The sequence below is a fragment of the Adiantum capillus-veneris genome, chromosome 30, assembly GCF_014529385.1.
Source record: "Adiantum capillus-veneris isolate H3 chromosome 30, ASM1452938v2, whole genome shotgun sequence".
In the NCBI taxonomy this organism is placed as follows: Eukaryota; Viridiplantae; Streptophyta; class Polypodiopsida; order Polypodiales; family Pteridaceae; genus Adiantum; species Adiantum capillus-veneris.
The window spans coordinates 67,942,723-68,014,811 of NC_140960.1; the positions used below are offsets into that span (position 1 = coordinate 67,942,723).

The window sequence follows — 72,089 nt, forward strand, 5'->3', positions numbered from 1 at the left end:
AATTATCTGTGCCCATATCTAGAAAAGTTGTTTTAGATTCACTCTTCCATGTAGCAAAAATTATGTACTTATAACTCCATAATTCTTGGAGATCGTGTAGCGGTATCTACAACAATGCAACACTTTTGAAACAAGTTAACTAAAAATTAAAATGGCATCCCTTTTAAATTAAGAAAGAAAAAAATTATAAAATATAAATTATAAAAAGTTGTAAACATAAAATCAAAGCAAATGATCTCTCTGTGTGTGTGAGCGTGTACACAACAACAACAAAGAAAAGGAAACTCATGAACAAATGAAAGAGAAGTAATTTTCTATAAAACTTAATCTCAAAATAAAACTGAAGAAGATCTTAAAAGAAATCTCACTAGCTTTCTTTCCAAAAGGTAATAACTCTTAAACAACCATCTAAACCTAATCCTTAATTTGGGCCTAGAGTCGGGGCCTAGAGTCGGATCTCAAAAAATCCATAGTTGGAGGTTTACTAGATGTATTTGACCATTTAATTCATATCAGGTCGTGCTCCCCCATATCATAATTAGGGGTCAAGCCATCAACCTCAAGCGAACACACCTGATAATAGACAATGAGCTAGCCAATTGGGCTAGGGGCCTTGGTTGCCTTCTGAGCCCCAAAAGAAGAGTTAAGTTCTCTATTAGGTAGACAAAGAAGCTTTTTGAAGAGCTTTTAAAGAGTACTTTAAGCACACACTAATAATGCAAAGTAGTGGTGATTATGGAAAGATAATTGAAACCTCAAATTGATGGAATGACCATTAAAAAGCATTAATTGAATGTGACTTGGAACATAAATTAAGGAAGCTTACATTGATTTCAACTTCAGTAACCAGATTGACTTCACTGACGAACTTGGGGTGGTCCACAATCGAGTTTCCAAATGATTATGTAAAATAGCAGTAAGGCTGAGCTCGCAGGGTTAGAAAAATACATTTTTCCTAACCGAAGAAAATAAGGGCAAACTTAAAATTTTACCGGTTTTTAGGTCAAAATTTAAAGCTTTTGCCAGTATTTACACTAAAACTTGTGTAAATTTTTTGGTTTTCTTAAAGGAAAGCTCAAAATCTAACCGGGATTTTATGATTTTAATTGGTTAAAATACACTATACCCCGGTTTTTTTATAACACTGGGCTGGGGTGCTATTGGAAAAAGTAGTTTTGGTCCCTTGGGAAAGAAAGTTTGATTTAACCTTAGCTCACATACAAGGGTGCCCCCTCCCTTAGAAACAAAGCCTCTTCTGGGGATTTAGGAGGGCCCTCCATTCATGTATGGCCACCCCATAAACCTTCCTTCCTTGCATTACCTACACCAGAATTCATTTTTGCATGCACCTCCACCTTAGAGAGGTCCTTCAACCACAACAAAATTTGGAATGGTCCCTTTGATAGGGGGTTCTTCGTTTTTTAGGAATCTTCTAAAGGTGAACGAGTTACTTTGATAGCCATCCAAGGGTTTTCTTTCTTTTTTTCCCCTGAAGCCTTTATGAAATCTTGAGAAGGGCTACACATTTATCTCTCCATGGCCTCTTGGTAAATAATGTGGGCTTTTTAGTGTGTCCAAGGAAGGAGTATGTGGGGGAGGGGGGGGGGGGGGGGGGGATTTTTTTTTTTTGGGCTAAGTCACAAACACGAGAAGTTTTGGACAAATTCTCACAATAATTCCCACAATGTGACTTACCTCAACATCATGAGCTTTTGTGAGGGAGGCACCGCATACCTAGCTAGGTATGCGATGCCTCTCGAGCAGAAGCTCATGATGTTATTCATTGTATGAAAAACACTGGAAAAGACTCCGTTTTCCTACATGAGAAAATTTCTAAATCTTCTTGTGAAATGATGATGCGTTTTTTATTTAAGATGTTGTCTTAACTCAAGATATTGATCTTTTTATGATTTTGAGTGTTTTTACCGTGTTCTCTAAACAAAAGCATGGTAGCGTGTTTTCACGTGGGTGGGGTGAGCTACACATCATAAAGTAGCAGATCTAGCTAGAGGGGGGTTTCCCTCTTGTGGGCTCTCAAAGCCTTTTTTTAAAGGGCCCCTATCTCCAAGGGAGTCATCCCACATGTATCAAATGCTAATCTGTGCTCTATCTCTAAATCCTTCTCACGCTAGAACGTAGAGAAATATCTTTGGAGAAACTTCCCACAATAGAAAACACATACTACAACCTTGGAGTTCATTCCCATAGACATCACCTCATTCAAAGCTTACACTCTGCAATGTATGTCCTTCTACTTTATTTGTATGGAGAAGATATCATGCTTATGCTTGTGTAAAGAAAGAGGCTACCTATGGATTTGGAGAGTTTCTAACCCTAAGACTCTTCTAAGTGCACAATACGCTAAAAAATTGATAAATTCAATGGGGAAGGTTTCTGTACATAATCAAGAGGGTATCTCACGAAAGAACTGATTGGCTATTGTTAGAGCACTAAATGAACAACATTATGAGTTAGAAGAGACACAAATTTGGGCAATGGGCATCCTCTTCCACCACTTATGCACAACTTGTTGCTAAATATGAACAAGCCTATGCATCATTCTAGCCTTGCATGCCAACAATGTTTATTTCGTTGATAATGCATAAATGCTCATGATGCATGGGGGGTATCATAGAAGAATTTTGGGGCAAGATCCAAGAGGAGTAAAGTGAGCTTGAAGATACAATTCCAAGAACTTAAAATTGAACATGTTGGAGATGTTGCTAGTCTAGCCAATACACTAAAGAGCATGGTCAATCCATTCACTTACATAAAATATGATGTTCTGGGGTGGCTACTCTGATAGCCGATGTAATTATAGTCCCTGGATGATGTCATGGCTCAACAAGAGCATGACAAGACCTTGTAATTTTTTGGGCTGTTCAATATAATTCACTCACAATTGTGAGTTTTGCCCCAAAACAAAAATTGATGTCTTAAAAATCACAAATTAGCATCACTCTTAAGTTCCCTTCTTTAGCTTCATGATAATCTTGTTACCAGCCTTCTAAAAGAACATGCACCTACACTACAAAATGTTGTCAACTCACTTGAGGAAGAAAAGAAAAAAAGAAAGCTACACCCTCAAGTTCAAAAGGAGAACCAATGACCACAACTTTATCCTCAAGTGTTAACATTGCACCCTAAACAAACAACCTCATACAATATACCTAGTCTAGACATTTTTTTGGAATTTTTTCGATGGAAATACCCCAGGGCACTCTGGACAGAGGTCTCCATACCTCCTCTCTCTCTCTCTCTCTCTCTCTCTCATTCATGTTCTCACTTTGTTGTGCAAATTTAACCTCCTCATAGAATGGGGCATCAAATTATAAGTAGATGTGGACATAATGGGAGGAGCTTTCACATAATGGGAGGAGCTTTCAGGCATCTATGCTAATAATGTGCTTAACTTCACACCACTCACAACATCCTTGTCCAATAAAATTCTCTCTCTCTCTCTCTCTCTCTCTCTCTCTCACACACACACACACACTTCATCTATGTTGTTCTTACTTCCGTCTGTGTGTACTTTGATGCTTGTTATCTCTTTTCCTCAGTCTATTTAAACCACCACTTATTGTAACTTTGTGTGCCCAACCAAGGGTTTCCAACACCCTTGTTAGTGCATATTTCCACACACCCTTTTGTGTGCCCAGTCTAGTTTAGGGGTTTGTTGAACTTTGTGTGAATTTTTGGTGCTAGGGTAGTTGACGCTTACAAGCGGCTTATAAGTGGTTGGTTCTTGGTCAGGGATTAAGGATGTGGTCACACATGTAGTAGTTATCAATATAAAAATAAATAAAATTGGTGCAACTATGCCAAAACCAAGATAGCTATAAAAGACTTGCATAGTTGCACGAAGACATATGATCGGTGCTCGTGTGACCATGCAAGAGATACAATTATTTGAAAAAGTAAATGATAACTATGAATTTCAAAAGCAATTCTAGATCACTTAAATTAGCCCTTCTATCTCAGTTGACATTGGCAGCCAACTTTGAGGAGTGAATGGCACACACTCATGACAAAATTATCGGGTAGTGTGAAACTCTCTTATACCCATGACCAAAGAAGAATTATGCATTAAACCCACAAAGATGCAAAATCACATGGGTTTTTGGGAGCTTCAAGTTGTATTTGATATTGGGCTATTGTTTGAGCGTAGGGTGTCTTTCTCCTCTGTGTTCGTCGTGCTACAAATCTCGAAAACTAGGAATAGAGAACTGTGTTTGATGTGCGTGGGAAGCTTATGCTATCAAGAGGGTTGGGACTTGCAAGTTTTTGGTGAAGGTGGAGCCTCCTGGGTTGGGAGCTTTTGAGGTAAGGGGAGACTCAAGAGGATCGAAGTTTGGCCACTTTGGTGGGCCCCTAGGTCACATGTGGATAGACTCTTGGCTTAATTTTATCCACTTTCATAAGCAAAGGGCAACCTAAAATTAAGGACGTCCATAAGTTACAAAGAAAATTGAGATTATTGTATGAAGCCCAAAAAGGACCCCCCACCCCCAAAAAACTGCAAGCATGGATCTTTTGCAGAGGAGCCATGGCTACATGTGGCCCCAAACTGCTGGTGAGAGAGCAAAGGGACGTGTAGCCTAGAGCTCTGTTGAGAGAGAGAGAGAGAGAGAGAGAGAATGGCACGTGCCGGGTTGAGTAAGGTCGGTCCAACTTCTCGAGAAAGAGCCCTGCCCTCACTCCAGAGAGAAATGAGTGAGAGTGAGCGATAGGGTGCCAATGCCATTCTGCGAGTCGTCTTTTAGAGAGAGAAGGCGACTGCCCAATAGTGGCCACTAGCGTAGCAGAGAGAATGCACAGTTGGGTCTCTCGAGAGCGAGAGGAAGCGTAGAAAGAGTGGAGAGAAAAGCAGCGTAGTAGAGAGTGGGGAGTCTACTGAGCACTCAATCTACGCCCCCTCCTTGACGAGGGAGGGCACGTGCGACCGGAGAAGAGGAAAAACTCCAGTCTCCAGGTGTCTAAAGAGTTCATGTTGCCACAGTATCCTTGCACGTGCATCTGCGTTTTAGAGAGAGAAACTGTTTTCTTTCTTGCTTGCCGGGCAAATCCTCTATCAGAAGACAAGTCCCCTTCTCACAAATGAGCCCCCTGCATCCACACGTTCCACCGTCTCCCCCCCCTGCTATGGCTTCAGAAGGCATGTCTATTTCTACATCTCAACCTGCATCCGGGGCGCTCTTGGAGAGGATTGCAGAGCTTGAAGCAAATCATACTCATTTGCAACAAGAGATGACCAAGCTTGTGATGGACCTTCACTCTCCTGCTGCAGAGTTTGCGGTTCGCTCTCGGTCACCCTCACACGGAGGTGCACGCGCTCGCTCCGTCTCTCCCAAGGTCAACCAAAGAGGGCCATCTGCCTCTTCTCCAACATCGCCATCCTCCACGGCTGAGGCTTTTGTGCGCCCCTTTCAGCGGCTCTCCTTTTCAGGATTCAGGTTGAGAAATCCAGAGAGAGTAATGAATACAATATCTCCTCCTTCGACATCAAAGGTCCCAGCTGTGGCAACTTCATCTTCATTTTGTACAGGTCGGCCTGTCCAATCAACAGAGGACATTTCCTATGCATCGCCCACAACATCTCCATCTTCAGCTATGGCGCACTCAAGATTCTTTTCAGGCAATTCGGCAGATGGGATGTGTAATGAATCCAGTATATACCAAGGTGGACTAGATCCTCATCAATCAGCAGAGACTGACACCCATGATGATGATTCCGTGTCCTCGCCTCAAACAGGTGCATCATCATCATCTCAGCCCAATCCTGTGAACATTTTACAATCTATTGGTCAGGCAGTCTACATGTTTCGACCTACCGGAGAGGTGACCTACTGGTACATATCCTTTATTTTCTTCGTGCAATTCTGTGCAGTATTCACGTGTGTGCTTGCTATAACGTTCAAAACTTGAATCTTAATGATCATATTTCGATTGCCCCTGTCAAGTTAATTGGATGCAACATAGGGTGTAGTAGTATTGTGGGGCATGAGTGCTATCAGCTCTAGACGCTTCTTTCACCTGCTATCGACTTGCTTGTCAGTGGTGATTCAGTCTTCATCAAGTACCATTGCCTTTAGAGAAAAAGTTAGGAGGTGCATGTAAATGGAGTTTTCGTTACTTTGCTCTCCGTTTGACGAATGCATAATGCAAGGGGATTTGGCGAGTCTTCTTAGGTGGAAGGATGCTTATGAGCAGGGATACATCTAATTTTAGCTCCTTCAGATGCTTATGACGAAGCCAAAGTGAGTGATTGACGATGGTAGTATGCTACTCTTGACTAATCAGATGTGGAGCTCCAAATTACCTTTTAGATTTGCTAACAGATGAACACACTACATGGCCATTTTAGAATGAATTTTGTTTTGTGTTCTTTACAAAGTCCTGTTGTGGTTCTTTGATTTTGGGAAGCTTAGCATCCATTTGAATTTTTGCTCAGGAATCGTCCTGCACAGCTACTGTTCGGATACACAGATGCAGAAGCTTTGGGTTGTAATATAGTTGACTTGGTTGTTGATGAAAGTGCACATGGTGTAGCAGCCAAGGTAAGAGAACGAATACGCATGGGACAAAGCTGGGCAGGTCAACTTCCAATGAAGAAGAAGTCTGGAGAAGTATTCACTGCAATGATCACAGATTCACCATATTATAACGAAGATGGTAGCCTCTCAGGCATAGTTGAAGTCTCATACGACTCACGCTCTTTCTCTCAGAACTCGATTCCATCTGTTGACGAAGATCTTATTAATGAAGGTGGATCTCAGGGTGCACAAAGTCAGCAGCAGCTGAAGCTTCTTCCTTTCACAACAGTCATCACAAACTTGGTATGTTTGTGACAGAGTTATAGTTTCTCTGCATGAGAATGTGTGAACAAGAAGGTGACATTATTGCATGATATTTACACATGTTTGTGCCACTACTGGAGTCCAGGCATGCATATTTACTCATTAATTGTTTGAAGTCTGTCTCTTACATGTACTCAGGCATCAAAAATGACTTCCAAAGTAACATCTAAAGTTTCCTCGAAAGTTTCAAGAAGGAGACTGGATACTAGCTCGGTGGAGTATGAGGGTGGTAGTGGGGGTAGTCATTGCTCAGATGCAGGCATTGTTGATGCCCATTCAGAAGAGCACAAACATACCGGAGAAGCTATATCTAGTGAGAGCAGCACCCCAACATCTATTTTGAAAAGTATCTCACCTACCTCTTTGTTGCCCAAGGAAACCCATTCCTCTGAGTCGCAGAGTGAACATGGAGAGGACAGTGGGGGTAAAAAGCCTGGTGTTATCAAGGTACTGAGTTCAAAGGCAGAGTCTTGGGTAACTGGGTTGTCCCATGGCAACATTTTACAAGGTGTGACGCTAAAGAAAAAGGATGAGAAAGTGGATAGTGAAGTTGAAATTGAGGATGAGGCTGATGGAAAAAAGGCAGGAGGTTTAAAAGCGTTTGGTTTGAAAGCAGAGGCTTGGATTGCTAAGAAAGGTGTTCCATGGTTGCGAAATTCGGCTGACCAAGAGAGTGGAGATTCGAAAGGCAAGGGTTGGCCTTGGAGAAATACTGATCAAGGAAGTAGTGAGACCTCGGAACATAATCATGAGAGGTTTAGCAGAGTGGACCCACCAGAGTCGGATGCAACCCTTGATCTTGGTAAACTGAATGTGAATGATGCTCCTAGCTCATGGAAGTGGGCCCATATAAGCTCCACAAGCAGTAACAGCAGTTCTGGCAGCACAAGCAGCAATTTAATACAACGAAATGAGCTTGAATTCGATTCATTTGATTGTGAGATTGCATGGGAGGAGCTGACACTAGGAGAGCAAATTGGACAGGGTATGTTTGTTAGTCAAATCTCTTCTTTTATAACAGTAATGCTATACATGATTGTTGATCTGGAAGAACGCAGTCTATATGGCATAAACTTGAAACCATTAGTGATAGTATTTGTCAAGCTCTCCATTCCCAATGCACTAACTGTTTTGTTTTGTGGATGTTTGTTTTCCGCAGGTTCATGTGGCACAGTATACCATGGTCTGTGGTTTGGCTCGGTATGTTCCATAGCTTTAAGGTGTTTCTAGGATTCATAGTGGCTTTTAATTTAGAGGTTCTGTTATGGGTGTGACAGGATGTAGCGATCAAAGTGTTCACAGAGCAGGAATATTCTCAAGAGTTGCTACTTGATTTCAGAAAGGAGGTAAGTGTTTTTAATTGTCTTCCTTTGGCTATCGAGGAGAGCATGATTGTCTGATGCCTTTTTCAGACAGCTAATTCATTCTTTGTATGGAAGGAAAGGTTGGTCTTATGAAAAGACTCAGACACCCTAACATAGTTCTCTTTATGGGAGCCGTGACTTCACCTGTCCATCTTTCAATTGTGACTGAGTTCCTACCACGGTTTGTGTCTCATCCATCTGTTGAAGTAATTCATTGGTTAGTGTTGCGTTGCGAAAAGGTTCTAATGCTTTGTGAAAACAGGGGCAGCTTGTTCCGCCTACTTCATAGAAATACACAAGGGATGGATTGGAGGCGAAGATCGCGAATGGGACTCGATATTGTAAGCTCTCACGATGCAATTGTTGTAACTTCTATAAGTTAAGACTAGGAGGAACTGTAAAAACATGATCTTGCATTTGGGATTGTGTTAAAGTTGTCGTTTTTGTGAGTTAAGTTTGTACCCAAACACGCCCTCAAGTTTTTGCCGACGTGCAGGCACGTGGAATGAACTATCTCCATCACTGTAATCCTCCCATTGTACATCGAGACCTCAAGTCTTCAAATCTTCTTGTTGACAAGAACTGGACTGTGAAGGTGAAAAATTGTGCCACAGAATTCAAATTTTGATGTTACTCGCCAAAGTTGGTGGTTAATAGTATGTCTAATTCAGGTGGCAGATTTTGGTCTTTCACGCATAAAGCATGCGACTTTTTTGACTGCCAAGTCAGGAAGAGGGACAGTAAGTTCATTACCTCTTGTTGAGTCTCCAGCCGGAAATAGATTTATGAAAGTCTAAGTACCTTTCATTTTCACACTCTGCAGCCGCAGTGGATGGCCCCAGAAGTTTTGAGGAACGAGCCCTCTGATGAAAAGTAATTGTTTGTTGTCCAACTTATGCCTTTTGGATATTAGCTTCTCTGTCTCGAGCTTTGTAGACAAAACAGGGAACTCCTTGGTACAGATTGTGCCAAGTATTTGCTCAGTACTTGAGGACCTTTTTTGTAGCTGCAATAATTATTTTTGTATCTTTCCAGGGCGGATGTATATAGTTTCGGAGTTATAATGTGGGAGCTAGCTACAGAAGAGGTTCCTTGGGATGGGCTAAATGCGATGCAGGTAACTACTGTATATTTGGGCTACTTCTAATTTGGTTGAATGGTCTTTTCTTCCTAAGTTAATTTTTGTATTTAATCACCATGTACGCTCACATTTCTTTGTTTCCTTGAGGTTTTTATGTAGGCAAAATTAAGCATAAGGTTTCTTGTTTTTAAACACTGATATGTACATCTAAGAATTTGGTTCATCTATAATAATCTGTGCTGTAGGAAGCATGGATACCATTTTTGTGCTGAATCTTGCTAAACTCAACTTGTTATGGTCTTTCTCTTCCAGAGATAAACAAACTGCATTTTATCTGCCGCATTTCAACCATGCATATAGCAGTTTTGGGGAGAATGTGAAGTTCTTTGACATTTGTCCCTACAAAGAGTAATTACAAGGCTTCTTACGGCTCTAGATCACAACTTCACATTCGTCCCTACAAAGAGTAATTACAAGGCTTCTTTACGGCTCTAGATCAATATCTTGCCCTCATTCTCATTAGTCAACCGTTGATGGCCAGGACTAGAATCCATTTAGACTTTTAGTCAAGCTAAGGATATAGTATTGTCTGCAAAGATGGTTTGTGGAGAAGTGTTACCCTCTTTTGTCTTATAGGGGCGAAATTGTGGCACTCCATGTCATCAAACTCTTTCTCCTTGCACATCCACTTAGTTTTGGTTTGCTTAAGATATACAACATAGGCAGTGGTATTACTTAGTGTGCTAGTACAAAGATAAGTGATAGTTGTGGGTGTACATGCAGCCTCTTGAGGCGGGGTGGACCTCCTCTTGAGGATTCAAAATGCCCTAGTGATCCTAAGTGTGTTCACACATTATTATCATATCATGGTAACAAAGTCGTCTTGGGAATTGCAGGGGACTTGACTGGCACTCATGCATAGGGAAGGGCCAAGCCCTATGAAATGTCATCAATCGTAGCCCAAGCTTTGTAAAAAGCTTTGACCTTCTCATGATGCAAAGCCTTTGTGAAAAGATATGCAGGGTTGTCTCACGTGACCACACAAGCCAAACTTCTCTCTCTTGTACGAGGCTCCCCCTAACACAATGATAATGTCAAAATGGGAGGGCATAGCAATATTAAATAAACTTAGATGCATGGATTTTATCTCTTATTCAGAAGCGCAACTCGGCCCCCATCTTAAAGAATATCTTTAAGTATCATTGAGTTGGAATATTTTGCTTCCTATATCTTTTACTCTGTTCTTGGCTCTGAATCCTCTCAGAGTCTATGCTCTCCATAGTTACCGGGGAACGCCCCCTAGCCCCCGTTCCGGCGTTCCGGGGGGGCAGTTCCCTTCCCGAACGTTCCGAAACGCCCTGAAACGTTTGACGTTTCGAGTGGCCAGTGCAAACCGGAACGGCCGTTCCGAAATGTTCCGAACGCCCCCAAAACGTTCCGGAATGCCCCCTGGAACGGCCAACGGCTACAAACAAATTTGGCAAAAATTGAAAAAATTGAAGTAAATGTTTGGGCTTCTTTTTGAAGTGTGCAAGGCCTCAAGGACTCATAAAATGCACCCCCCTCCCCCTTTCTCTCCACAAGCTAATCCTCAAGGCTCAAGCTCTCTCCCTCTCACACTCTCAAGATCTCTCCCTCTCAAGACTCACTCTCTCAAGGCTCAAGGCTTTAAGCCTTCAAGCTCTCTTCCTCTCCCTCCCACTCTCTCAAATCTCTCCCTCTCCCTCTCTCTCTCTCTCTCTCTCTCTCTCTCTCACATCATCTAGTCATAGCAAGATTGAATGGTCTTCAAAACGAGTTTTTTGTGAGTATTAGAGTCAAAGCACTCTAATACTCCTTGTATTTAAACACAAGAAGCTAAAAAATGCACTATTGGGGTGTTTTTTATACCTCCCGTTCCACGCTGTTCCCGTTCCGAACCCCTAGCCGTTCCCCCGTTCCGCGGGGATCCCGTCGCCGTTCCCGTTCCGCGTTCCGCGTTCCGGGTAACTATGATGCTCTCACCTCTCACGTCCTATTTAGGATTAAAAATGCCTTAGTGATCCTAAGTGTGTTCACTCACGTAACCACCGTAGCATGCTAACAAAGTCCTCTTGGGAGATGCAATGAACTTGAGTTGACACGCATGTATAGGAAAGTGCCAAGCCCTATGATATGCCATTAATCCATAAAGATGAGTAAGCCCAAAGCTTTGTAGAAATCTTTGAACTTTTCATGCTGCAAAGCCTTTGTGAAAGGATATGCAAGGTTGTCTTACGGGGGCACAAAAGCCAAACTTATTTCTTTCGTACGAGTCTCCGCTTGCACAAAGGTAATGTCTTAAACAGGAGCGCATAACAATATCAAAATAACTCAGGTGAATGTCATCAGACTATCTCTCTAATTCAGAAGCCCAACTTATTGAGAGAAATGAAATGAAATGTTATATTAACGTCTTCAAAGGCCAAAGTGACCTATGACCAAAAGTTACAATGTGTGTTGGGTTAAAGGTCTAAATAACCCTTTTTTGTACATTTTTATACTTTGTCCAGGTTCAACACATTTTTTAAAGGTCACTTATAATAAAAGTGGGAAAACCAAAAACTCAATTATTGAGTTTTTCCCAAAAACGTGAGCTCTCTCTCCCTCCCTCTTCTTTTGCTAGCGCTTCCTCTCCTGCTGGCCTTCGCCTCCCCTCTCTGCACACACACTGCACTTCCTCGCGTGCTCTTTCACTTGCACACACCGCCGCGCGCTCATCAATTGGTATCAGAGCCCGATTAGGGTTTGCCCCCAAACCTGCAAACGCTGAATTTCAGCCAAGAAGGTCAACGTTATCACGAGATTTTGCAATTTCGTCGCCAAAGGACTCGTCCCCGGACATGAGAGAGCTCCCGGCAACCCAAATTGACCTAAAACAGGCTGAAATTAGGTCAAAAACAAGAAATTACAGGTTATGACATCGAAAATACAGGTTTTGCAAATGATGTATTAAGGTGTGGGAATACTTTTGCTAAGTCCCTGCTACCCGAAAACCCTGAAATTGCCGAAAAACAAGCCCTAAAACAGGTGTTTTAAGCAAATTTCAGATTTACGCAGGTTTTTGCAAGTGTTTTTATGATGCGATTACATTCGGGAAAGTGCAAATTGATGCAATTTACGCACATTTGACAAATTTTGTCGATGTATGACTATTTGTGGCTCAATTTCATGCAATTTTGATGCTATAAATTGGGGCTTTTGGGCTTACATGCTTCTAAAGGCTGTGTATTAGCTTTATGTATGTCTTCTGAGGCTAAAAACAACTAAATTCGTTGTTTTCGAGCACAAATTCGCTCGCTGAAATTTTCTGCGCGTAAATTTCAGAAATTGAATTTTGTGCCCAAAACGTCCTATTTTGCCCCAAATTGCTCCTGTGACCATTTGGAGTTGTAGTGCACATCTCTGTGAGGCTATACTCCAATTTTTGCGCATTTTGCCCAAAAATTCAGCGTATTATCCTTCTTATTTCGTGCAACTATGGCCTCATCTTCTTCGGATGTGAAGAACCTCTTCGAGATTAGGAGGTTTGATCGTACAGGTTTTGATCTTTGGAAAGACAGGATTCAGGGAATCCTCTTTCTTAAGGATTGCGAAGGGGAACTTCAACAGGTGAAGCCACAGAATATGACAGATGAAGCATGGGTTAGCATGAACAGGAAAGCCGTTACATACATTAAAATGGCCATGACAGATGAGACCGTCATTGATGTGAAAGGTCTCACGACTGCTTTTGATGTATGGGAGAAGTTAAAGGGAATGTATGAAAATACAACGCCTGTCAACCAAGTGCACTTGATGCGAAAACTTGTTGGCAAGCGACTAGATGAGTCCAAGAGCGCAGCAGAGCACTTGTCATTGTTCGCAGGTACTTTGTCGCAGTTAGAGGATTCTGGCTTGCCCCCTTTTGATGATAAGCTGAAAGCTATCTTCTTGCTTATGACTTTATCTGAGTCATGGGAAACTTTGGTGGTTTCGTTGTCCAATGATCCCAATTTGACCTTTGATGGTGTTAGGGGTTCTATCTTGAATGAAGAAATCATGAGGAAAGCAAGTGGAGAGGGAGGCAGCTTTGCCAACATGGTTAGAGGCAGGACAGAAAAGAAGAATGCTTATGCACAAAGGAGTAAGAGTAAGAGTAAAGAAAGGGGAAATGCAAGCAAAGGCAAGGGTGATGTGACTTGCTATCAATGTGGCAGGAAAGGTCACAAGAAACCTGATTGCAAGTACTATAAAGCTGAGTTAGAAAGAAAAAAGAATGGCGGAGACAAAAAGAAAGAGAAGAAGGAAGTCAAGGCAGATGCACAGGATAGCTCAAATGACAAAGAGAAGGCCAATGTGGCTTCTAGTGTCGTGATTGAGGAGGTGTCAGATGTAGAGGACATCTTGTGTGCCACTTTGTCAGATAATGATGCTTATGACTATGATGCCTCTCTCAATGTTCATTTACAGGACATGCAGATCACCAAGAGTGATCTTATCGATGCTTTGTTGACTGTCAATGATGCATTGTCCCAGACTTGGATTGTTAATTCTGGTGCTTCATTTCACGTGACTCCTATTAAGGAGTGTTTCTCTACTTTTGATGTGGGCAAGCGTGGCCATGTATACCTTGGAAACAATCATGCATGTTCCATTGAGGGTATTGGCATTGTGCATCTCTCCATAGATGGCACAAATGAGCTTGTCTTGCAAGATGTTCGATATGTGCCGGGAATCAAGAAGAGTCTGCTTTCTGTTGGTCAGATGGATATGCATGGTTACAGCATTTTGTTTGAGAGAAGATCATGGAAAATGACCAAAGGCTCAAGGCTGATTGTAAAGGGCACAAAGAAAGGGACACTTTATTGCATGCATGGAAAGGCCGTGTTGGGCAAGTTTATTGCATTGGCTGAAATTAACTCTCACATGGAGTTGTGGCACAAGAGGCTTGGCCATATGAGCCAAAAGGGTCTTTCTAAGCTTTGTACTTTGAACAAGCTTGATGCTAAAGGCACAAAGCTCGATTTTTGTAATGAATGTCAATATGGCAAGCAAGTAAAGCGTTTTTATTACTCTGGTCAGATGGATATGCATGGTTACAGCATCTTGTTTGAGAGAGGATCATGGAAAATGACCAAAGGCTCAAGGCTGATTGTAAAGGGCACAAAGAAAGGGACACTTTATTGCATGCATGGAAAGGCCGTGTTGGGCAAGTTTATTGCATTGGCTGAAATTAACTCTCACATGGAGTTGTGGCACAAGAGGCTTGGCCATATGAGCCAAAAGGGTCTTTCTAAGCTTTGTACTTTGAACAAGCTTGATGCTAAAGGCACAAAGCTCGATTTTTGTAATGAATGTCAATATGGCAAGCAAGTAAAGCGTTTTTATTACTCTGGTGTCTCTCGTAAATCTTGTGTGCTTGATCTTGTACATTCTGATGTATGTAGCATGCCTACTAGGTCTATGGGTGGTGCATGTTATTTTGTCTCCTTTGTTGATGATCATTCTAGGAAAATTTGGGTTTATTTGCTTAAGTTTAAGGATGAAGCCTTTGCTGTGTTTAAGAGATTTCATGCATTTGTGACCACCCAAACTGGTAGAAAGCTAAAATGCTTGCGTACAGACAATGGGGGGGGGGGAGTACACAAGTGCTGAATTTAACAAGTTTTGTGAAAATTTGGGCATTAAGAGGGAGCTTAGTGTGCCATATAGCCCCTCTTCTAATGGTGTGGCTGAAAGATTCAATAGGACACTTTGTGAGAGGGTGAGATGCATGCTGTCCACAGCTAATCTCTCTGATGGATTTTGGGGAGAAGCTTTGAAAACTGCAGTGTATATATGCAATCGATCCCCTCACATGTCTTTGAAAGGTGACATCCCTGAAGAGGTTTGGTCTGGCAAGCCCTCTTCATACGATCACTTACGCATTTTTGGTTGCGAAGCTTTTGTGCATGTTAGACCTGAGTTGAGGAGTAAACTAGATGCGAAGTCCATTAAAGGCCTCTTCATGGGATATGGTGAAGAAGGCGAAATGGGTTACAGGATTCGGTTACCTCAGCTCAAAAGGGTTGTACGCAGTCGGGATGTTGTTTTTAATGAGGCAAGGCTGCTTCAAAACAATTGTGCCTCAAAGCATGACCATAAAAGGGTGAAATTTCAGCATGACCAGCCACCTGTTAGGCCTATTTTTGACCCTCAGGATGCACCACAAATGGCTGAAAATGTAGATGATCCAGTGGTGTTTGAGCCAGATGATGTTGGACAGCAAATTGAGACTCCTGAAGGGCATTTGCAGCCAAGAAACAATGCTGAAAATGGTGCTGAAAATGATGTACAACAGCCCATTGTTGATGATTTTTTAGTGCCACCTGATGTAAACCCATTGTCGGATAATGTGGATCATTGGGTGAGGCGGTCTACTCGTCAAAGACGGCCTGTGAGTCGATATAACCCCTCTTTGCATTACATTATGTTGACAGATGAGGGAGAGCCTCTTACGTATAAAGAGGCAAAGACGTGTGAGCACAGCGACAAGTGGGAGCTTGCTATGCAGGAAGAGATTAAAGCTTTGCATGCTAATCATACTTGGGATTTGGTTGAATTGCCCAAAGGAAGGAAGGCTATTCCTAACAAATGGATGTATAAAATCAAAATTGTTGATGCAAAACCCAAGTATAAGGCAAGGCTTGTGGCAAAGGGATATGTTCAAACCAAGGGCATAGACTTTCAGGAGGTGTTCTCTCCTGTTGTGAAGATGATCACTTTGCGTGTACTGTTTGCCATAGTGGCTGCCCTTGATTTTGGAAATGGACCAAATGGATGTACATACCGCTTTCTTGCACGGTGATGTGGAAGAAGAGCTTTACATGAAGCAACCCGAGGGTTTTGTTATCCCTGGCAAGGAACATTTGGTATGTATGCTCAATAGAAGCTTGTATGGGCTGAAACAATCATGTAGACAGTGGTACAAGAAGTTTGATCGCTTCATGCTTAAACATGGTTACAAACGAAGCCATGCAGACCATTGTTTGTATACCAAACGTGATGAGGATGGCAGCCCTATCATTCTTGTGCTCTATGTAGACGATATGTTGATAGTTGCAAAGAAAAGAAGCACTGTTGATGCTCTTAAAGGGCAGCTGAAATCTGCGTTTTCAATGAAAGACCTTGGGGCAGTTGAACATATACTTGGAGTGCGTGTTACACGGCAAAGAGACAAGCGCCTATTGTATTTGTCGCAAGAAAAGTACATTGAAAAGGTGCTGGACAGATTTAACATGGCTGAAGCAAAGCCTCTTGGTGTGCCATTACAGCCATATGTTAAAATTTCCAAGGATGATTGTCCCAAGTCAAAGGAAGAAGCCAATGACATGCAAAGTGTGCCTTATGCTTCAGCTTGTGGTTCACTTATGTATGCTATGGTTGCTACTAGGCCTGACATAGCCTATGCAGTGGGAGTTGTGAGCCGATTTATGGCTAATCCAGGCAGGTTGCATTGGGATGTAGTAAAATCCATTATGAAATACTTGAAAGGGACTAAAAACAAATGCCTCTCCTATGGTAAAGGACCAATGGAATTGAAAGGATTTTGTGACTCTGACATGGCTGGTGATGTGGATACACGGAAATCCACAAGTGGCTATGTATTTACTCTTTCGGGAGGTGTTGTTTCATGGTGTTCTAGATTGCAAAAGATTGTTGCATTGTCTACTACAGAGGCTGAATGTATTTCAGCCACTGAGGCTTCCAAAGAAGCTATTTGGTTGGCACGCCTATGCAGTGAGTTTGGCTTGCTTGCCAAGGCACCTATGCTTGGTTGTGAAAGAACGCCATGTTTCATGCACGCACAAAGCATATTGATGTGCGGTATCACTTCATACGAGAAGTGCTTGAGGATGGCCTTATCACATTGGTTAAGGTCCATACATCACAAAATCCAGCCGATGCTCTCACTAAGTGCTTACCCAAAGCACAACATCATCTATGCATAGAGATGGTGGGTGTCACGTAGCTTAAAGGCGCCATTTATGCCTTTAAGTGGGAGGTTGTTGGGTTAAGGCCTAAATACCCCTTTTTGTACATTTTTATACTTTGTCCAGGTTCAATATGAACCTAGACACATTTTTTAAAGGTCACTTATAATAAAAGTGGGAAACCCAAAACTCAATTATTGAGTTTTCCCCAAAAACGTGAGCTCTCTCTCTCTCTCCCTCTTCTTCTGCTAGCGCTTCCTCTCCTGCTGGCCTTCGCCTCCCCTCTCTGCACACACACTGCACTTCCTCGCGTGCTCTTTCACTTGCACACACCGCCGCGCGCTCATCAATGTGGTGGATTTGATACAAATTCGAAGTAACAAAACAAAAATACTAAAGAATCCTAAGTTGCTAGATGTGACCTAAACCCGTCCGTGGTGGGGCGGTAAGCGTTGGCTTTCACTCGAAATTCTTTACTTTACTTTAGACACACAGAGGAACTTCACGAATAAGCCTGTGATTGGAATTCAACACTTCAAGACAAACCACGGCCTGGCAGCTAGAGCGCTACCAAGAGACAACGATACCCTGTTGGCCCCAAAGACTTGTGCCCCTTTCGGTTCTTATTATACTTGAGAAAAACGTGTAAACTTCCACAAGATGTGCCACTTTTATCGGGTTGAAATTCCTCTACTCCAACCTAATTTCGGGAACATAACCACAATAGAAGTCTTCACGGACAAAATCCCAAGCAAACATTTGACTTTCCACGCACTTTAGAGCTCTTTGCAAAACTTGGCAAGAAATTTTAGCTCGCTGAATTCTCTGTTTTGCGCTCCGATCCGCGTGCCGATCACTTTTCTGGGTAGCCCTCGAGCTCTCGCACCTGTAGGGTCACTTCCCCCTTGAATTAGACGAGATTCCTCGCGGGAAATCTCTCCAAAATGGCCTGTACAAGCACCCAATGCTTTCCCGAGGCTCCCTTGACAAATAAACGATCTGAACCCTTGCATCTAGCCCTCACCAAGCTGTCCAAACCTGTCCATGGCTATAATTGCAGGTTTTTGACCTAATTTCGCCAACATAATGGCGCAAATATCCCTGTAGGTCAAAAGTACACGGCAAGGACACGACACTTCCCCTTGTTGTATGGAAGCTTTCCCAGTGAGCTGCAGGTCGATTTCAGCATGCTGTAATTTTTTGTTTTGCCATTTTTAGGTGCCTACTACCTTGCACTAGCATCCCAAGGCCTTTCCGAGGCTCCCGTGGCGATTCCCTGCAGTTTAGGTGCAAAACCCTAAACCTGCAGAAAAACACAGCAGGCAGTAATTCTCTGTTTTGGACAGTTTCGAGCGGAGCTAGCACGCCTACGCGTGTTTCAGGTGGTCCCGCACGCAATGGGACAGTTCCCCTGTAAATCGAACGAGTTTTCACGCGAGAAAGCTCTGTTTTCGCATTCCTTCGCGATGGAACTGTGCGTACTTGAAGGGGATTAGCAATTAGCTAATCCGGTTCCTATACAAAAGGCTCTTGCCTTGGCAAACGTGCATAAAACCCCCAGAACTGTACATGGTCATCTGAAAAGCCCAACTAGTGGGGCATTACCATATGTGCAAAAGGGAGAGGTGCCCGAGAGCAAATCATCGTGCTACATAGAGCAAGGGAGAAGGCAAGCTTTCCATTAAAGCTGTGATCACTTGCACCCACTACTCACTACTCACACACACTGTAGCACACACTTATGGGCTGAAATCAGCCCCCTCTCTTGAAATGGGCGCCCCCTCTTCATGCGAATCTGGCAAATGCATCTGGTACCCACCAATTTGTGTCGCGAGGGGCCTAAATGACTTTGAAGTTAGCCTAGACACCCTTTGATTGCTCGGATTCCAGTGCCGATTAGCCCGACCAACTCGTGGTGACCTGCGCTTCTCAACTGCGGGTGAAACTCTCGGCCATCGGCCGTTTCACACTGACCACGCAATGTCCGGTCATTTGCAATTTCAAAAAGAGTCCCAAAAATTAAACAAAAATCATTGGAAAGAAACCAACGACTCTAAGTTAGCAATTGCCACGTCCTCGTGACATACCACCCTCTTAAAATCGCAAACGTCCTCGATTGCGTGACATACATACATGCCACTGATGATCTTGTGTTAGCACTCTTCTATCATCGCATGTATACGCAAGAAAGACTGTCAAAACATGTGTACAAATGACTTAATGAGACCTTTATACTTTTGTCAAACTCTACACTGCTATTGCATTGAATCTATGAGTACATTTGATGTGCTAGCTCTATCATTATCCCTCCTTTGCAGACGTTGGGTTGGGGCATACATAGACTGTAACCCAAAGGCCTCAAGGTAAAGTTGCAATACATTTGGTGACTCTGACGGTTCATGCTCTTCCATCCACTTTGCATCCATAGGTGGATAGTTCTTGAACTTCACCACATAGCATCTTGCAACCTGTCCCTTAACTTTTACGTGTGCAAAAGGCTCTTGCCTTTGCAAACGAGCATAATTCCACAACCTGCCGTACCACCCACGACCAAGTAAGCTCTAATTTCAAGATGATTTACCAATGCGTCAAAGAATCCAAGCAATCGTCTCAAAGAATCGACAAGCAGCGTGCCACCTGGCAGACCCACATCACTCCCGTAGAAGATCTAGTGGCCAATCTACCATCGTGAGACCTCTCCCTATCTCATCTTGGTTCATACTTGCAAACCCTAATACGTAGCAAAAATCAGCCCTAATTTGACCACTTTTTGGAAGGGCAAACATGCGGAATTTCGTGTTTGTCCTCTGAAGAGGAACCCTCTTCCTTGGTGTCATTCATCCTGTCAGTCAGTGTATAATTCCAAGTTCGTGTACTCTGTGTCTTTACTTAAAACAACCGAGGCTCACTTCTTGAGGAAAAAGTGATTGATGTCCCGGCAACGGAACCTTGAAACCGGCCCTTGGTGGGGCGGTAAGCGTTGGCTTTCACCCGAAATTCTTTACTTTACTTTAGACACACAGAGGAACTTCACGAATAAGCTTGTGACTGGAATTCAACACTTCAAGACAAACCACGGCCTTGCAGCTAGAGCGCTACCAAGCAGACAACGACACCCTGTTGGTCCCAAAGACTGGCGCCCCTTTCGGTATTTCTTTATTCTTATTATACTTGAGAAACACCTGTAAACTTCCACAAGATGTCTCACTTTTATCGGGCTGAAATTCCTCTACTTCAACCCGATTTTGGCAACATAACCACAGTAGAAGCCTTCACGGACAAAATCCCACGCAAACATTGACTTTCCACGCACTTTAGAGCTCTTTGCAAAACCTTGCAAGAAATTGCAGCTCGCTGGATTCTCTGTTTTGCGCTCCAATCCGTGTGCCGATCACTTTTGTGGGTAGCCCTCGAGCTCTCGCACCTGTAGGGTCACTTGCCTCTTGAATTAGACGAGATTCCTCACGGGAAATCTCTCCAAAATGGCCTGTACAAGCACCCAATGCTTTCCCGAGGCTCCCCTGACAAATAAACGATTTGAACCCTTGCACCTAGGCCTCACCAAGCTGTCCAAACCTGTCCATGGTGTAATTGCAGGTTTATGACCCAATTTTGCCAACATAACGGGGCAAATATCCTTGTAGGTCAAAAGTACACGTCAAGGACACTTTCTCTTGCAGTATGGAAGCTTTTCAGTGAGCTGTAGGTTAATTTCAGCATGCTGTAATTTTCTGTTTTGCGACTTTTAGGTGCCTACTTCCCTGTACATGCATCCCAAGGCCTTTCTGAGACTCCTCTGGCGATCCCTTGCAGTTTAGGTGCGAAACCCTAAACCTGATAAAAAACACAACAGGTTGTAATTCTCCGTTTTGGACCGTTTCGAGCGGAGCTAGCAAGCCTACGCTTGTCGTAGGTGCTCCTGCATGCAATGGGACAATTCCCCTGTAACACGCGAGAAAACTCTCCGTTTTTGCATTCCTTCGCGATGAAATTGTGCGTACTTGAAGGGGATTAGCAATTAGCTAATCCGGTTCCTGTACAAAAGGCTCTTGCCTTGGCAAACGCGCATAAAACCCCCAAATTTGTACATGGTCATCTGAGAAGCCCAACTAGTGGGGCATTACCATATGTGCAAAGGGGAGAGAGAGATGCGTGAGAGCAAATCATCGCGCTACATAGAGCAAGGGAGAAGGCAAGCTTTCCATTAAAGCTGTGATCACCTACTCACTACTCACACACACTGTAGCACACACTTATGGGCTGAAATCAGCCCCTTCTCTTGAAATGGGCGCCCCCTCTTCATGCAAATGTGGCAAATGCATGTGGAGTCGCCATGTGTCCAGTTTGCTCTTCAAGTTAATTCCCTAGTACCCACCAACTTATAAGTGTCGCGAGGGGCCTATATGACTTTGAATTGAGCCTAGACACCCTTTTATTGCTCGGATTCCAGTGCCGATTAGCCCGACCAACTCGTGGTGACCTGCCCTTCCCGACTGCGGGTAAAACTCTCGGCCATCGGCCGTTTCACATTGACCACGCAATGTCCGGTCATTTGCAACAGAGAGTAGACCACAAACGCTATGTGTAGGAAAGGGGGCGATCAGCCCCTCACTGACTACCAGAGCAAGAGACCCTCAGTACAATCAGATTTGTGATCTCTGTGAGATGAGATGTGGAAGTGGGTACCCCTTGGCCTTATAAATAGGTGCCCAAGGGGAGGTAGAGCAAGGCCTGATAAAAATCCCCACGACACAACAGAAAAATGATATATTGAAATATAGGTGGGCGCCAAACAAAAGTGGGCGATCGGCCCCAAACTCTGGCGGCTGGACCAAGTACAACCTAGACTATGGGTGGCTAGCCTGGAGACATACTAGCCGTACATGTATGCCCTAGACCTGTGAAGCAGCAGAGTGGTGTAAGTCTAACAAGAATGACATATCTCAGACTATACCATGTAATATCCACAGAGTTTGCAAAATTAGCATCTAAGCTGAGCATAGGTCTCTTATTTATCCATATCAATTTGAACATTTATAACTTTAGGCAAACACCTTGCAGCATTTGTTGAGTGTTATATGCCAAGAGAAATCCACAGAGATAGGTAGTATGAGTTTGTGTTCTTGTCTCCTAGATCAAAACCTTGATCTAACATAGAGTATTCACATTATCAATGCATAGTCCAATTATTAGGTCTCCCCAATCTCAGAAAAATAAAAATTCTTTCGTTAGAAAGTCAAAAGACAAATGAAAATGGAAAGTCAAAAGACCTTTTGTGTCCATATAAATAGGTGTTTCTCTGCTCTTTTATTATTCCTTTAGCGTTTTCTTATGAGTTCTCTTTAGCATTTTTCTCTCTCTCTCTCTCTCTCTCAATGTTGTATTCATCTTTCTTAGGTAATATTCTTGCAAATCTATGTGCTTCGTCATTGCCTGTCGTTACGTGCTATAGATTAACGCATGGTTTTTTTTTGTTTTTGAGTGGAATCTTTGGATTAGGAGCACCTTTTAATTTTCTTGAAGCCATCAGGAACACCGATGCATAGTCCAATTCTTTAGAAACTCCACCCATTGAGTAGCATGAAGCCAAAAGAGATGCGTCCCGTTAAGAATTGGCACATGAAGACTATTTATCATGCACCTCAATGTACGCCCATGTGAATTAATTGTGTCATCCTTAGAGCATCTATGCCACATTGGATCAAGTGCAAGTGCCTTGTCTTTATCAAGATTGTGGTGCATGATATGTTGAAACTATAAAGATCCCATCCATGCATTCGACGAGAGTTGAACACAAGACTTCTTATTCAAGAGGGAAATGGCATAACCAATCTACCACACTTGGGCGATAGAGAGAGAGTACATGCGACACGGAGTGGCGGAATTCCGCCATAGAGAGTATCTGCCCAAACCTTGCCGCCCCTTTCGATATTTCTTTATATCATCAACACAGTACAAGGAAGTACTCCACGCTCTGTACCTTCTCCCAGAAGAGTGCCAGAGAATGAGCCCTAGCCTCATATTTAAAGGCCCTTGGCCATTAAAAGCAATTTACATGCAAAGCTTTAAACTCAAAAGCAGCCGGTCCAAAAAGCTACAAAAAACTGTCAGCGTGATTTATTGAAATCCTTACAACTGCTGACAAGAAATCCTTACAACTGCCACATCAGCAGTCATTGCAAAATGCGGAAATCCGTACAGTTCTGCCACGTTAGCAAGTAGTGTAAAATCCGGAATCCGTACAAGATGCCATGTCATTATTGAGCATAAAATCCGGATTTTTGTACAGTAGGTGCCACGTCATCAGTTTTCTGCTTCTTAGGGTTTAGGCCCCCTCGGCCAGGATCTGAAGGTTGACTCCATTCTTTATTGACTTGACATGTCTGCAGTTTGTGACACTATGGGGGTTGTGTGTGTGTGTGTGTGTGTGGATATAATGGGTAAGAGTTGATACAAAGGTTGGTACAAGATGATCAGGGTGTACAATCCTCAAAAGAGCTAAATCTGAGAGAGAGAGAGAGAGAGAGAGAGAGAGAGAGAGAGAGAGAGAGAGAGAGAGAGAGAGAGAGAGAGAGAAGAAGAGAAATCGGATTCCTACCCTTGGCCACCACACGTGCACTAGGCTTCACTACAAGTGCCCACACACCCTTCACCTCGAAGTAATTGACTACGAAGGACCTAGCAGGCATGTCATCAGACATTACTTGGCCAGACACAGGTTGGTCACATGGTGGGCCTCTCCCCTTCACGTGGCACAGCTCGGGAGTGGCTCTAGTTTACCCTCGGTGGCTCCGAAGGCAGCATCTTGGAGCATTCTAATAGACTTGGACACTCCAAGCCAAAGACCTAATGTGACACACGTGAGAGAAACTTAAATAACTGAACAAGACTGAGATAGACGACATGGCACGACAAAGTTCCGTGCCTAGAAGTACTTCCCCAAAGATTGGCGCTATCACAAACTGCTGACGTATCAAGCCACTGAAGAACGGAGCCAACCTACAGTTCTTGGCCGAGGGGCCTAAACCCTAAGAGAAGCAGCAGTAGAAGAGGTACTGTCACGAGGACGTGGCAACTGTTAATTGTGTTAGGAGGCTGTCAGGAGGACGTGGCAACTGTTATGTGTCAGGAGGACGTGGCAATCGCTAACCTTAGTTGTTGGTTTCTTTCTAATGATTTTCGTTTTATTTTTGAGACCCTCTTTTTGAAGTTACAAATGTTCGGACATTGTATGGCCAATGTGAATGGTAGTTTTACCCGCAGACAGAAAGTTGGTCGGCACTGGAATTCGTATAGTAAGAGGATGTGTAGGCTCAGTCCAAGGTCATTTAGGTCCCCACGTCGCACTTAGCAAGTTGGTGGATACTAGGGAGTGAACTCAATAAAGGTATAAAGTCAAGGTGGGAACAGAAAGTATTCGATAGTTGGGCCACATTGCACTTTTGGATGCGGTCTAAATTAGGATAGATGGTCACATGACCAGTGGGAGCCTAATTTTTAGATGGTTCCTAAAAATTAGGGAACTGCTATTTTGGGCCGTGAAGTGTGTTCGCGTCATTACCTTCGGAATGACAAGGGGAGCATTTTACAACTTTGTCGCGAAGTCAACTGGGCAACCAGTCGGGAGATCTTTAGGCGGCAACCTCGAAACGGGAAAATGCTTGTAAATGTGCCAAGTGGCACTTTCTTGTGTACTTGCCTCATACAGAAAAATTGGTGCTGAATTTTAAGCTGGGAGAGGCCTCATTTTGCAATTTGTCACAAGTTAAGAGTTATGGAGTGCTTTCTTTCCACTCTATGTGTAGTGTGGTGCTAGGTGTGATGCCTTGCACACTACACACTGCTCTCTCTCCCCCCCCCCCCCCCCCCCCCCTACCTGCAGTTATGTGATGCCCCACAAGAGGGCTCTTCATTTGATTGATGTACAGTTGTGTGGTTTCATGCTTTTGTGCTGAGACAAGAGCCTCCTTGAGCTAGAATAGGAGTAGCTAACTGTTACTCCAAAAGCAGGCACCGGTGAGGGTCATAACTTCACCAGACAGGTGCAATTTCAATGTTGTGTATGTGTTGTAATTTGACTGTTTTTCAGCCATATGGACGCCAGAACCATTGGGAACTGTGTCCCATTGACAGAGGATAGTTCGGGGACAATTTAGGGCTGAAAACAGTGCAAAAACCAGTAAATACAGTGTGCTGAATTTACTGTGTTGGGGCAGGAATCAGAGGGTTTATGCCAGTGGAAGTGAGTTCCAGCATGGGAATTGGTTTCGCCAAGTATTGGGGCTGTTATGTTGATAGGTGGTATCTAGTTGGATACATGTAAAGAATTCCCAAGACTCTACTTTGTAATTTACCCTCTCAAAGTATAAAGAAATACCGAAAGGGACGCCAATTTTGGGGCCTACAAGTTGTTGGCGTCTGATCGAAGCATTCTAGCTTTCGAGCGTGTGTGCTTAAGTGTTAAATTCCGTCGCGCGCTTCCTTTGCACGTTCTCTCTTTTTGTGTCTGAAGTAAAGTATTTCTGGTGAAAGCCAAAGCCTACCACCCCATGGGCTGTCACCAGCCAGTGGCAATTCCATTTTTGTTCATTTTCTCTTTCTTTGGGGAATTTCATTTGTTTTACCTTTTGGAAACACCCCTCTGGAAATCTAACTGCCCTGCATTGCATAGCCAGTGTGGAACTGTTTAAAGAGAGTCCAAGCCTGAGGGCTAAAGAGCACTAAGGTTAGACAAGGACTATGGTTAGCCAAAGTGGGGTCATTGGCCAGCCAAAGCGGAATCCTTTGCTACATAGGCTACATTTCAGTTCTGGGTGTGGCTGCAGTGTACAAAGAGGGTCAGATGACCTAGAAGAATGTAATGGTAGAAACTCCTAAATTTTAGGGATTGCTATTTTTGGACGGCAAAATGTCTTCGCGTCATTACGTGCAGTTTGACATGGGGATCATTGTTACTCTGTGGCCAAGTCAACAGAGGCTGCAGGTGAGATATTTTTAGACCCGAGAGTCTGAAGCGGGAAAATGCACAAATGAGTGACACTTGGCACTCTGAGGCCAATTTACTACTTAAAGATAAGGCAAAAACGTGATTTTCAGCTGTGAGCTCGTTTTTGAGTGCTCTCACAGGTGGGAGAGCTTCAATGGAGTGCTTGCTTACCCTCTATGTACAATGAGGTGCAGGATGTCATGACCTGCACACCTCTCACTGCTCTCTCTCTCCCCTATTCTTTATGGTTATGCCCCTCTAGTGGGTTCATCAGATTGACCAATGTACAGTTGTGTGGGTTCATGCGCGATTGCCGAGGCAAGAGCCTCTTGCACAGGTACTGGATTAGCTAGCAGCTAATCCCCCGCAGGTACAGGTGAATTCGGAGAGGTTTCACGCCCGAAATCTTGTCCGATTCAAAGGGCAAGTAGCCCTACAGGTGCGGGAGCTCGAGGTCTTGCTACAAATGCGATCGGCACGCGAAACGAAGCCCAAAACAGGGAATTACAGCCTGCTGTGTATTTTTGCAGGTTTAGGGTTTCGGCCCTAAACGGACCCTAATACCCCCAGGAGGTTCGGGGACGCAAGGGGACCGCTGTACAGGTGATCTAGCGCATTTTCGGGGCAGAAAACAGAGAATTCAGCGTGCTGCAGATTCTCGCCAGGTTTTGCAAAGTGTCCGTATGCGTCGGGAAAGTCATCCAATGCGTGGGAATACTGACTGTGAAGGGTCCTAGTACAGTTATGTTGTCGAAATCAGGCCAGAACAGTTGAAATTGAGCCAAGATTGTGCGGGGCAGCTTGTAGGGAACCACAGCTTTTATTCCCTCTTTTAAAGAATAAAGAAATACCGAAAGGGGCTCCTATTTAGGGGCCAATCTGGTGTCTGACTCGCATACAGATGCATTCTAGCATCTGTATCCCATTCCCCTCTCTTGTGTCATTATAGCACAGGTAGAATAGACGACTAATAATGGGTGAAAGCTAAATCAAGGTTTGAAGTAAAGTCTACCGCCCTTTTTGAAGTTAACAGGCCGGTTTCATGGGCCCGTTTTAGGTAGAAGAAGGTTTACCAACTTATTAAGAGATGCTGTGTGGCCTACTTTTAAAAGAAGTTCCCACCAACTTATGGGACCCCGTTCGATGGCAGCCCAAGTGACTTAAATAAAGCAAAACACACTTTCTTGCATAGTATGGATGACCCGCTTTTTGCGCTGATTGATGACGCGGCAATTGTACGGATTTCTGCAAATTACGTTGGCAGCTTTTGGGCGCCAGCTTTTGGACCAAATTCTTTTAGAACTTGATGCTTTTTATGTAAACCTCTTTTAGAGGCCAAGGGCCTTCAAATATGACCCATGGGCTCTCACTCCTGCAGTTTACCTGCGGGAGATGTAGAGCAGAGGCATGGGAGTTGTACCATGTTGAAGCAATATTAAGAATTATACCAAAATGGGTGCCAAGGTTTGGGGGCCAGTGTTCTCTTGGGGTGGAACTCTGCCATTCCGTGTCTCGTGTGTCGTGCATCTCTTTCAGTTTAAACTTACAAAGTTGCCAATAGCATACCATGTCCCAGTGGACAATGAGAAATCAAAATCAAGAGAAATCTTTGGAGATTCTCTCTCTCTCTCTCTCTCTCTCTACCTTGGGCTGATTTTTAGTGGCCTGATTTTCTCCATGAGGAGAGCAGCAAAGAATAGATTGACTAGAGCATACACAGCTTTGGGAGGTTGGAGAGGATGTGTTCATAGGTTCAGTTCGAGGAGCCTCCCACCAAGCTATGGCTTTTTGATACTCTGGTTGCCTTATATGGAGTGTGTATATGGGGACCCTTAGTAGATCATAATAGTTGTCAGCATGGACGTAAAGATGGGTGGTGATTCATGAGAGGCCACTTATCTCCATCATCCCCAGGATGATCAAGGTTAAGGCCTCAGCTCCCCATGCGATCATTCGAGCAGAGTTGGCTGCCCTTGCTTTGGTGGTTGAGGCTTTTACGAGATCAATGGCATTCATACACAGCTTATGGGAGCTCCTATGAGATTGTTATGCTCAGCTGGAGTCCTCACGGCACTTGACAACAAAAAAAGATACATCATGTTGGTATACACAGATGGCAACGTAGTTTGAGCTACACGATTTCTCTATGGACAGGTCTCCCTCTCACCCTCTCTCTCCCTCTCTTGACACAGAGGGAGGTCATTAGACTTATACGACATGATCTGTTTTAGTTGGAACTTGGATGCCCAGAGGACATGAATACAGCCTATACATGAGCTGGGCACGAAGATGACCATCTACAAAGATCATTTTCTCTAGGTCACAGAGGCTGGGTTCTTATCTAGGCCTGCCTACATGGACACACTTGTCCCACGGTTTATGATGTGCTAATGGACATATTCGGACATCATCACACCAGTTGAGATTGAGACTGGCTGATTTCAAAGCATTTCAGCCGAGGCCGGGTTGTGCCAGTTGTGTCAGAGAGAGCCTGTGATGACAGAGCTCCACTATATATGCCATTGCACAACATGCTATGAGGTACGTGGCCACTTTTACTGCCTCTTTAGAGAGGGTTCTAGGCCTCGATCTGGAGTCATGAGATACCAAGATCATAGATGTCTTGGCTCTTATCTACTTGAGATTTAACGACATTGAGCAGTGTTACACACACACACACACACACACACACACACACACACACAGAGAGAGAGAGAGAGAGAGAGAGAGAGGGCGGTACTATTTCAATTACCTGTTAACTTTACACAGCACTGAGAAGGGAAGAGAACACAGTTGCGTCCGGCGAGTAGAATGTCACTGCGCACACGAGACCGACACCCTGTAGGCCCCAAAGACTGGCGCCCCTTTCGGTATTTCTTTATTCAAATTAAGGTAGACGATTTGACCACTTAGCACAAGCTTTCACAAAGCTGTCCAAACCTGGCGAGGGCTGAAAACGCAGGTTTTTGACCGGATTTCGACAACATAACGGCGGAAAAACTCCTGTAGGTCAAAAACACCTGTCTAGGACGGATTCCCTCGATATTTGGAAGCTTCCCGGTGAGCTGTCACAGAAATTCAGCGGGCTGTAATTCTCTGTTTTTCACTGCCGGGAGCCCAAAAGCCTGTACACGCATCCCAAGGCTCTCACGAGGCTCCCCCGATGTTCCCTTGCAGTTTAGGTGCGAAACCCTAAACCTGCAGAAAAACACAGCAGGCTGTAATTCCCTGTTTCGGATCGTTTTTAGCGGAGCGAACACGCCTACGCGTGTCCCAAGGGCTCCCGCACGCAATGGGACAGTTCCCTTGTGAATTGGACGAGTTTTCATGCGAGAAAACTCTCCAAACTCGCAATCTTTCGTGATGGAACTGTGGGTACCTGTGGGGGATTAGCAATTAGCTAATCCGGTTCTTGTTCAGAAGGCTCTTGCCTTGGCAAACGCGCATAAACCCCCCGAACTGTACATAGGTCAAATGAGAAGCCCACTAGTGGGGCATAACATACTGTACGTAGGGGAGAAAGAGAGCAGTATGTAGCGTGCGGGGCATCACTCCCGTCACCATACTGTGCATAGAGGGCAAGGTAAGCATTCCATAGCTTCTGTACCTGCTACAATCCACCTGAGGTTGAAAATGGCGCCCCCTTTGTTGATATGCAGCTTGTTTTTGCCTCCCAGAGTGGCAGAATCGCTCACAGGCTGACACGTCGCCGAGTTTCCGAGTTTGGGCTTTCCCTGCTAAAAATATCTCAACTGGTGCGTCAGTTGACTTGGCAGCAGAGCAATAAAATGTTCCCATTGTCATTCCAAAGCTAATGACGCGAACACATTTTCCGGTCAAAAATAGCAGTTCCTTAAATTTTAGGAGATGCTTCCATGGCGTCCCTATCGGTCTCCTGACCATCATTGAAGACTACCATTTGACCAACATCTACAATGTGGGTTAATTTAATGGTCCCTTTCAACTTATAAAGTTGCAGTGACTTGACGAGTGGCCCAAATTCCAGTTTGGCGCACACGAGCTTCCATACTCATCAGAATTCAGTGCTAACTGGCCCGGGCGGTCCTTGTCTGACCGACCTAGATCCTCGATGTGAGAAACCCATTTGGCTGCAGTCGTTTCACACTGGCCATGCAATGTCCACTTGCACCTTTTCAAGGGTTTTGGGACAAACAAGTAAAAATAAAATAAATATATCTAATACTTATTTACGGAAGGCAACAGGAAAAATACACCTCACCTCCTGGTGACACACCCCACCCTTGAAATACTGCAAGCGACCTCGCTTGCATGCCAATAATACATGCAGATATCTCCTGATATCACATATATTCTATGATGGGAATCCAAGATATACATGCTTCTTGAAATGTAGCGTTGGACGATTAAACAATCCCACCAACCTGGCTACGACACATATATCAAGCATAGAAGTCTTCTAGTGTACTCTTGAGCACAAACTTCTCTAGCTAAATTCTGTATGGAAAGAGTAGATACAATTGCTTAACTACTCTCTTGAGCATCATGAACCATGCATGCTCTTGCCTTGCTCCAAAAAGGCTGCATCAAGTCACTGTGGGTTCCATTTGAAAGGCTTCAAGATACAATTGCAATAGCTGAGGTGAATCAAGCAATTCAGACTCTTCCATCCATTTGGCATCTAATGATGGATAGTTCTTGAACTTCACCAAATAGCGTCTTGCAACCTTTCCGCTAACCTTTCTTTCTTTATGTGCCAATATCTGTTCAGGAACAAGGATTTCATCCAATTCTTCCACTTCGGGTTGTTCCTCATCAAGCATATTCTTTGGCACATCACCAACAAAGGGCCTTAGAAGGTTGACATGAAAAGCATTATGTATTTTCCAGCCTTCTGGTAGCTTTAACCTGTAAGCTACATCGCTGATCTTTTCTGAAATCTGAAAAGGACCATAATATCGCATACTGAGCTTAGGAAACAAGCGTTCCTTGCCTTTCCTTTTCCTTAACCTGGCCTTTTCAAAGCGCAAAAGTACCCAATCACCAAGTGAAAATACAAGTTCACGGTGGTGACGATCAGCAGCTTTCTTTTGCTTAGGCTGAGTCTTCTCAAGAGCAATCTTTATCTTCCTGTATGTTTCATCCATATCTTGCACATACTTGTCTGCCTCAAATATCTTGTCCTTAGTCTGCAAAATGGGTGGGACTTTCTTTTCTCCTTCCACTATCTCAAATGGTGCCTTACCTGTTGATGTATGCACAGTGTTATTGTAAGCATATTCAACCAATGGGAGATGGTGTTCCCAAGTTGCCTTGTGCTCTGAGACATAACATTTGAGTAGGTCCAAGACAATAGAATTTGCCTCTTCTGACTGTCCATCCGTTTGCGGATGAAACGAAGAAGAGAACTTGAGCGTAGTGCCCATGTTCTCAAACAATGCCTTCCAGAAAAGACTCGTCATACGTGGATCCCTGTCACTGACAATTGACTGAGGCATCCCATGATATTTAAAGATATTGCTCATGAATATCTTGACCATGTGTTCTGGCTTTATCTTCTTCCTAACAGGAATGAAATGGGCCTGCTTACTGAACCTACAAATGATAGTCCAAATCTCATCATTTCCTGTTTGCGTCCTTGGAAGATCAAAGATAAAGTCCATTGCTATACTTTCTCATGGTCTATCAGGGATCGGCAATGGCTGCAACAATCCCGGTTGCTTTTGTCTGTCAAATTTGACTTTTTGGCATACTAAGCATGATCTTACAAATGTGTCAACATCTTGACGCAAAGCTGGCCAATAGAAGAATGCCTCAACCCCTTTCACTGTCGCATCAATTCCACGATGCCCAGCATAAGGTGGAGCATGACTTTCCATCAAAATCTTTGGCCGTAACTGTTTAGTAACGCATAACTTTCCATGCATCATGAGAAAGTCATTCTTAAGCATATAGTGCTCATGATGTTGCCCATCAACAAGCTGGTCATAGATCCTTGCAAAATCTGAATCTTCAACATATTGTGTCTTCATTTCGTCTAGTTCACAATGGTACGGAATTGACACTGCTGAAATTTGGGGCTTTCGTGACAACGCATCAGCCACCACGTTCTTTTTCCCTTGCACATGCACAATCTGAAAATGGAACATTGACAAGATGTTTGCCCATCGCATGTGCTTCTCAGACAACTTCGTCTGTGTAAGAAAATATCGCAAGGTTTGATGATCCGTTTGGACAACAAAATCAGCCCCTAGCAAATAGTGTTTCCAACTAGTGAGAGCATGAATTACTGCCAACAATTCTTTCTCATAGACTTCCAAGTTCCTTTCTGTCTTCAAAAGAATTTTGCTCTCATATGCGACTACTCAGCCATTCTGCATTAAAACTGCACCAAGACTATGGCCACACGCATCACATTGAACCACAAAAGGTTTAGAAAGATCTGGCAAAATAATTACCGGATATGAAGTCAGCTTCTCTTTCAAGTGTTTGAACGCTAAAATTTCCTTGGCTGTCCACTTGAAAGTAACTCCTTTTCCTTGCAGTGCATGGAGTGGAGAAGCAATCTCAGCAAAATTTCGGATGAACCTCCTATAATAGGAACATAAGCCTAGAAAGCTTCGAATGTCATGTACGGACTTCAAGTCTGGCCATGACCTAATTGCTTCCACTTTAGCGGGATCCATGCGTACCCCATCCTTTGAAACAATGTGCCCAAGGAAGTGAATTTCTTGCAAAAAGAACTCACTTTTCTTCGCATTGATGAGTAGCCTATTCTTGCGTAGCTCATTGAAAACTGCGGTCAAGTGATCCCTATGCTCCTCTTCTGACTTTGAGTAGACAATCATGTCATCAAAGAAGGTACCCACGAAGTTTCTATGTGGTCTAAAAATTCTGTCCATCATTCTATTAAATGTGGCAGGAGCATTTGTGAGACCAAATGGCATGACAAGAAACTCATAGAGACCAAATGTTGTCCTGAACGCAGTCTTATGGACATCTTCTGGTCTAATGCGTATCTGATGATACCCGCTCTTTAGGTCTATTCTTGTAAACAAAGCCGATCAAGAATGTCATCTATCCTCGGTATGGGGAACCTGTTCTTGATAGTATTCTTATTCAAGGTGCGATAGTCAATGCACATGCGCCATGAACCATCCTTCTTCTGCACTAAGAGTACAGGCGAACAAAAAGGGGATGAACTGGGCTGAATCAGCCCCTTCTCTAAAAGCTCGTTGACCTGACCCATAATCTCTTTCTGCTGGGCTGCACTAACCCTTCTCTTCTCTGCCATATCGACAAGCTCTATGTTGCTTTCACCCACAACAATCCACGCTGCACTTTTTGAAGAAAAAGTGACTATCCCGTCGATGGAACCATATAACCGGCCCGTACAACGTAGAGGGCGGTACTATTTCAATTACCTGTTAACTTTACACAGCACTGAGAAGGGAAGAGAACACAGTTGCGTCCGGCGAGTAGAATGTCACTGCGCACACGAGACCGACACCCTGTAGGCCCCAAAGACTGGCGCCCCTTTCGGTATTTCTTTATTCAAATTAAGGTAGACGATCCGACCACTTAGCACAAGCTTTCACAAAGCTGTTCAAACCTGGTGAGGGCTGAAAACGCAGGTTTTCGACCAGATTTCGACAGCATAACGGCGCAAAAACCCCTGTAGGTCAAAAACACCTGTCTAGGACGGATTCCCTCGATATCTGGAAGCTTTCTGGTGAGCTGTCACAGAAATTCAGCGGGCTGTAATTCTCTGTTTTTCACTGCTGGGAGCCCAAAAGCCTGTACACGCATCCCAAGGCTCTCACGAGGCTCCCCCGATGTTCCCTTGCAGTTTAGGTGCGAAACCCTAAACCTGCAGAAAAACACAGCAGGCTGTAATTCCCTGTTTCGGATCGTTTTTAGCGGAGCGAACACGCCTACGCGTGTCCCAAGGGCTCCCGCACGCAATGGGACAGTTCCCTTGTGAATTGGACGAGTTTTCACGCGAGAAAACTCTCCAAACTCGCAATCTTTCGTGATGGAACTGTGCGTACCTGTGGGGGATTAGCAATTAGCTAATCCGGTTCTTGTTCAGAAGGCTCTTGCCTTGGCAAACGCGCATAAACCAACAGAACTTTACATAGGTCAAATGAGAAGCCCACTAGTGGGGCATAACATACTGTACGTAGGGGAGAAAGAGAGCAGTATGTAGCGTGCGGGGCATCACTCCCGTCACCATACTGTGCATAGTGGGCAAGGTAAGCATTCCATAGCTTCTGTACCTGCTACAATCCACCTGAGGCTGAAAATGGCGCCCCCTTTGTTGATATGCAGCTCGTTTTTGCCTCCCAGAGTGGCAGAATCGCTCACTGGCTGACACGTCGTCGAGTTTCCGAGTTTGGGCTTTCCCTGCTAAAAATATCTCAACTGGTGCGTCAGTTGACTTGGCAGCAGAGCAATAAAATGTTCCCCTTGTCATTCCAAAGCTAATGACGCGAACACATTTTCCGGTCAAAAATAGCAGTTCCCTAAATTTTAGGAGATGCTTCCATGGCGTCCCTATCGGTCTCCTGACCATCATTGAAGACTACCATTTGACCAACATCTACAATGTGGGTTAATTTAATGGTCCCTTTCAACTTATAAAGTTGGAGTGACTTGACGAGTGGCCCAAATTCCAGTTTGGCGCACACGAGCTTCCATACTCATCAGAATTCAATGCTAATTGGCCCGGGCAGTCCTTGTCTGACCGAGCCAGATCCCCGATGTGAGAAACCCATTTGGCTGCAGCCGTTTCACACTGGCCATGCAATGTCCACTTGCACCTTTTCAAGGGTTTTGGGACAAACAAGTAAAAATAAAATAAATATATCTAATACTTATTTACGGAAGGCAACAGGAAAAATACACCTCCTGGTGAGAGAGAGAGAGAGAGAGAGAGAGAGAGAGAGAGAGAGAGAGAGAGAGAGAGAGAGAGAGAGAGGAGATGAGATGAGATGAAATGTTATATTAACGTCTCCAAAAGGCCAAAATGATCTATGAGACCAAAAAGTTACAATTGGTGAATCTGATGCCATGTCTGAGTACGGAAATTACCAAGTTACACAGTTACCAAGTGACAAAGAACTAACACTAAAACACTAAGGCACCAAGGAGAAAGGAAATAAGGGGGGGGGGGGGGGGGGGGGTTTGTGGGTTCAAATGAAATCTCTCATCGGTCGCTGTCGGATCTCATCGACTTCCTCCATGGTCAGAACTCTGGTTGGGCGTCTTGCATGTCAAGCTAGAGTGATCTGTATCTTCTGTTGCAACCTTCGTCAGTAGTGGGAGACCCCCCGAGGTCGTGGATGTCTGGATCTGCCAAGTTCAGCGGCTCTGTCAAGTAGTGTACCTCTAGTATGAGTAGGCTGTAATGACTGCTCCGTTTGCTCTCCTCTGTCTGGTGTAAAGAACTCTGTGATTCGTCTCTGAGACTGTCTTTCCCCTGATGTCCTCAGCAAGCTCTCCCTAAGTCTGCGGAGCTCTAGCAAGAACAATCCGAGACACTTCTGATACTTGTATCTCATGACTCTAGAAAAAGGTCCGAACCGTTCTCTGAACAAGCAGTGGAAGCGTCCGCGTATCTTATAGTATGCCGGGCAGTGGCATGTGTAGTGCAGTTCTGTCTCTGGCTCTAAGTTACATAGGTGACATATCTTGGCTCTTGCCGGCACCCCTCGGAATCGGCCAATCTCGATGTGGAGCTAATGTGAGGATGTCCGTATCTGTCCAATAGCACATCTTATCCCATGAGATAAGCGTGTATCCATGTATGGTGGCCTAGTCACAAAGCTGTCCTCCGTGAGTTGGAGAAGATGCTCTTTGTAGAAGGCCATCTTTGTGCCCAACTCCTGTGTCGGCTGTATCCATGTGCTCCTGGTATTTAGTTGAGTCAGATCCTGACGTATGAGCCTGGTGATCTCTATCCGTTTGAGAGACAAGGAGGGTGCATCCAAGGAGTATTGAAGCGGAGGTAATCTATCCATATTGAGACCATGTGACTGGAACCATGATGCCATCTGTCCATACCAACATGCTGTATCGCCTTGTAGAGCTAGTTGTCGAGATGACTCCAGGGCAAGCCGAGCGTATTCGTCTCTGGGGAGATCCCATAAACCGTGCATAAAGGAAACTGATCTCGTCAGTGCCTCCACCACGAGGGGGGGGGGGGGGGGGGGGGGGGGCGGCTAGCTCGGCTCGGATAATCTCATGTGGTACTGAGGCCTTGGCCCGAATCATCCAAGCGATCATAGAGACCAGAGGCCTCTCCATACATCGCCATCCATCTGTATTACCAGATTTCCCATGGTGGTCTACTGAGGGTGCCCATACCTGAACTCCATAGAGCATAGCTGTAGTCACTAGAGTGTCAAAGAGCCATAACTTTGTTCGCAGTTCCTGAAACTGGACCTGCGAACACATCCTCTCGAGTCCTCCCAAAGCTGCATATGCTCTCGTCAGTCTAGTCTCTGATGCTCTCCTTAGTGAAAACACCGGTCTACTGAATACTACCCCAAGATAGGTATGTGCATCTGTGTACTCCACAATCTCCTGGCCATACATAAATGTGGGTGCCAACCTCCTGACCCACTGTGGTGTGGTGTTGAACACCATAACCTTGGTTTTTCCCAGATTGACCAACAATCCACTATCACGAGCAAATGTATGCAGAGCATCCAAATGACGCTGCATCCCCTCTGGGGAGTCTGAAATCAGGACAATATCATCAACATATAGTAACAGCGGAATCCATGTCCCTGCTAGCTGAGCTCCCCTGTCTCCCTGCCGCAACTCATCCACATACATCCCAAAAAGAGTCGGGGATAGTGGGCATCCGTGCTTTACGCCAATAGTCGAGTGGACCATGTCAGACACTCCCTCAGTGGTGCGTACCCGTCCCATCACTGTCCTGTATAGAGCCAAAATACCCCACATCAGCTCTGTAGGCACACCCATGTCCTGTAGTCTGTGTATAAGTTTGGCTCTCGGCACTGTGTCAAAAGCTTTGCGGAAATCCACAAAGCTACAATAGATTCTCTTGCCATGGTGTCTACCCTCCTCAATAATAGCTCTGAGTGTCAGAATGTGGTCAAGAGTGGAGAAACCTTTCCTAAAACCTGCTTGCCCTCGTGCTCTTATTTCCTCTCGCTCTGCCCATCTACTCAGCTCCTGCTCAAGGACGGATGCATACAACCTAGCTAATGTGTGGCCAACCATGATGGTGCGATAATTTTCGGGAATCATGGGATCTTTTGACTTGAAAATAGGCACAATTGTAGACATACTCCAGGTCTCCGGGAAGCCTTCATACATGGCTCGATTAAACATCATCAGGAGCTCTGCAAGCATATCCCTGGCATGGATGAAGTGCTCTGCTACCAGACCATCATGATCATGCGCTCTCCTTGTCTTCATCCTGTCAATGGCTTTCCTTACCCTCTCGGCAGTAAAGAAAGAACATGTCTCTGGGCATGTCTCTAGTGGGTCCGGCGGAGGTGGTTGCCCTGATGTTGTGTAGAGAGATGTGGCATATTCCCCCCATGTCTCAGTGGAGGTGACTGCGGGTGGTGGTGAATGCTCGTGGAATAGCCTCCATGCTTCGCCCGAGTCCTGACTTATAAATAGCTGATATAGATACCGTTCTAGCTGAGATAGATAGGCCCTTTTCTTTCGCCGTACTAGGCGGCGAAAGATAATTTGTGACTGTTGATGTGTGGTAATACCCGTGAGCACTTCCCTCTGTAGTTTGATCCTCGTCTCTTTGCACTCCTCATCATACCAACTGTTCTGGGGCATGTTCCCAGATCGTCTCCGTGTGGGCTGGCTGTGGGGGTATGCCTCTGATGCTGCATCATGGAGCGTCTCTGTCAAAATCTGAGTGAGTTCATCTAGTGGCTTCCCGGCTCCTGGGTGCAGAGCTGCCTGTATATCTCATCCATATACACATAATCCGTCTCCTTCATGAAGGTATACCGAGTGTGTATGGGGACCCCACCTAATGGAGCTCTGCTGAACTGAAAGGTCAGGGTGAAAGACACGATAGCATGATCAAGTGTTACTCCAACTGGCCTAGTGCCCACCATGAAATCCTGAAAGAATGGGATGAGACCTGGCTGGGCCATAACATAATCCACTGTGCTTACACCATGTCGGTGTGGAAAGCAAGTAAAACCTCCAGCTGTCGAAAATCTTTGTAGGCCATTCACAATGGCCAATCTGTGTGCGGTTCCCATATCTATCAAGTATCTACCATACTCAGTGTATTCCTCATCTCTGGATAGACCCATCTCTGTGACGTCCAGCTCCCTGAGCATCTCTTCGGAAGTATCATAAAATATTGTCTGGTGTTGGGCAGTCCTAGCATTGAAATCCCCTAGTATGATAATGTCACCATCCTTGAAAAACTCCCATATGTCATTATCCAAAATAGCAAAGGGGGATTGTCCTCTAGGTGATGCATATACTGACGTACTAGGAGGAAAGTAACAAATAGCAATGGAGAGGTATCTGCCCGTCTCTGCCCTGAGCCTCACCCACATGTACCTGGCCTATTCATCCTTGCGTGCTCTATATATCATTGGCTGCAGTTCCTCCCTGAATAGAACTGCCACCCCCCTTGAGTCCCGTCCTCGATGCTCCGATCTGGTCTCTTGTCTGCAGGCTGCCTCCCATCCATATCCGCTCACCTGTGGCATGGATTGTCGTGATGCTTGATGCGTCTCAGAGTAGAAAATGATGTCTCTCCCCATAAAGCTATCCTCAAAGGCCCCTACATCAAGACGGAGTGACCCGTTACAATTCCAGGTTGCCATCTTTAGTGTCGTCCCATAGGTCTCGCACCGTCATGCAGGGCGTCGCTCCAATATCACCACCTTTCCATCCCTGTAAAAGGCAATCTTCCCCTTTGCCCTTGCTGCTCTTATTTCCGGCATTACTTCTTGCATATGAGCAATCTGTGAGAGGGTGAGGTCATCTCCAAGAAAGATGCCCGTCTTCTGTAGAGTCGCTCTCTTCTTCAAGAAGTCTTTCTTCGCTTCCATGGAGGGCTTCCATGGAGGGGAAGCGGAGAATGAGTGCCCTTTCCTTCGAGGTTTCTCCGTTGCTCCCACTTTTCTTAGTGCCCACTCTCCAAGCCCTTGTATGCGTCTGCTCGTTGACCCCCAGCAAGGTCATGAGACAGCGGGAGCAGAAGGGGGGGGGGGGGGGGGGGGGGGGGGGGAGGGGAGGCGGGAAGGAGGGAGAGAGGCCTTTGGCTGCGGGTGGGCGCGAGGGCGGGTCCAGAGCAGCCGCGAGCAGGGGCGGTGCAGAACAGCGCGAGCAAGGGGGGGCAGAGAGAGAGAGAGAGAGAGAGAGAGAGAGAGAGAGAGAGGAGGCTCACAGATCGGGCAACGTCACCATGAAACGCGTTTCGAGAGGTAGGACATGTGAAACGTCGGGCCTTGAAACGTTTCGCTCACCAAGTGAAACACAAGCCGTTTCACTAACAACAAGTTACCATACTTTTAGTTTCAAAGTCGCTAAACGCACGTTTCGGTCTCACGTTTCACTGTGCTCTCATTTTGGATTGAAACGTTTCGTGTTGGAACGCTACGTTTCAGGGTGAAACGTTTCGACCTTGAAACGTTTCGCGGTTACGCTGAGATCGGGACACACACCCAGAGACAGATCACAGTGTTCTTCCATCCAGAGATTGAGCAGAGACGAGATCAGCCAGAGAGGAGGGACCGCGGATCAAATCTGTATTGGCGAGACATGGGAGACGCCCCAGATGCTCACCGTGGAGGACATCGACACGATCATGCACCGACTGATGTGAGCCAGCTCTGGATTCTAATATACCTATCCACCATTTTGTATCTGTTCACTGAGATATACGCCCACTTTATGTATATGTACCTCTCAGGCTCTTGATACCCATCTTTTACAGTTCTAGTAGTGTTATCTGTTCACTTCCTTTTTTTATTATAAATCCAGACCTTGTATCAGATTCACCATGATGTAACTCTTTGGTCTCATATAGGTCATTATGGCCTTTAGAAGACTTTAATATATTATTCATTTTTATCTCGTCTCTCTCTCTCTCTCTCTCTCTCTCTCTCTCTCATTTTTATCCCGCACGACGCTAGCTGTCATCTTTTTCCAGAAGCAAGCAATTGGTTTGGGAGAGAGCAGCTGGATCCTCCACATGTGTGAGTACCTGTCGATGGGCTGTGGCCTTACGTGAGACATTGATGCAGAGATTGCTAGTCAGGGCCGGCGCAGGAAGTTGCCGTCAGGGAGGGGAGGGGCTGCCCGGGATGTGGAGACGAGATGGAGAGGGCGAGGTGCAGGAGAGGAGGGGAAGATTCACGGAGAGATTGCTAGTCAGGCACTGTTTTAGAACTTGTCGCAGAGGGGAAGGGCTGTGGGGTGGGCAGGAGGCGGAGAGGGCGGGGTTCAGAAGCCTTCGGGGTTTTTTTTTTTTGGGGGGGGGGGGGGGGGATGGGGGGGAACTAATAGATTGTATTTAATTTTTGCTTAGTAAATATAAGCAACTCCACATTTACAGATACATGTATAGCAAACTGAAGCTTGCTCTGTATTAACTGCTGCTGTGAAATTATGAAGAGTCGTTGGCATATGTTGGACAGATGATGATGCTGACATCGTAAAGTTTAACTTGGCCATGTGCAGGTAGTTGGTGCTGTAGGTTTTATGAATCAGAGGCTACAAATACCTGAAAACGTCGAACCAGAGTGGGCTTCTATGATGAAAGAATGTTGGGAGAGGTGGGACCTGTGCTTTTGATGCACGCTTTCTGCAATCATTAATAGTGCATATCTGACTATTTGGATCACCTCTTTGTGTATAATGGCTTTGTCATGCAGTGATGCTCGATTGCGCCCATCATTTCAAGACCTCACAGATAGACTAAAAGAGATGCAAAAGCAGTTTCTACCTGGTAGACCTTAACAGGAGTAAGACATGGATTTTCCAGAAATTACACTTGCCTTTTCCTTTTTGTCCATCTTTTTGTGCCACAGTGAAGGAAAGTTTTGTAAAACTCGCTCTGCCACAGTGAGGACAAGATACAGAAAAGTGAACACAGTCTAAAAATCCAAACTATGCATCACACTGGTCATCTTGAAGAGGTGATAGTGAGGGCAGTGTATTCTAACGGTTGGCATGGAACGTCAAGCGGAAGCACTATGCCCTCTGGTCATTCTTTGTACATTTATTGTATTCAATACATCCAGCATCTTTATACAGTAGTTGGTGTACAAGACTCTCTTTTGAACATTGTTATTTGTTTTGCATAGCAATTACTGTGTGGCGCATCGGGAGGATTATGCCACCTAAGGAGGTACAGCATATGTGCAAACCTGTGGCAAATTGATTTTTCCCTTTTCCCTTCTGCAAACCTGCAAACCAATGGATTATGCGAGAGCTGGGTGAATTGTGGAATGTATTACAGGACTTGAGAGAGGTGTGAGCAGGCTTGTTCGAATACCGTTTGAATTTGAATTGGTCCCCCGGTGCCGATATTACCGCCACTATCTTGTAGCTAGGAAACTGTTGGCAAACTGGAAGGACTTCTCTTTATTTGCAACATGCAGTTGAAAAGAGAGAGCGGTTAGCAGAGGGCAGAGGAAATGGCAAGCTTGTTTTTTGTCAGAAGACAAATGGGGAGTTGTGAGTTATTCATGGATGTTGATGAAGCAAGTGATACAAAGAGTGGGTCTTCTGCCATAATCTACACCTGGCATATTTTTCCTCATCTGAAAGGGGTTGCTGCTCATACTTTGAGCAGATGTGAGCGGGACTAAACTTTAAAGGCCCATCGTGCAATCCGGTGGTGGGCATGCTGTGCTTAAGCTTGAATACGCATGATTGAGGGATGATTGACATGAGGCCACAATTAAGAGGTTAAGCTACTATGCATTAAACATCTTATAATATTTATTTTGCAATAAACCTCATCAGCTTATAAGCTTTTTTGTGCAATAATCCCCATCAAATTACACAATAGATGAAGCCTAAGAGCACAGTAAATAAAAGTAAGCACTTTTAGGAGGGATTTGCAAATCGAATACCTTAAGATCGAGTGGATTTGATTTTTAATCAGCCATTTTTACAGATCAATAGTGATGTTTTTTTATTATCGTGCAAGTTGTTACTTCAAAATTTCAGAAGTGGTACTAAAGGAGCACTCCTTGCCAAAACAAGGTAAACAAACTTGTGATTTCGACCAATAAGGTTTAAAGATTTTATGCTTCCATTGGAACAAAGTATGCTTCATCATGGGCCAGAAGCTCTTGGCAACTCACCTACTTTGCGTTATTGCTCGCCTACCCTTGTCTTATGTAATATGGGGTCCAACAAGTGATCAAGGACATAGACATGGCTTAAACGGATCTTGAGGTACAATGGATTTGACATAAAGATAGGCATGTCAGTCAGATCTATAGTCAACAATCCCCGTCTCACAGTTCGAACCCTCGACCTAGCGCTTTTGAGACTACATCTAGCCAAGAAACCCACGTTGATAGAATATTGTGCTGTAATAATTATCTGTATGTGGCTTAGTTAGATGGATCTCCCACTCGTGGAGCCTCCAACAACCTCAAGAGTCGATCCGGTCCCGCCTCACATATTGATGAGACTCATCTATGCCACAAGAAATATTTCTTTTTGGAAAATTTTATCAGAGATATAATAAGTTGATTACATCATTGCCAGTATGTAACTCGATGTAATTGAGTACCTCCATTGAGTTTTCAAATGCAGATTTTATTGCCGATGAGGATGGCCAAGTCATTACAAAAACTCGATTTAATTGAGTACCGTCATTGAGTTTACAAATGGAGATGTTATTGCCGATGAGGATGGCTAAGTCATTACAAAAATAATTACAAAAGAGAAATTTATCTACATTTCTTTTTTGGTCCTCTCACACTGGCCAACATTTTTATATATAGATCAATAAACCTTTCAATGTGGGCATGTTGGATGTCGAGTGCCACAAGCACTTGTCCAAAAGCGCATTTTTCCAATTAAATCGCATTCTAATATGCTCCAGCTTGCTGTGCGAGTCCACCATTGTACCTCTTTTCCTTTGACTTCTCATATGTTTGAGGGTGCCTTAGCGGGGTGAGGGTTTGATTAATTTGGCATCAATTGTTCGCATAATGTCATAAAATTAATATCTAACTTTCCCAAATGATTTTCTCATTTTAAATTGGTCATTTAAAATGGGAAAATAAAGAGAGTAAGAGTCTGAATATTTATATGTTCTATTGGACTTATCTCAGCAGGGGACCAAGAGGAGAGAGTTTTATCTCAATAGAGGACCAAGAGGAGAGATCGTCTATCAAAAAGCAATGTAAACCCACTGAACCTTGAAATGACATTAAGGTTAGCTTCATTAAACCTCCAAAGGAGAAGCGTTAAAGTTCATTGAGCCTAGGATTAATGGGAAGACTAATGCCAACTCTAGGTATTTTACATCCTTCCATGTTGACACTTAGGTTACCAAGGACCTCAAGTGGGCCAAGTTGCAATCCCCACTTGCATTGGGTGAGTCCTAGATGTAGGGAAATGAGAGCACGTGCACACACACACACACACACACACACACACACAAGGGAAAGTCACTTGTTTCATATAGGGCATAAGGGACACTGTTAGGCTCCTAGCTATGTTGCCCACAACAAGCCCGAATCCTATTGGATAGCCAATATGAAGAACCAATGAGAATTAAGCTTTACAAACGTAAAGCTTAAATCTCATTGATAGCCCACAAAGAGAATCAATAATATTTGAGCCACACATGAGCTAGCCTTGATCCCATTGGATAGCCTTCTAGGGAAACCAATGGGAATTGAGCATCCCGTGAGTTGCTTAAATCTCATTGCATAGCCTATCTTGAGAGTCAATAAGAATTTAGCTTCATTAAATCAAAGAATTAAGCTCTCTTTTCAAAGAGGGAATAAAGGACACTTGTCACAAGACTAACCCTCTTTCTTGATATGAAAAATCCTTTCATTGGCTAGCCCCTAGCATGGATCAATAGCCTTCAAGCTAGTGTATTCTTGGGAAAATCGATGAGAATAATCACTCTGATACCAATGTGACAGAATTAAGCTAATCATCAACCGTAGTGGAATCATATTGCTAAGAGAGAGAGAGAGAGAGTATTTCATTAAGGAGATTCCTTATGAGAAAGAGAGTGTGCTTGGTTGGAGTCTACAACAAGAAACAACATAACTAGATAGCTTGGCATGAACAATAACTTGAAAGAAAGAGAAATTAAGACTGACAATAGGTGAGGACCAAATTTACTTAGAGCTGGTCCCCCCTCCCAAAGGACCTTGTATTATACCTTCTCCAATTGAGAGAGACTCGTTTACAATATAATCTTTATTCTCTTCAAAGCCCCATTTGATATCATGAAGATGGAAAGTTTCATGCACCAACAATTACATTTGGTTTGGTCTCAATTCCAAGACCTCAACCACCTTCAAAGGTGGAGAGAGCTAGCGGGGAGTGAGGATGGAGAAGAAGAAGAATAAGTATTCTTACTAGAAAGAAGTATTCTTCTCACAGTAGCTCACTCATAGAGCATAGCATAGCCTGGTAATGGAGATGGAGGAGAAGATGAGCATGCTTGGAGCTTGACACTTGCTTGGCTTGGAGGCGAAAGTCTCCTTCTCGTGTTTGGGAAAAGTGGAGAAGCCTACACCAACATCACTTGGCTATGGAATAAAGAAAGTGCCAAGCTCCAAGCATGCTCATCTTCTCCTCCATCTCCATTACCAGGCTATGCTATGCTCTATGAGTGAACTAATGCGAGAAGAATAGTTCTTTCTAGTAAGAATACTTCTTCGTCTTCTTCTCCATCATCACTCCCTAGCTCCCTCCATCTTTGCAGGTGTTTGAGGTCTTGGGATTGAGAGGAAACCAAATGTAATTGTTGGTGCATCAAGCTTTCCATCTTCATGGTATCAACTGGGGATATGAAGAGCATAAAGATTGTACTGTAAACGAGTCTCTCTTAATTGGAGAAGGTATAATACAAGGTTCTTTTGGAGGGGGGACCGGCTCCAAGTAAAAAGGTCCTCAATTGTTGTCACTCTTAATTTCTCTCTCTTTCAAGTCATTGTTCATGCCAAGCTATCTAGTTATCCAACCAAGCACACTGTCTTTCTCATAAGAAATCTCCTTAATGAAATACTCTCTCTCTCTCTCTCTCTCTCTCTCATCAACATAATTCCGCTATGGTTGATTATTAGCTTAATTCTGTCACCATAGAAATGCATTGCAACCAATCATTGCTAATTGGATGTTGGTTGCATTGCATAGAAATGCAATGCAACCATTCTTTGCTAATTGACTGTTGGTTGGAAAAAACTTCATAATTTATTTTTAACCAAACATACCACATATATTCAACCCTAATAACGTCCCATAGCGTGGTGGAAAATCCATGAAGTTACCCAAAAAGTTATGTTGTCAATTTTGTTCGATGATGCTTCATTTCTCATTCAAAGTTTTTCTGGATCAACAATAGTTTTATCTAAAATTTACAAAAATTGAACTTGCTTCATACATCGGTTTTTATATGGGCCGTTGACAATAAACATTATGATGGTTTGGAAACTTGACAAGTTCAACAAAGATTTTGGAAAGGAATAGGTCGTTTATGAGCATGATCTTGCTTATTCTACTATCATAAAAGGTAGTTGTAGATTATACCATCTTTGGAGTGTATGTCAAGTTCATTGGATTTTGACAACGCAAGTTGCTACTTAACATAGCTGCATGGCTTGTATATATTTCTTTTACAATCTCTATGAGCTTTGGTTATTAACCAAGAATGGTGAGAGCTACTTTCATATGTCAGAGAGTTGATAGTTGAATTGATCAAATTTATAGCTTTTAGATTCATGTATTTACACAATACATCTAGGGATAGACACTAGTTCCAAGAGAGCAAAGACCCCCTTCACAACAAATCACATGCATAAGTAGAAGCCTTCTCCAATGTGATAAGCCTTCAAAAATTAGATGGATAAGGTAGAAAAGCGGGACGTCACATCAAGGGAAGTAAGGTCCAAAACAAAACATAATCACAAAGCTTGAAGAACTTGAAACACAACCTAGAGCTTCTATAAGAAACTACAGGTGGATAAGAAGCCGCTATAACCAAAGTGGAGCATCATGCAACTCTTATGGGTACGTCCTCTTAAAACATGCACAATTGAAGCTACAATAATAAAGTGGACTAGTACGTAAGCATGCACATGAGCCTAGAGGCTTTTATAAAGATTTTCTTAGAAAGGTATAAAGTATTTCTCTCTCCTTGCTCTACTCATGGTTTGATACACGCACACACACACACACACACACACACACACACACACACACACACACACACACACACACACACACACACACACACACACACTTATGGCTAGTCTGGCATGATTGAAATTTTCTTAATTTTTAATTAGCTGGGTATTAGTCGTGGGTGCCTTGGGTGTACTACTGGCGCGGGTAAAAAAAAGTTTTGAGGAGCTTATGGTATCTTTACCTTGTATATCTTTTTGCGTGCTAGGTTAAGCTTTGACATAAGGGCTTGTATTGACTAAAGGTGTGACCGTATCGGTACCTTACCTTGTAGTTAATTAAGGGTATGTGGGTGTGGCGGGTTTTCATGACTCTGCATTACCTGGCCTTTTCTGCAAAACCATGGTGGCTCCCTCCTCATTCCCCTTTCTCTCTCGCACACTCTCTCCCTTCTGTGTATAGGCGGCGTGGTTTAACTCCACATCTAGTGTAGGGGCCTGTTTGTCTGCGTTGGCGGTTGGCTGCCACTTGCTCCATAACCCCTCCTTTTCTCTCTCTCCCCCCATCTGCCTCTGTACCTGGCGATGCACTACTTCTCTAGTAACCTAGTGTGGATGGGCCCTCTTTACTACCATGAAGAAGATGTTACCTGATCCTAAACCCGGTAAAAGGTGAGCTTTTCTAGCTCACTTAGCATTGGTAGTATATGCATGTGTTCTTGGTGTATTTATCTGCATAGTAGCACTTTTTATGACCTGGCCCACTAGTTGGTACTGTTAAGTAAGAGGATCTATGGCAAAGGGCAAGGAGAAGCAGGCCATTGTGGAGGTGGTCGCTCCAACTCAATCTCAGGTGAATGATTGGGATTAAAATGAATTCCTGTCCGACAGTATGATGGTGTTTTTCTCTGTTTGGTTTCTCATGCACATAGAGAACATGTATGGCAACTCATGCCAGTTCTTTCCAATATTCACTACTGTCCGAATGGTAAGGTTTGATTAAATTGAAGCTATGGTGCTATTCCTCTTACTCATTTTGTAATGTCACTTATGCTGAGCTTTTTATGTAAATGGCTTGGTCGGTTTATGCTCCTGTAAGAAGGTTTTCAATTGTTTGTTAAAACATTGTGGTTCAGTGCCGTATCCGCGACCTTGGGGATTGCAGCCTATTATGTTGGGAGTTTGGCGCCTTATAAAGCTTAATAGGTGATGTTCTTCATAACACTTGGTGATGGAAACCATTTGGGAATGTGGACCTCCTTGTTTGGTGTGTAACTTCGGCCCGGCATACTTTGGCACCAACCAGGGGCTTGAATTTTTAATAAGGTTTCCTCTTGCAATATTGGAAGTTGCTACCTTGGGCCTTTGTTTAAGTTAAGATATGATGAATGTTGTCATTAACACATAGGGAGGAAAATACTTGATGTTGTTAACCCTCTGGAGAGTTGAATACCACTACCTATTAGTTCTCGTGTTCTGAATAGATGATGCAGTTGGTATTTCACTATCGATATGTTTTTGGGTTGGATGTTGCGCTCACTACGCTTGCTCTAATATAGTCGACAACATCTGAGTATGGGGGTCGCTTGAAAAAACTGCTCAAATTTGGCCTCTCTTGGTTGGGGCTTTTTGGTTGATTATGAGCTTACTAGTCTTGCTCTAGTAGAACCTTGATGTATGAGGACTGAGCTCCCTTTGATAGCTAATCATGTTGGCCGTATATATTTAGAACTTTGGCCTTGAGTTGTCCCTTCTTGCTCGAATTAGGTCGTAGCTGGCTTAGATTAGTAATCACATGTATTACTGGTCTACTTGGGCAGACATGGTTAAATATTTGGTTGGGGTTGGGCTTTAACCATGGCTAAATATGGTGCAGAGTATTATTGTTGTATAAAGGTATGGATTATAGTTGATAAAGGCAATCAGCTGACCATGGTACTATAAGTAATTGGTCACTACATTAAGGGTATGGGCCTTGTGACTAGTCTCCTAGCTAGGGATAATATTTGATACCATCGAATGTTCCCATTATATATTGCTTGGCTTTAGCATTGTATCTCTTATACCTACTACCGTATAGGTGCTGCACCATTGTATTGGAACGTGTAGAACTTACTAACATCTTGTTTTGCAACAAGTGACTCCAAAGTATAGATTGACTGCACGCATGAGTACTGTCACTGACCCTGAAAAATAGCGGCAATTAATGCCAAACTCTATAAAGTCAAAGAACATGGATATGTGGCTCACTTCCGGGCTAAATTGCCTCATAAAACTTGTCTCTGTCCTTATCTTATGAGAGCTTGCAAAGTAAAAGGAGCTCCAGTTGGGTTTTAGCCTTGTAAATGATACCATCTCTGAATGATTGAGTAGCTTTACATTTTGTATTATTTTCTTTGAAAGCACTTTAGTTGGGTGACATCTATAACATGTGGGATACCCATGCATCACCTGCATACGGTGCCAATGCTAACTAAAAGTTGTGTGGTTTCCATGGGTGCAGATGAGGGTTACCTTGTCAACTATGGTTTTCAAAGTTCCCTGGCTTGAAGATGGCGGACTTAACGTTCTTCTAGCTCTTGAATCTCTTAGACCTTGTGTATAAAGTCTATTTCATACTATGAATGGAGTTATGCCACCTTTTCATTGACATAGTATCTAGTGTCTTTTGTAATTTGAAAGGATTCTTTGGTGTTTATGTTATATTAGTTACTGGAACACACACACACACACACACACACACACACACACACACACACACACACACACACACACACACACACACACACACACACACACACACACACACACACACACACACACAGAGTTGGTCACTATATTTGGTTGTGATTGCTTTTTCCAACTATATTCTTTTGGTAGCCCTACTACTACACACACTCACTTTGTCACTTAAGTTTGCACTATCTGGCTTATGCATGATGGAGCTAATGGCTATCTTATGAGTGATTACTATGAGCTTTTACCTTGCACTGTATACCTCAAGTTGGAGGGACGATGTGATGATATGATCATATTAAATCCCGAGTCTCCTTGCTTCTAAACGCATTAGGATTTTTGGCTTGTTAACTAGATGTCTCGCCTTGGAACTCTGCCCTAGCTTGGAAAGATAATAACTTAAAAAACCTTGCTTTGAGATTCTCTACCTTGTGAGAACTTCCCCCCTCAACTAATATCCTTCCATGAAACTCTAGTTCATATATTTTCTTCACGTGACCTAATCTTACCTGAATTATCTCATACTTTTTAGACTCTACCTTGTGAGTACTTCCCCCCTAGACTAATATCCTTCCATGAAACTCTAGTTCATATTTTCTTCACTTGACCTAATCTTACCTAAATTATCATACTTTTTAGAGTTTACTCACCAATTGTTGCCATTTTTTTTCCTTTATGGTCTCTTGTGAAAGATACCCATGGTCGGAATACTCCCCTTATATTCACCTACCAACATTAACTACCTTGCAATTCCAAAAGAAATCCCCATTCTCTTGCTCAAATCGGGTCCTTTAACAAAATATTCTTTCTTGTCAAAACATTTGCTCCCGCCTGACATGCTGATTGGATCTCAACTCTCGGCCTAAGGCTGTGCCTCATTTACTCTAAGGTATGGCATTGCACATCTGCTTGTAATTTTGCTAGTGCACACTCAATGCTTGCTGCTACGAGATGGACTGGATTGTGTATACCATCCATAATAGCTACACTACTTAAGTTTTAGTGTATTGCAGGTTCCTTACCTCTTATATGTTGTTTACAGACTTGATTTAATTTTGGACAGACTGTAGATGTACTACTTCTGACAAAAAAAGGGCTACCCCCTATCTTCCTCCCATAATTAACAACGTAAGGGATTCTTTATCCTCACTTAGTGTGAATACGATTACTAATTTCTATTTGGCTTAAATGAGAGAGAATGTGGTGATACACCTTGAGTAACTATACTGTTGAGAGTTTGAAATGGATGGTTTCAAAGTTCACCTGCTGATATGGAAATAGCTGATATTTATTCCTCAAACCAGGTTTCTTTTCCATTCTTTAACTAGTTAGGCTTCATGGTTTAAGAACATTTTATTATCTACTCAATTTTTACTATTCCATGTTGCCTAAACACACAAGTTGTCTTCATTAATGCTTTAGGGTTATGATCCGGTTGTATTACTAAAATTGATTAATATACTTGTGTATTTGTGTAGTAGATTGTGGGTATTCTACTCCTAGAAGGAGCATTTTTTTCCCTACTCCATGGCCTGAAAAGATTAGGAAGATTTGGCTTACATCTAGAGAAGTATGTAATGGATTCTGGTAATATTGTTTTGTTTTGCTTCACGGGAGAAGATTTGGAGCTTCTGGCATGCTATGTGAAAGGAAATATGGGCCTTCCCGTTCTACTTATAATGATAGAAGAATCTTGCTTGCAAGACATTATTGGCTTCTACAGTGAATTTCTATTTAGCTTTACATATGAAAGATTCTTATCTGGGTAGAATAGGCTCTTATAGTAGGTTTATTTGATGAGATTACTTGTGCTTATAAAGAATGTATGGGATCTTGGTACCTGAATTTTTCAAAAAATTGGTAGAATCACCGATGTTTTCTCACCTATTAATGGGCTTGACCTGACTGCTTTGAAGATTTATGGATTGCTGGCCTTTTTTATCCCTACAACTATCATTTTTGAAAAATAAGCTTTTAATAACTGGGTGACTGATCTCTGGACTGTTCTTTACATAAAAAAATATTTCCACCCCCACTTAATTGGACTTTTGCTCCTAACTAGCAAGGTGGGTTGTGATGATCCTTTATGTTTCTTTGATCATAGGTCTAATGCCTAAGTGGTTACTGATTCGTGTAGAGAAGGAAGCTTTCTAAAATGTAGTCTGTTGGACCTTTACCTTTTTGACTTTGATATGATATTCTGGTTTTAAATTTGTATAATGATGTGCTCTCTAATGACTTCTCTTTCACTGAGCTTTAAAAATTATAAGGGCATTAATGAGGTTATTGAATGATTGGGCATAGGTGACTTGATTTCTCTGCATTCAACATGGATTTTGTAGTAAATGCCTCCTCTTCACAGGCTTTTCTCTCTAAAAATTGATGAAGGCTTGAATCTTTTTTGGTTTTGTTGGCCATTACTCTAGTTTGATATTATTGATACCTATGGGTTAAAAAAAAAAACAAACATTTCACTATCCTATCTATGGCTATGATATGGCAAGATTTGCATGAAGTAGTCTCAACACTTTTAAATCTCTCTGGTTTTAGTTTTGTAAATATTGTTTGTCTATACCTACTAACTTTACTTATTTATTTTGATGTTGTTCCTCAATACTCAGAAGAATTTTACTTTTTTGTATATTGGGAGATGCTTCCCTACATGTTTAGGCCTACTGCAATTTTTTACTAGTTCTACATATGATTATGTGAGATTTTACCTCTTTATAAATGTTATCATTCATTTGGCAATAAAATACTGTCTGGCTTCTTATGTTGGATCTAGAATTTGCCATTCAGCCTTAGTGTGGTGTGTCCTGGATGAGAGTTACCTGACCTTCACTTAGTCTTGGACTGCTTCCTGGTTGCTATTCCGGCTTACATTTGGGTTGCTTTTTTGGGTCTACGATTTGGTTCTCACTATGGTATACAACTTGATTGCTCTCAATTTGTGCTTTGTTTTGCTGGTCTCTTACTCATTATTAGCTAATAATGGTGCTTGGAAAAGGGTGGATGCTTTGCCCAAAACTTGAATCTTTAATTAGTAATAAATAAATATTTTGGACGCCTTGTTTGGTACACTTAGTTTGAATATGTAACATGGTCTGGTATTATTTAGGTTTGCTAAAATTCTAACTCATTTATCGTATACTTTCACTGTCTGGGCTTCGCAAGTGGTTAGGCCTAGTTTATGGCTCGAAATATGGGTAAAATATGAAATTTCTTCAAGAAGATTGCAGTTACAAAATACAGCTTCTCAAATCACTTTGAAAACATAATGAAGGCTGGATGGATTGAACAATATTAATTTTCTTGGTTTGAATAAAGGGTTACTTCTGACTGGCATAGATCTTGAAGATGCCTCTTGGAGAATATGATTTAACTTGGATTCTTCTAACTTGAAACAAGGAAAATTACTTAAGATTGGATTCATACTTTGTAAAAAAAACTTACTGATTTATCACACATTAAAGACAAGTATAGCCACTTGCATCAGAAGGGGTGATGGAATTCTAATGCTCCACACCATTATATACTCTAAATATATGTACAAATAAAACTTTTTTGAATAGTAGTTTAAGTTTTAAAAAAATTAAGTAGGACAAGGATAAAAATTGATAGGCTCTTTGAAACATGTATTACGTATTAAAGGCAAACAAATCCGTTGTCTTGTTTATATGGATGCAGCTGAGAATGCTATCTTTACTTATCATGGTTTAGCTTAGTTGCTATCCGACTTTGAAGATCCCTGCTGACATCAACCTGGATGACCTCCATAGCTCGATTACTTTTATATAGGATTATTGGAATGATGCCTCATTCTTATATTGTACAATTTTTTTTTTAATACTGATTCATTTTTGTACAAATCATTGTCCAATTATCTAAATCCAGTTGTCTTTTGAACGTTATGTTCTTTTGTGTATGTATTAAGTTTAATACAATAACACACACATTTGTATGTGCATATATACACATGAAAATACACAAAAGACATTTTAAAGCATGACTAGGGCATAAAAGGATGCATAGGCTTGTGCAACACTATGGAGTTTCTCAAGAACACATCACAAAATAATATGGGCCTTTGGAATAACCTATCAAGTCATCACAATGCAAAAAAGGACCTTTTTTGGTCTTGAGGTCTAGGCTTAAAATTGTTTAGATATATTTCTTGGATATAAGTGATAACTTTCTATCTACATCACTATTTGTGATTGTAGGTGTAGCATACATTCCGGATCAGGTTCTAGCAAAGATGGAAGTAGTGATAGATGCATGTCTTCGGCATGACAATTTTCCACAAAAGTTAATGCTTTGGGAAATGTTTAAAATAGTTCTTGTAGTCTGCTAGTTGAGAATATCCTTAGGCAGATGTTTTTGAACCATTTGTTGCTAACAATACGAGTGGGGCTTGGAGGCACTTGTAGCAACTCTAGACTTGTGTTGCTTTTCCCTAGGTGTTTGCGATCTTTGTTGATGTTTAGATTTTTGTTTCCTCTTTGCTTGATTATTCTTGGTTTACACTTTGTGCCTACGACGTGGAACTCAATAACCACAAATCTTCTTTGACTAGTGTAAACCCTTGTGCAGGTTCACTAACTTTTTGAATAGTTATCCATCCTTTTGATACATTTAACATTATTGATTGGATCTCTACCCACATGTGCTCATCACCTTCACCAATGTATTTGGCACTAGAACTTGCTTTGGCATTCTTCTTTGTTGTCATCAAAATTTAATTTTGATATATTTTAGGCTTTATTATGGCCTTTCTCTAAAAATAACGATACTAGAGAGAGAAAGCAAATATCAAAGGACAATGAGGCATGCAAGGAAGTGCACTCATGGCTAACAAAGTGCCAAAACATGAATTCCACTTTATAAATGTGTGAAAAATGTTCCTAAGAACTCACAATAATTTTATGAGGCCCAAAGCAAAAAAATACGGTTTAGTGATGGGTGGGAATGAGAGGCAAAGCGGGTAGAAGAACATGTGAATGGACATGAGGTCCTAAAAATCTCATTTCTCGCTTCAAAAACCCCAAAAGAAGCTAAGTTTCCATGTTTACACTCCCATACTTTGGACTCATCTACCTTCTCCTCGAATTTCAAAGTTACTATTTTTGTACTCTTCACATAATTGTTCATAACTCACTCATACAAGGTTAGGTTGTAGTTCAAAATTCAACTCATTTTAAGCTTTATAATGTTGTAGAAGTAGTCCAAATCTACTTTTGAGATTACAGAGGTCATTTGGCAAGATTATCAGAGACTACTTGAAATGCCAGGAACCTCTACTAGTATTCCATATCCTAGTATACTATGGAGCTTTTTCTTGTCAAGCTCATTATCAAATACATATGGATTCCACTCTTTTTCTCTACAATATACTTGTATTGATTATTCATTGATGCTTTGAAGAAGACTAGAATAATATATGATGATCAAAGAAGCCACTAAGTTGCTTGAGTCATGAAAATATTAGCTTCCACCGTCCATGCATATTTAAGCTTCCACAGTCCTATGCATACTTAAGCTTGTCTTTGTTGTAAAGAGCTCCAAGAGCATGAGTAATGAAAAGACTTTTGAGGGGAGGTTTATCTTATGAAACCCATCCCTTGATCTTGTGTTGTCTCATGTTAATAATCCTCTCCTTAATTTTGGTTATAAGCATGCTAGTTTGAATATGTATGTGCAAATCATGCTTGGTTATATAGTTGTCATGCCAAGGGTAGGACCGGTAGGGCCAAGGAGCAGGACGGACAAGGGGGTCCCTATGTTTAGTGGGCCAAGGGACTATATAGGGCATGGTTGGGTGGTGAGGAGCATGCTCCAATCCCCTCTATCTTACATTAGTATCAGAGCCTCATGATATTTTGGGAAAGGAGGAGGGCGTGATCTTCCTTGGCATGCTCATGCTATTCATGCAAAAGTCATGGAGATGAAGAGAGACATGCAGCCGTATGGGGAAGGTCCCTTGTCTATGGAGATGAAGCATGGTGGCATGGGAAAGGCCCCTTGTCCGTGGAGGGGAAGCACGGTGACCTGCACAGAAGTTTGAGGAGTTTTTATCTACACACTTGTGCAGGCTGGTACCCATCCCCAAATTGTTTTAGGAGAGCATGACCACCCTGATGCGGGTGGAGAGGGTCGGTGGTGTAAGTGTAGTCGACCCGTCGGTAACATCGGGCTATGGAAACTACAAGAATTTTTTTGTGGCACATATATGTTTTGCCATCAAGTTTTTCTCATTATCCATGCTAATCGCACAAGCATGCACACCACACAACAGTTTACCACAATTGTCGAAGCGCGAAGACAAGGGGTCTCAGTGAAGACATGGTTAAAGATAAGGTAAACCTATCTTAAGCAAGGCATGTGTCAAGGCTAGGAGGAATCTGATGAACTACAAGTCACCACAAATCCATGCAATATAGGACAATCGGACGAGAGTTCTGTCAACATAAGTCGATACTTGTACTTACGATGGTACACAATAGTTTTTAATCTTGTTTGACATTATTCATGAATTTGTTGAGTACCTATGGTATGCACTGGGTATATGTGATACCATGCACTGGGTATATGTGATACCATGCACTGGGTATATGTGATACCATGCACTTTTTACATCCTTGTACAATTTATGCAATCATGGTACAAGCGCGGCTTGTGACAGTTATTGTAAACAATAAATTTACGATAAAAAAGCATTGTCTTCAAAGATCATAGACAGGGTTAAAGACCACAATCACGCAAGTATTGGCAAGGCATGTGACTTGGAAAACCAAGGTAATCGGCAAGGCTGATCATTAATTCAAGTCTAAGAGTTTTGGGGCATGGATCCCAAGCAAGTTTAGCGTACCTGAGGTAGTACAAACAATCATACTCAATTCGTTGTTGGCAAGACATATCCAACAAGATTTCAAGGATAAAGGCCCACAATATTGAGCAGTTCAGGTATGCTTTGTTTCTGTCATTATTGTAGATGCTTTTAAATCCGATATATTGGTCAACATGGTTGACAACTGACAAGGTTAATTAATTGTTAACCATGGTACGTCAGCTTAAACTAGGGAGCAAGGCTTCGTACGAAGCTTCTTAACAACCGGCTTCAGTATTACGTTGGCTATTATATTTTTTGTATCTCCTAGAAGAGGGGGAAAGCAAGGCTTTCAGGAGTACAGCTCCATGTATTGGATGCATAATCACTTTAAAGGTGCTGTAGCTTGCTAGGGAGCAGGTGACATAAGTACACAAAGTAGAGTGGAAAACACATAAGACGCACAATGGCTATGAGCCGCAATCGAGACGGGAAAGTCCCCGGACCACTTGTTACAACTTGAGAATTTGACAAGGGTCTCTATGTCGTATTCTGGATTTGTAATTTTCCTAGGGCATGGCTTCTTGGCAAACTACTTTTACACATCCGTCGATCTATATGGTCATGGACAACATTAATCAAGCCAAGCAGGCATGAGGTCAAATTTCTTTTTCTATGACATTGTAAATTGGCAAAATTATCTATTAGCTATGGGCACCAGAACTCCATGAGTACTAAGGTGAAGCAAGGCTTCCCTTTCGGCATTTGGCATCACAATTTCCAAAGTTTGGAATATGTTATTAGCATACGAACTTAGGGAAACTTGCCAAGATGTTTGCACATTTTTAAATCACACAAGGGCATAGCTACCTCACTCAAGCAACAAATATGGCTATGAGCCAGTTTTAAGCGAGTTTTTATTTCAAAAACTCAAAACAACTTGCCACAACAGGGCACCCAGGTTAGACAATTTCAAGTTTTCTTGTTTTTCTACATTTTAAATTTTAATTAAAAAAAGATTGCCTGTTGTACGAACCAAAGTGCTTTGACAACATTTATGAGAAGCGAGGCTTCTAATCCATGCCAAGATCCTGCCATTGACTTCAAATCAACTACATTGGCACACAGTTTTGGGCATTCGGCAACCTTCGGATATAAGCTCACAATTTACGTACGACAACAAAAAATTGTGATGTATCCATGCCCGATTGTGCAAGGCACTTCTAGTATTGGCTCAATCTCTAGGGCCATCAATATCTCCAAGGGCTTACACCCCTGCGTGCATGGTATGTCAGTGAGATTGACATAATTCTATCTCATTACTATTTACGCTTCCGCTATAGCACTAGCTACTCTATCAAGGACGAGCTCACTTATGGATGTTCTAAAATATATATTTTTACATTCATTCGTAGGCAAAGTGCCATACTTAAGTCACTTTGGTACAGTCATGACCACATATACGCTAGGTGGGTCCACATGTGAATTATGCTACCTCTCTCTACGAGAGTGTGGTACAAGTACACTGTTGTACGCTTATAGGATAAGCTACCACACAACCGTTTTTGCACTGAGGCATACGCAAGGGGCATTCAATATAGTAGAATATGGGATTTATCTTAGCCCAGCATTCTGTCTCTCTCCTTCCTAGTTCTTTGCGGGAAATGTGAATTTAGGCATGATTTTACTAAAATCTTTCTATGTTGATACGGTAACATGAAGGGCTAAGAGCCATTCATTTTTAAAGGGCTAAGAGTTCCCTATTCTGCAATGGCTAAGAGCATCTATTTGTAATCCATCAGTGATTGATTTCAAGATCAACCAATTCTATCGAGTTGAGTACCCATTGATTTTAATGGACAAGCAAGAGTCTTGCCATTACTAATTTTTTGGATGTTATTTTAGCACTACACACTTTGATTGTGAAGATCAAGTTGAGTTTTTGAACATCTTAAACTCGTAAGGGCTTATCTCTACCAAGGTGTATAGATGAAGCCAGCATTTCCAACAGCACGGTTGTTCACAAAAACTGAAGATTATGGATTTTTGGGTCTAGAAAAGATCCAATTGTGAATATGATTCCATCTTGAGTGGATTTCCTATTCCATCTACAACACTAAGAGTGTTTATACGAGTATAATTTTGGAGTAAGACCCAGCTCATGATTACTAAATCACTTATTAAGTGGTAAAGGTCAATTTTTGGAACCTTCACACTTGCACTTTCAAGGAAAGAAGTCCGCAAGTTGCCAAGGGGTAGTGGACAATTTCAACTTTCCAAAGTTGACTTCAATTACTATTGGTTACCAGTTGAGCAGTTTCCGTGCAAATTCTAACCAAAGGGTTTGATAATGTAGATATTAACCAAGGGGTTTGGATTGCAAAGGCAACACCCAAGGTTACGTGTGTAGTACTACTTGAATTTCATTGGTTTTCAATTAGTGTTCCTAGGCCTTTGCAAGCGGGAAATTTGGGCAAGTGCCTTTGACTACAGGTAAGTGAACACTATGTTTAACCTCTAGGTACACATATAATTTGGTTTATTTCCATTTTTGCATATACTTTGCTTGACTTTTTCAAGTTGGATGAATAAACTTCTATGTTTTCATCCAGTTTTGCTCTTCAACGAGATGACAAGGTCACGTAAGAGCCAATTTGGGATATAGTGTTGGAATTGGAGATGGTCTCTTCAGATAGCTGATTCCATTGTTAGAATTTAGAGCTACTGGTTATGTCGTCAAATTCAGTTAGTGAAACTAGAACAGAGCATTGGACTGAAATAGAGAATTGAATTGGAATGTTAGACTGAAATGTGAGACATAACTGAAAGACTAGAAATGGTATTTGCATATTCAAATTAATAGCTCAAGGATGACCAATACAATATACAATGGGTTTAAGCTTAGATGATTACAGAAGCGATGATTACATGGTCAAGCTAGAAGCTAAGAGCTCGTAAACTTGAAAGTGTTTAGAAATCCAAAAGCCAAAAGGACAAGAAGTCAAGCAGCCCGATTATAGTGTAGCGGGTCCTATTTATAGCTCCCAAGAGTTACTACAGTAACTACCTACGATAATTACTGCCAGTCCGACTGCCCCCGCCCGCTAGTCAGCCTTCTAAGGGGCAGTTCTCGCCTGCTAGGATTGTCCTTGCCTTCTACATCCTTCCCTCCTTTCTTGCATTTTGGTATAACTCCCAAATTTTTGAAAAAAAATCCACCACCTGATTTTGATTTGATGTTGAGAAACCCATCTGGTTTTCTGGTTTGGCCTAAACCCTAAACCCTTTTGGCTGCTGAGTTGGCCGATGTTCCTCATGATAGTATTCTTTTGGTATTGCTAGCTTTATACCATACTTCATGCTTGTTGAGTGCTTGACACCCCTATAGTTGTAATTCCAAGGGTGCCCAGCCAAGGAAAATCCACCGTTTGATTCTGAGATGGAACTACCCAGTATCCTTCCACTGAACCCGCTTCCTCTTGCCCTTATTCTCTGTTGGTGCCTCAGAAGTCCCAGTGCCAACAATATCCTTCTGGATAAGTCTATAAATGGCCTCCTACTCAAGTTGATCCTGCCTTTCAGTGGACATCTCAAATTCATAAGGTGTGAGAGAGTTGTAGGTTTTGGTGTCGGGATCATACATACCGCGTTTGCCCTTTGTCAGAAGAGTTCTGGCCAATTTATGACAATGCAAGGCTGTGTGAATCCATCCCTGTGGAAGAGTCTGATTTGTCTTAATTCTAGCTTCAAAGAGGATCTCAACCATCTCTCTCTATCGTGGTCCCAGTCCTAGTTTTGCAGTGATGTCCTTTGCGGAATCTTGGAAGACTCCACAGTCATTTGAAGGAACTGATTTGTGATCTTTGTTAATCCACGAAGCTGGATTTTCCACTGTCCCATACAGAGTTTGACCTTCTGCATCTCTCCTTGCAGATCCATGACAGTATCCATTTTGAGGGCGTCATTGATCAATGATTTCCAGGCTTTCCATTCCATAGTGGCTCGCTCATACCAGTCCTAGAGCTCATTAGTGATGCTGAAGTAAGTGAGCCGATCCACTAGTTGTGGATGTTGAGGATACAAAGCTGGAAAAATTTAGGCAGTTCAGCCTCTTTAGCAGGTAACGCATACAAGAGAACTGGAGAATCATGTACAAACCTAAAAAATTTGAGAACAGCTTGGTTCTCTTGCTGCATCATCTTCCTAGTTATCCGGACCAGCTGAAAGAGTGTTTGGAGAGCAGTTGTCTGTTCTCCTGCTGTCATTTGAGTCCGATGTTCTTTACTGCTGGAAGACCGATCTTCAATGATGGCCTACACCCTCTGATCCAAAACTCCTCTGGCAATTTGCATTTGAAGCAAGACTTCTTTCAGTTGAGCTCTAACCTCCTTCATACACCTGTATGTACGCTTGTTTCCTAACAATAGATCCAGTTCAAGAGCTAGAGAGTGCAAGTCTGCAGTGGACTTTTGTTGCCAATGTGGATTGACTATCATATCATTAGAAGTGAGCGTCCACTCAGGTACCCTTTTCGATAGCTGGATTTTGTTGGGATGCTCAGATAATTGACACAGCTCTTGAAAGGCAATTGATTTCTAGTGTTGAGACAGTCTGCAGTGGACTTTTGTTGCCAATGTGGATTGACTATCATATCATGAGAAGTCAGCGTCCACTCAGGTACCCTTTTTGATAGCTGGATTTTGTTGGGATGCTCAGATAATTGACACAGCTCTTGAAAGGCAATTGATTTCCAGTGCTGAACCATTTTCCTGGCTCCTACATATAGCCTTTGAAAGCGTTCCAGGCCAGAGATAAGAGTGTCATCCTCCAAATACTTTCTAGTAATAGGAGCTTTCTGATGTCTTGATCTTCTGTTCAATGTGATGAGTTGTAAGGAGTGTTGCTCATCAGCCTTAAAGGAATCAGTCACAGCTTTAGCTTTTCCTTTGTTGTCTGAAATATGTCGTGACTGGTGTACTGGAGAATCTCCAGTGTTGCCCTTATTGTGTTATCCACTGTTGTACTACGGATCATCAGACTGCTGGTCTGGTTGGTCTACTTTGCGCTGGTCTTTGTTGGGTTCACTGGCCTCTGTGGTAGCTGATCCACCAGATCCAGAGCTTGAGGGTGGGAAAGGAGGACTATTATCATCATCATCATGTTTATCTACTGGGTTGTCCTCCCCTTCCTCATCCTGCTCTTCTTCCCTCTCAGAATCCTCATCAGGATCGTTTTGCTTATCAATATAATTCATGATGGTCTGATTTGCTAAGGTTGTGTTGTATTCAGAGAGCTTTTCTTGCAGATCACTTTGCATGGTCTCCGTAAGTGCCTTCAAATTGTCCATATCCATGGTTACATTGCCTTGTGGAGTCAGAATATCAGCAAGGTTATTATAGATATATCTCTTTGCAAGGGAAGCCTTCAATGCAGTGTGGGTTGTAGGCAGCGTGTTGAAGTCTACCCGCTTCATTCTCAGCATAGTCTGAAACCTCTCAGCATTTCTTAAGGCTTCAGAAATACCATGCCTAAGAGATTGTGCTCTGATATCTTTCTTGAGTTTTTGAATTTGTTGTTGGCTGCTTTCTAGTTCTTCTTTCATCTTAGACACCTCTTCATTGGAAGCTGACACATCCATCATCTGTTCTAAAGCATTGACAATGGTATTCCATGATGTTTGAATAAGCATCGAGCAGCCATTAGCTACTGTTGCTGGATCAGATTGAGCTGGCTCATAAACCATGATGGGAGCCATGTATGGTAATGCTGTCAAATCTGGTTTTTGAAAAATAAATCGGCCTTTGAGAGGGTTATGCTGTAAGGGCTGCAATTGATCCTTCTTGGCTATGGATAATGCCAATTCACTGAAGGGAACTTTGGCAGCTGGATTGGTAGGTGTTGAGCCCTTTCATTTGTCATTATTGCCAGGCATACCCAGGGGAGGTCACGGACCTGGGCCAGTAAGTGGCCGGCTGCCAGTGTGGAACAGGGGATTCAATAGCCAGGGGCTATATAAGGGAGGCTACTGAATCCCCTAATCCACACTAGCAGCCAACCACTTATTGGCCCAAGTCCGTGACCTCCCCTGGGTATGCCCTTGGAGAAGCGTTTTCGTCCTTGAAAAAAAAGAGTGATAATACACTAATGTTTTCCACAGTGGCATCCTTCATGGATCCAGCTATTTGCTTAAGTGGAAGGTTTAGTAGGAGGTTCAATGAAACCAAGAGTAACATCTTGATTTTCCACATTGTTGTCCCTTTGTAACCATCTTGTGTTACCAGTTCTCATCTAATCATAGTGTGTAGACTCCATTTAGAACGCACATGAGCATGCTAAACGAGCTATCACAACAAAGATATACCCAAAAGAGTACCTCTTGTCACTGTCCATGAAAGTAACTTGATGACATAACTCATCAGTCAAGTTTAAGTCCTTGAATTGTTCTCAAATTCCATCAGTAAACAACCCCACCATAGCTAGTATTCCAGGTTGAGAACCTGACTTATACATGAAGAGACTAAACCTAGTCGTAAACATGCTTTAACTTATGGCAAGCAAACTCCAAGTAGAGCAATAAATGCTTATTAATTGCTTATTAATTGGATTGCTTGGTACTAATGTATGCACTTTGCATATCCTTTAGCACAAGATTACACCGTGTAATCTGTCTATCCGCTTGGATAACTGGCAATACTGAGGTGTGTTTCCCCCACCGTAACGGAGGTCACAATATCGTAGAATAGTGCTGTCGAATCAACAATGTTCTAAATAACCATCTTTGTCACCTTGAAAGATCCACAAGCACCCAAACCGAGCCATGATCTCTGTGGGTGATTGGTAGATCGCAAAAGGAATCGCATAGAGATATTGCACATATAGTGCGAAATTCTTCATAAGCAACTAATGTGATGAATATGCATGCCGCTCCAAATCAGCCTTTGCTAAAACACTAGGGCCCATAACACCTAGTGTGCATGCATTTAGCAAAAAACGGATCCGAACCTGTATATCCATGATCATCCTTGCCAATACTTATGGCGAATGTGATGCACCTAGCACACATTAAAGAGGAATGTAAAGAGTTCTGAAAAGAAACTAAATAATGTCCACCGTTACAACATTTTCAATCCTTGCTGAAACGTCATGACCATAATAGAAGGTGAAACAATTATCACTTCTAAGTACAAACAATGAAACTTTTTCATTAACAACTCAGAGCCTTGCTATATGTATAAACAACCATCTGTTAATGTTGTTTAGCAGTACTTCTACCTTAACAAGTCTTTCTGAGTATCCGACAATTTTTGGCCATTGAAAGTGCTTCTGATACGTCGTGCTGAAAATGGTCTAGACAATAGATTTGACCAACACCTAGGGACTTTGTCGCGACACATACTTGAAATAGTGGGCGCCAGTGTCAGTCCCAGAGACTCATATTCACCACATGTGGAATATGTCTCAACTAAGCATGTCTAAAAAAAGAATATCCTACAAGTACAAGATGTACTTGTGTGTGGAGGTAGCTGCAAACACTCTACGACAAGAGTGAGAGGGACCCTCATTAACCTTGCTCCACACTGGCTAAACCGAACTCCGTGAGTCCCTAGACCATGTTGTATCCCATGTGACAACATGCGCCAAATAAACCCTACAAGTGGGTCTATAACTGCAAATGCAGAAACTGATTTTGGACAGTACAACCCAAATGGCTTGGCTCTTACATGACTGTGTCATTTCTCTTAAGAGAAACATTGGATGATAACATTGTGTGCATCCGACGTGAAAGAAAAACAAAAAAAACCAAATTAGATGCGTACCTGAAGGTTGAACTTAAAGTTCACTTACCCGTGTTCAAATGCATAGGAGCACTAATGGGATAAAAATAAAAATAAATAAGCAACATTGCAATGGAAACCCTGGGTGTTACCTTCGCAATCCAAACTTGTTGGTTAGAATCTCTATAGTCAAACCCCTTGGCCTGACGTGTGAGAGAAACTGCACAAGTAGCAGTTAACGGTAACTAACATAGTCGACCGTGTACAAAAATGATTGGATTTTTCCATTACCCCGTGGTAGATTTGTAGACGTCTCTCCTTGAAAGTGCAACTGTGATAGATCAAAATGTGATCCTGAATGCCGATGGAGTGATTTAGTAATCACCTGCTGGGTCTTACCCCAAAACTGTGCTTCCATAGACACTCATAGTGCTATAGAGAGAGCAGGAGGTCCACACAAGTGAAATGCCTAGCTCTTATGTACAACCATGTTGTCTCAACTATTTGCTGCCACTAGACTCCATGGTATAGATCAGTAGATGTGAGTTTTTAAGATTATCAAAAACTCAACTTGAGCATTGCACTAAAAACATGTAGTGCAAAAATGACACGCTAAACATCCATAATGACAAGACTCTTGCTTATCCATTAATGTCGATGTATTCGATGTGTACTCCACTGAGCAGATCTGTTCGATCTTAAGAACAATCACCCAAGGAATGCCAATAGTTGGGTCTTACCCAAGATCTGACAATGGCTCTTAGCCAGCCTGTGTGTGGCTCATAGCCCTTATGGCAATTAGGGTTCAATCGATGAACCAATGAAGACTAATGTGAATGGAATCTTGGCCCAGTTCTAGCTGAGAGTTAGAGCACCTTGGCTCAAACTGATTCACAAGAAAAACATGTATCAAAGAGTTTCTTAGAAAGTTTTCCTTATTCTTCGAAAGAGAGAGAAAGAGATAGCATGCTGGGTTGAGGAAGGTTTCTTAAGCTATTGTAGTGCTTACCCAATCCGTGTGCTTGTGTGCATCTTATGCCTGGGTTGTAGCTTATTCTACAAGCATACAACAATTTGTCTGTATGACGCTCTCATCGAGAGATGCAATAGAAAACACAAGTCAAATATTGACCCATCTACATTGTATGGGGTCGTGACTGTACGAGGATGACTTGAATAGAACACTTTGCCTGTGAATCAAGTCCAAGTTTTAAGTTCTTTTTAGTGTTGTTGTGCATTGACAGCAACCAAAAATCATGTCAAACAATCCAGAACTTATCTTGTCCTTGACAGAGTGTCTGGTGTTATAGCGGAAGTGTAAACCAAAAAGTGACGGAGTTCATTTCACCTGGCTAGCATGCCTTGCATGCAGAGTGGTAAGCCCTTGGCGAGAGTGACGGCCTTAAAGGTGAGATCCCAAAACCATAAGTGCCTTGCACCCGCTAGATTGGTAGGGATTCTGTGAGGTGATATGCCTATTATGCCAGTTCCCCGAACTTGTGTGCCAATGCCCTTGATTCCAAGTCAATGGGCAGTATCTTGGCACAAGGTAGAAGCCTTGCTTCGTGTAAAACTGCCAAAGCACTTTGCTTTGCATGGTAACAATAATTTCCAAGTAAAAGTGGAAACATGAAACAACAAGAAAAACTGGAATCGAACGTAACCCGTTGCCTAGAAATTTTGAAGATAAACTTGTTTGAATCTGGCTCCTAGCCAATTTTGCTACACGAGAGAGAGTGGTCACATGTATCATATACACCCCCTGAAAAACCCTGCAAACATATGGAGAAATTCCCCAAGGTCGTGCTCATAGCATACTCCAAACGTGGGAAGGTTTTATACAATATGCCAGAAGTGAAGTCATGCTTCACATAAATACGTCTGGCCTCATTGCCAATAAATGCTATTGTCGACAGATGTCATAGCAAAGAGAGTCGACCTTGTCAGTCATTCACAAATAATGGACCTTGTCTACTTGTACATCATATTGCGAAGCAAAAAAACACTTGTAAGGTATGAATATGTACCTACTTAGCTTGATTACGGTTGTCCTTGAATAGATAAGACCATCTTAATCGATTGAAGCTCTAATTAGAGATATGTTTATTGGTTCTGCAAACTGTCGCCCATGCCGAGCAAAGATAGGTGAGAAGAAATGTGGATGACAAGTCATAGGCCTTGCCTGGACTTGTCGTACTATAGTTGGTACTTGTCCAAGACATAATAGCAGTACCATGGAATGGTTATCCCATACAGTGGTAAATAGTCCCGAACTCAAGATTCTCATAGCATACGCCTAGCTGTGGATAGGTATTATTCCCTGAGTACAAGGAAAGAAAGTCGTGCTTCTAACAATTTGCTTGTAGTTGTGCACATGCCATGCATGGGAAGAAATCTCAAATTCCAACTCTGGAGTGTTGTACATAACACAAAAGTTTTGTATGCAGTTAATGAGCCTTGCTCAATGATCAAAATGTCACCGTGGAGACCAAGTGAGCCGTGCTCCAACATAATCATTGACAACTACATAAGGAGAACTAAGTTAAAAAATACAACAAATATTCATACCTTGTCTTGGAAGGCTTTAGACAAATATTATGCATGTCCTTATCGTCGCACTTGCTTAGACTCCAGTTGTTGCTAATCTAAATTTTTTGAAACGGAAAACGTGCTACAGTGTTGTTGGTAGCCTTCCCCAAAACGAAAACTTGCCGAACACAGGAGAAGGAATCTTGTATGTGATGATGCTTGGTACTTCAAGAGGGTAGAGGGGAGTTGCCTACTGTGGGCACGCTCCCTTCCCCCGCTTAAAAAAAAAAAAACCCAAATAGGGTTTTTTGGAAAAAAATACCTTGTTCTGCTGTCGACGATGGCCGATGATGGTGAGGAAGGGGAGATGCACATAGCTCTCTCTAGGGGGCTCAAAAGGACATAGCACAGAACCGGGAAACGCTGGTCTTTGCAACGCGATCCGAACAAGCCAGGGCTCGCTGGATTCATTGAAGGTCGACAAGCTCCCTCCTCGGCCAAGCCGCAATGCACACACCATGGTTGTTTTGGTCTCCCCACCTAGCAAGAGAGTCTGCACACGAATTTTTTCTCAAGGAGCTTGTCCACGACCATGCAGAGAGAGTGAGAGCGAGAGCGAGAGAGACCATGCAAAAGATAGAGACCATGCAACGACATGCAAGCACTAATCTTCTCCTTCCTCCATCGCTACTCCTCCATGCCCTTCGCCCTTGAGCTCTGATACCAGTGTAATGCCCAGGGAACTGCCTGGCTTGGATTCACTTCCCAACCTCCCTTATATAGCCCCTGGCTATTGAATCCCCAGTTCCACACTGGCAGCCGGCCACTTACTGGCCTAGGTCCGTGACCTCCCCTGGGTATGCCCTTGGCATGACAACCTGTTGAGTGCTTGTCGTTTCTTGCTGGCCTTTTCCAATGCTGGTGTCTATTGGAGTCTACTCTTCATGTATAGCTGAACTCTGGCTTGCTAAGGATTTTTCAATAGGCAAGGGTTTAACCTTCCTCTTCTATCTAGTTACGGCCAGCTGATTGCCTGGAGCCTCTTCATTTGAAGATAGCACTACATTGTTAGTGGCTAGAATGAGTTTCACACTCCAAGCCATCTTTACCTGGAAAGAGGCTTCTGGAGCAGTTGCTCAATATAGAAATTGCAAGACATACCAAGCCTTAGATACATTCTAAGATTTTGGCTTGGCAGTCTGCTGTAACATATGAGACAAGATTTGGCACAAATTAATTTTGGCTTTAGCATTTAACCTCTTTGCGAGCAGCATGGCAAACAACTTTTCTGACACATATGTGGGATTATTCTTCAAACTGACACCCTCAGCAACAAACCTATAGGCTGAGGGGACATCCAATCATACTCTACTGGAACCCCTTGTGCACCAGCCTTCCGTTTCTTTTTGGCTGGTTCATCCTCCTTCAGAGCCATACTTATCTGCTCGGCAGGCACGCTGTGGTTGGCTTTGTCTCATTGGGAAATTTGAAAGCATAGGCAATGTCGTCAGGTGTTGCTCTAACTTTTACACCATTGACCATGGAACTACCTTCCTCAACATTAAAAGAATCAAGAACTTACTTGATAATGGCCATGTCAAAATCCAGCCTTGTAGCCTGTACGACCACATGCAAATCCCATAGCTGCAACATCGCTTCTGCATGCTCAGTAAATACATTAAAAGAATCAAGAACTTACTTGATAATGGCCGTGTCAAAATCCAGCCTTGTAGCCTGTACGACCACATGCAAATCCCATAGCTGCAACAACGCTTCTGCATGCTCAGTAAATACATATCTTTGTATCTTGCTATTTGGGATAAGTGGTAGAGAGGCTTGAAGAGAGTTGATACTAGCTGCATTCTCTACGATTGTATCCTGCATCTTCTCCGACATTTTCCTTCTACCCATACATTGTGAGGACGGTAAGTCTGTAGAGGAAGAAGACTTACTTGTATATTTGAAGCCGCAGCAAGGTGTGTTGGGTAAGGACAAATAGGGATTAGAAAAGTCTTCTAACGAGGAGGTTTTTGGTTGCAGTGAAGAGTCTTCAGAGCTTGGCAATGGCGAGTGTGTAATAGTAGGTAGGCGTCGCCTTGTGAGGAACAATGCCCACCCTTCTTACTGTTATACGCGTCCGCGCCATAAAAGCTCCACTACTTATCGTTCCTAGAGTTTTGTGCACCGTCGATGACATGGCACACATGCATTGGCCAATTCTTCCCATGTTCCCTTTAATGATTATCACATGCATTCCCACTGGCCCTTTTCCCCATAAGAACTGGTACTGACTTTGAAACTTTACTGAATCTGTTTTACTGATACTATTTTATCACGATGAGAATTTTTTGGCACTTTCACTAGCTCTAGTACTGGTTGTACATGAAGAGGTTTATATGGCTGGGTCTAAAAGTTCCTGGTCATCAGTACCCAAAAGACCTGGCAGCAGTAATACAGATAAGTCCTTTAACCTTACTGTGCCATTAGAAAATACCCAGTCGACTTCATATGGATCAACCCAAGCTATCTTCAAATTTGGTTTCTTAGGGCCCAATTCTGACTGATAAAGAAAAACTAAGTCTCCCTTCTGGAACTTCCTAACCTTGATTCTTATATCATGCTAGTGCTTTCTCCGTTGTTGAACAACCTCCTGTTCCAGCATGGCTCGCTGTTGTAAATCATCCAACTGCACTAATTATTCTAGTCCATGTTTAAGATTATAATTAAAATACATTCCATATTCCATCGCCATTCTGAGACTGGGAATCACAAATTCAATAGGCACTACAGCTTCAGTACCATACACCATTCTGAAAGGTGTCATTCCAGTGGTGACTTTGTAAGTTGTTCTGTAGGCACAGATAAGTCCTTTAACCTTACTGTGCCATTGGAAAATACCCAGTTGACTTCATATGGATCAACCCAAGCTATCTTCAAATTTGGTTTCTTAGGGCCCAATTCTGACTGATAAAGCAAAACTAAGTCTCCCTTTTGGAACTCCCTAACCTTGCTTTCTCCGTTGTTGAACAACCTCCTGTTCTAGCATGGCTCGTTGTTGCAACTCATCCAACTGCACTAATTATTCTAGTCCATGTTTAAGATTATAATTAAAATCCATTCCATATTCCATCGCCATTCTGAGACTGGGACTCACAAATTCAATAGGCACTACAGCTTCAGTACCATACACCATTCTGAAAGGTGTCATTCCAGTGGTGACTTTGTAAGTTGTTCTGTAGGCCCATAGAGCAGACAGGAGCTTAAGATCCCACTGATGTGATTCCTTCTAGACAATCTTGGTGAGAATATTCTTGATGGTTTTGTTACTGCTCTCTGCTTGACCATTGCACCTAGGATAATAAGGAGTTGATTTCTTGTGCTTAACTGAGAGCACTACCATTATAATTTCCATTGTATCATTGATAAAATGTGTCCCTTGATCAGACACAATCTCAATGGGACATCCATAGCGGAAGATAATGTTTTCAAATAGGAAGACAGCGATGGACTTTGCAGTATTATCTGGAAGAGCCTTGGCCTGTACCCATTTAGTGACATAACATGTAGCCATCAAAATATACCGGTTCTTCCTTGGAGTGACCTTCTTGAATGGTCCCATGAAGTCCATACCCCATTTCATAAATACTCCTAGTGGTTGGATTGGAGTAATTGGAGTCATACTCAGCTGCTATTGGTTTGCCCATTATTTGATATATATCACAAGTTTTGCAAAAACTTTGAACATCAGATATCAGAGTTTGCCACCATAATCGCTTGCAAAATCTTCTTGTAATATCAGTGGAGAAGTGTCCTCCAGAATCCCCAACGTGTGCTTCAAAAAGAACTTTCATTCTTCCTTCCATTGGCACACACCTTCAAAGAACCCCATCTACTCTCAATCTATAGAGCAATCCTCCTATGATGGTGAACTTCAAACTTTTAATAATCAAAGCCTTCTTCTAATTCTGAGTCCAGTTTTTTGGAAATCCTCCTTTGGAAAGGAGATGATATACATCATGCCATTCTGGATCTGTATTTTCCTTAGCTATCACCTAAAACAGCTTTGCATCAATTGGCTCATCCGTAAAGGATATATCTGAGTAGCCTTCAGTTATTTTGAATAGGAAATGAGCACCACAATGAGATTTATCGGGCTTGTTAAATATGTGGAATTCAAACTCCATCAGTAACATCATCCATCTGATCAATCTTCCTTGGGGTAATAACCTTGTTAATAAAAAATAACAATGTTTGATGATCCACATAGAAATGAAATAGCTTGCCCAATAAATAATATTGGAACTTGGTGGCACTGAAAACCATTCCTAAGGCTTCTCTCTCCGTGGTAGTATATCCTTGTTCAGCTTGACTGAATCTTCAACTGGAAAAATACACTGGGTAATCAGTCCTCCCTTCTGGTTGAGCCAATATTGCTCCCATTTCCAGTCCCGAAGCATCAACATGCACATGGAAGATAACATCCCAATCCGGTTGTGGAGTACTGGCTTATTGATAATGGCATTTTTAAGACATTGGAAGCTCTCTTCACATTCTGCAGTTCAGATGAACTTGCTGGTTTTCTTGGTGAGCTCATATAAAGGCAATGCCTTGGAAGCAAACATATGAAGAAATATTCTATAAAAATTGATATATCCCAAGATTGAACTTAGCTCTAATGCTGTGCAGGGTGCCTTGGCCTCTGCTGGACACACTGGATTTTATCATTGGCCATCTCTATGTCATTCCTGGACACTATATGCCCCAATAATTGTCCTTTTCGGACTAGCAAAATAGTTTTGAATGGATTCAAACAGATCCTCTTCTCCTTACACCTCTAGAAAACCATTTCCAAAAACAACAAATGCTTCTCCTCGGTTGAGAATACCGTGAAATCATGCATAAATATGGCGAGAAACCGGTGCAAGAATTCATTGAATATCTCCATTATGCAATGTTGGAATGTTGCTGGAGCATTGCAAAGACCAAATGGTATGACTAAATACATGAATGCACCCCATTCAGTAATAAAAGTGGTTTTAGTTCAATCTTCAATAGCAATCTTTAACTAATTATAACCACTGTAGCCATCCGTAAAGCTAAACATCTCATGGCTTGCAATCTCATCAAGAAGCATATCCGTAAAATGTAATGGAAAAGGATCTTTGATGGTTTGAGCATTTAACTTTCGATAATCCACACAGACTCTGAGCTTTCCACTCTTCTTTGGGACTACCACAATAAGGAATAGTTGGTCACTACTAGCGACTTTTGTGATGAATCCAGCCTTCAGAAGGTTGTGACTTCTTCTTTGACCTTCTTAGCATAGTTTGGATTCATTCTATACTGTTGCAGACGCAATGGTCTGGCATCTAGCTTCAGAGGTATTCGATGTTGACAAACCTATGGATCTACACCTTTTAAATCGGTATGTTCCCATGCAAATATATCTTTGCATTTCTTGAACATGAGGCGGCCTTTTTCTTTCATTCTTGGGTCTAGATGCTTGTTTACTTTGATCAATCGAGGACTTTCCTCAGAACCCAGATTCCATTCTTCAATTTCCTGATCATCTAGAAGCAACCAATTTGGCCCACCTCCCTTTCTTTTGGTTGACTCCTCA

General features: G+C 42.7%; 1 protein-coding gene across 3 annotated transcripts; it reads left to right on the plus strand.

Annotated features, from left to right (window-relative positions):
- Positions 1 to 4,665: 4,665 nt before the first annotated feature.
- Positions 4,666 to 41,527, plus strand: LOC147418138 (uncharacterized). 3 transcript variants are annotated; one of them, XM_086507413.1, is made up of 13 exons: positions 4,671 to 5,849; positions 6,452 to 6,836; positions 6,996 to 7,842; positions 8,017 to 8,057; positions 8,135 to 8,203; positions 8,302 to 8,402; positions 8,484 to 8,562; positions 8,718 to 8,816; positions 8,893 to 8,961; positions 9,045 to 9,094; positions 9,257 to 9,338; positions 40,950 to 41,044; positions 41,144 to 41,527. In XM_086507413.1, exons 1-13 carry the CDS (start codon positions 5,098 to 5,100, stop codon positions 41,226 to 41,228), a joined length of 2,754 nt encoding a protein of 917 aa, XP_086363539.1. In that variant the 5' UTR covers positions 4,671 to 5,097; the 3' UTR covers positions 41,229 to 41,527. The 3 variants fall into 3 exon arrangements, 2 of the variants coding, with proteins under 2 accessions (XP_086363539.1, XP_086363540.1); XM_086507414.1 differs by having other exon boundaries at positions 5,700 to 5,838; XR_015187347.1 differs by lacking the exon at positions 41,144 to 41,527 and having other exon boundaries at positions 4,666 to 5,849; positions 9,045 to 9,177; positions 40,950 to 40,994.
- Positions 41,528 to 72,089: the final 30,562 nt, after the last annotated feature.

Excerpts from the sequence above, each read along its gene's own strand:
- LOC147418138 (XM_086507413.1), top strand. The coding sequence starts at position 5,098 with ATGAGCCCCCTGCATCCACACGTTCCACCGTCTCCCCCCCCTGCTATG. Across the intron at positions 8,962-9,044 it reads CCAAGTCAGGAAGAGGGACA|CCGCAGTGGATGGCCCCAGA; the intron begins GTAAGTTCATTA and ends CACACTCTGCAG. Across the intron at positions 9,339-40,949 it reads ATGGGCTAAATGCGATGCAG|GTAGTTGGTGCTGTAGGTTT; the intron begins GTAACTACTGTA and ends GGCCATGTGCAG.